Below are 57890 nucleotides of genomic sequence, written 5' to 3'. Positions count from 1 at the left end.
GCGGCTAGCTAATTTTCGTGTAGCTGGAGACAAACACTCATAATCAACACCAACGGAGGAGCCATTAAGAATTTAAGAGGAAAGGGGCTATTGAGAGTTGAGACCTAAATTTAGATGCGAAATTATCAAAATGCGTCTAGATTACGTAAATTTCTATTAACAAAATAAAATAAAATATCATTCAAACTCATTCGTCATTAACCAACATTCCATGTTTAAATATGAATTAAAATGAATTATCTTTCTTCTTTCAATAATAATAAATATTTGTTCACTGACTCACTATTCGGCAATATTCCAATGATATTCTAGGCGCCGCATTTTAAAACACTGGTTATTATTTCTCGATAGTCCAACGAAATTTTTCTATAAATTATATTTGTTTCTCTTCCAAAATCCAACGTCTTTTTGTGATTGTTGTTTTCCCCTGAGGGCTGACCGATTGAGATTTTATCCTCATAATAATAGGTATATAAATTCGAAACTAATTGTTTTTAATCATGGAAATTTATTGGTTATTTTAGGATTTTGTTATACATTTGTTGATTATAGTTATTTAGTTTACTGTTTTATCTCTTCTTATTTTTAAAAATTATTTTGGTAGATATGTTTAGATATTTCAAATTAAAAAATATTATTTAAATTTCGTTATTGCATTAAATTTTATATATATATATTTGCGTCTTTACAATTTTTTTGTTCTCTTATAAAATTTCTGAATCCGTTCGTGATTACACTAACGAAGCGAAGATAGAATATGACTTTACTATGTTAAAGAATCTTCTTTTATATACGCTTGGCTACGCTTAAGAGCTTCCAAATAAAGCAAATGAATATTAAAATCAACGCATTTATAGGTTATTAAGTATTAGGAAAAAAAAAGAATTAAATTTGTATCATGGCCACCTATGTGGGAGGGGAAAAAAAAAAGTGTGATATTCACACTCCAACATGAAGACAACTGGGGATGTGTTGTCTTATGCTTATTTCCAGAAGAAAAGTAATTGTCGTGTAATATTTGTAAATTCATGGCTAATTGTGGGGTCACACACTATTAGATTATCTTTATGCATTGAATTAATCACACCAAGTACACTAAAAGGGGCTTTATTGGAAATTAAACAGCAAATAAATAATCTTTAGAGTGAATGATTGAGCTTTTTTGCAAGTTAATTATTTCTAATCAATCTAGTTAATTATCACAAAGATTATTTAGCGATTGTCCTCAAGTGGGATAGAAAAAGTAAGGAATTGCTAAAAGTGCTCAACAAATAAGGTTCTTTGTCAACCAATTATTGGTCAAAGTATTGAAAAATTCTATTGAATTCATAGTCTACTGTAAGAAAATATGCCACCGATATTAGAATTATAATGAAAACAATTGAAAACATACCCCCAAAAATAACAATATTATGTAGAGCATATTAGAATTGTATGGCCAGATCTAGTTTGGCATGTCTACTTAAAAAAAATAAACAAAGAATAGACTTTTATGGCTAATAATATAAAGAAAGAAAAAAAAATATCCCGTCGTTTCACTCATTTAGATTTGTATATGTGTATATTTTCACACAGATAAAAAAAGTATTTAAAAAATAATTTTTTATAAAACAATTTACTGATTTGTTTTTAATATATAATGAAGATTTTAATAAAATAAAATAGTTGTATAAATAATTAATGATTTAATTTAATAGAGTTACTTGATAAAATGACTTAACTATATATATATATACTTAAAACAAATTAAAAAAGGAAATATGGAGAATACTAAAAAAATGATTAATGATGAATAAGGGTCAATCCAAAGTAGAAAAAAGCAAAGTGCGGTGTGCTCACAGACCGTTAACTCTAGCCGGCGCCATATATTCTTTATTCGCTTCCTTCTTCCCATAAAAAATCCACCAACACTCTCCACTCTATGCATTTAATACATCCATTATTGTGTTTACAAACAGGAACACACTGTGTGTGCGTGCGGCGGCTTCAGTACCGATCAGTCTTTTGTCCTTTCTGCTCATCAAGATCCCAACTTTAATGATGGATTCAAATGGATTCTCTTCGCCGAAGCCCGATGGTTTTCCTGCGGGGCTTCGGGTTCTTGTTGTGGACGATGATCCCACTTGGTTGAAGATTCTTGAAAAGATGCTTAAAAAGTGCAGTTATGAAGGTTTCGATCTTCTCATGCAGATAACATTTCTGTTTGTGTTTTGTTGCTAAAAATTGTTTCTTTTTGGGTGTGATGCTTCAGATGTTGCTTTTGATTCTATTCTATGTTGGGATTATAGTTATAATTATAATTATTATTTTTTTCCCTCTGTTTGTTTTGAAAGCTGCTGTGTGTTGGAAAGTTCAGACTATATGCTTGTCTTATTTCAGAGTTGAATTCTTGGATTTCAGATTAGGGGAGGTGGCGTGGCAACTTGTTGGATTTTGCAAAAATCATGCATATATATTTTTATTTTAAAAAAAAAATCATTTGAGTGTTGAGTATCATACTGCACTAAAGTTGACACTATGATGCTTCCTAGTCAACAGCAGTCAAGAAACGAAGAAGCCTTTAATTTTGAAACTCGAGCTTTGTTCATTAAGTTATTATTCAGGTTGATTTTTTATTGAAACTCTACGAAATCAACTAGAGGGGGAAAACTGTAACAGTCCCAAAATTTCCTTTCATTTCACTGTTTATTTTTTTTATGTGAGGGGTATCTATTCTCCTCCATAAAATGCAGTTTGTTCTTCGGCGACTTGCTTCAAATTTAATTTGGCATCTTTACCTGTAAGGTTTTCTGCTTTTGAGTGAAATATGATTTGATTCTGTTTGAGATATCGAATCATGCTATAGTTGTTGGAAGCAGAGTAAAATAGGAAGGTACTACTCGGATATTAGGATAGTGTTTGGGAGAAGCATTTCTCAGCTTTTCAACTAGTTCAACAAAAGCTTAAAACGGTTGAACTTGTGCAGAATGATCCCACATGATCCTAATATGTTACAAAATTTATTTGGAGTTCGCATGCTACTACTCATTCCCTGCTCATCTTCTGCATGATTAAAACCTTCCCAGACCAGGCTTTGGGTTTGGTCGTACCTACATTCTACTTGGCAGCCTTTTTGGAAATCTTTCTATACTTCTTCTGATCCTTCTCCAGTTTCTTGTTTTTTTTGGAGTTTCAGTGATGACTTGTAACTTAGCCAGAGAGGCTCTGGACCTGCTACGAGAAAGAAAAGACGGTTTTGACATTGTAATCAGTGATGTAAACATGCCTGACATGGATGGTTTCAAGCTTCTGGAGCACGTTGGCCTGGAGATGGATCTTCCTGTCATAAGTAAGCTACTTATCTTCTATTAATGCTTTACAAATCAGTAAAATCTTATCTATCATGTCCAATTCTTTGATCTGTTGGTATCGGAAGTGAAAGATTGGCTTGTTTCCACTTTTCTCCAGAGTGGATTTTACATTTTAACAAGACTCAATCTGTGATCCTACACAGTGATGTCCGTTGATGGAGAAACAAGCAGGGTGATGAAGGGGGTTCAACATGGCGCATGTGATTATCTTCTGAAGCCAATAAGGATGAAAGAGCTTAGAAATATATGGCAGCATGTTTTGAGGAAACGGATGCACGAGGTGAGAGATATTGAAGGACACGACAGTGTGACTGAGCAATCTGATGATGTTTACCTGTTTGGTGGAGATCTAATTTCCGGAAAGAAAAGAAAAGATGTAGACAACAAGCACGACGAAAGATCATGCGGTGACCCTTTATCCGCGAAGAAAGCAAGGGTCGTTTGGACGGTTGATCTTCATCAGAAGTTTGTGACAGCAGTGAATCAGATTGGACTTAGCAGTAAGCATTTCAACATCTTTCTTGTTTCTCGACTTTTTTCCATTGACTTCTAGTGAATTATAACAAAATTTTCAAATGTTTATTGTGTGACAGAAGTTGGCCCAAAGAAAATACTCGACTTGATGGGAGTGCCATGGTTAACAAGAGAAAACGTAGCTAGCCACTTGCAGGTAATATTTGAAAGTACGCAGTTAAATCTTTGTCGGATTGAAAATTTTCAAGGTTCGGGAAATCGTATGAAAATGTGTTGTTTTAATTTACAGAAGTACAGACTCTACTTGAGCCGGTTACAGAAAGAAAATGAGTTGAAAATCGTGTTTAGCGGTGTGAAAAACTCGGCTACCACTTCAAAAGACCCTGCTGAAAATGTTTGTCTTGAAAGCTCAGATGCAAATATACACAGGAATCTGATGCCGAACAGTGATGCCAAATTCTGTGATGTAAACGGGAAAGGGATTCTTTCAATGCCAATGGGAGATTGCAAGAATTCTCTATCTGGAGACGTCAAAGATGTTTCGAAAAGCACTCCCTCGAGGATTACTTGTGATTCTGATGTAAAATCTGAACACAAGATCCAAGTTCAACACCGGTTGCTTCAATTCAAACAAGAACACAATCCACAGTTCCAGTCAGAGAAACAGTTTGAGCGCATGATGTGTCCCAATCAAGTGGATTCTTTAGAAAGCATTCTCAATCATAATCGTATACAAACAGATCATAGCGAAAGGAGAGGCCAAGGTACTGGAAAAGTAACGAAAGTTGAAAGTATAGGTGCCTTGTTTTCTGTTCAACCTGAGAGATCGATTTCATGCTCTACATTGAACATGAAGAGCCACAACTCGGGACTGAATCCATTTGACAATACAGAATGTCACCAAAGAAATTTGATTCTTGAAACAGGATCCACATTCAGGTTGTGGGATGAGGTATTCAATGGTTATTCCAATGAACCTGGGAATATAGAATCTTTCGATCAAGAACTGATTTACGATGTTTCACCACATTTGTATGGTTCATTGGATGTTGAATACGAGCACGGGAATGACACTCTGGAACACCCTGTAATAGGCCGACGTCTGTATATAGCATAATCCTAAAATAATAATGATCAGGAATGTATTGTTTGTTGGGGGTTGTCAATTTACTAAATGGAATATGAAATGTTCCAATTCCTTGAAACAACCAACCATACTTTTCGTAGAATCGATATTTTCAACATTTTGACTTGAAGATGGGCAGACAAAGGAAGATGCAGCATGTACATGATTAATTGATAATTCACAATTGTAAACAACTTCTTATTCTGGAACATAAGAAATCACTTAATTAGCAACATCGAAGAATGATCAAGAAATTTTATTATTTTTTTTTTTTTTCTAATCAAGCTTCAATTCTATTTGATATAGTTCATTCATTACATTCCAAAATGTTAATACATCACAACATATTCAATTATAGTTACAGAAGAAATAACCATACCATAAATACAAAAAATTCTGTGAGACAAATGTTTGATCCAACCAGATTTATGTAAAAATATTAGTTTTTAAGTTAAAAAAAATATTAATTTATATTAGAAAAATTAAATGTTTGAAATAACTAAAAAAAAATGAACTTTTATAGCAACTTAACTTTCTTATATAATGGCACAGGACCTAGACTCTGGGTCGTGACAGAGGTGAGTTACCTTTTGGTTTCAAGTTCTAGATAAACGTAACACACTGACACACACACAATACTCCACCTCATTTCATTTCCGGTTTGAATTTGAAGGAAAAAAAAATTGGATACTAAAGTGTTGGGTGTGTATATTTGAAATTTGGGAAGTGGACAGGAGAGGCAGAGATGGTGGAGGGTTGGAAGTGGATGACGGTGGCTGAAGCACCGCTTCGTATGAATAAGACGGTGGATATGATGGGCATTGTGGTTGAGACTGGCGTTCCATATATGAGCAAAGGCCCTGGTATCGATGCATATCTTCTTCTATCTACGCCCTAGTTACTGCTTCTTCATACTTCTTTTTTACATTTTTTTTTCTCGCAGATCACTGTGTCATTTTCAAGATTATCGACGATTCTGTGTCTGATCGTGAGTTGAGCGTAAATTTTTTCAGCAGGAGTATCGATGCTTTGCCTAGACTACGTGGTCATCTTGACATCATCCTTCTCCAACGTGTCCAGGTACTGCTGCTTGTTTCCATTTTCCTTCTCTTCTTTTGTACTCGTGCCATAATAATTTCATGTTTTTTTTTGCAGGTTCTCCTCTTTAACGATGGCCCTTGTGTTTCTTTCCGTAAAACTAGCTCTTTTGCTCTCTTCGATGGCAGAGATGTTGCTGACTGCAACCCGTATCAACTTTCTCCAGGACTCTGTGGTCTGCAAACAGCTGACAGATTTGTTCGCCACTTGCGACTTTGGTCATCCGCGACAAGATTTGATGCGGGTTAATCAAATCATCTCTATTTTAAACTCCAGTATTGTGCTTTTGGTTGTTTTTACTCTGATCTGATTAATTTTTTTTCCTTTTACTTAAGTTTGGAAATTGAGCGTTCATATCTGTCTTTTGTTTGCCTTTACCTCACTTTTAATTGTCAATTAACTGTACATTTTGACCTTCATCAACACTTTTTCAATGACACGCATCTGGTGGGATATCAGAATGTTGGTTACAAAATGCTATCAAGGCGTAGACTATGACAAGCTGACTTCTTTGAACATGTGATTTAGTTTTCTGTCAGCGCTGAAGTTGCAATTTATCCATGCAGGCGTTAGCACATATGCATTGCGGTTGGCAGACATAAATACAATGGACTATTTCGATCTAGTGTGTAAGGTATTCATGTTATCTATGTTGTGCTTCAGGATCTGGTGTGTTCAATCCTTCCACTTTGACGAACAGTTAAGTAATCGAGAATCCTGATGTGACCATTTTCTTATCTTGGATGTTCACATGGATGAAGGTTCTACATGTTTCCGAGGTATCTGATGGCAAATGGATGCTTTTTGTGTGGGATGGGACTGATGCTCCGCCTTTAAACTTAAGTACTGAGTATGCGATTATTCTTTTGCGGTCTTCACACAATAATGATAGCCTTTTTCTCTTGCTGTCTCGATACGATCATAATAGCTTTTAATATGTTATATATATGTGATGTAGAAATTTTATCTTCTTATGACCAAAACCCCTTCGATTGGTGTCTCTGATAAACTCTCTAAATGCACTTCTTTGCAGGCTTACAAATAAACTGTGGCAATCACTACCACTTCGTATTGAACCGGTCTCCTTGCCTGAACATGTTCTGCGCGAGTTTCCTCATGTTGGGACCGTGTTGAGAGTTGTAGTTGATGGAAAGTACGAGTCATTTGGTTTTCATTTTCAGCATGCAGACAAGTGGGTAAGATTGCGGAATCTAGCGTGTGAAACTGAATCAGGGTTGTGGAAGGCAATTTTTACTCCGAGTTCCAAAATTCGACTATTGTCAGGGCAGGACAACAGTGTCGACGATCGATTAAGGTATCCACCTTAACTTGGTTTCTTTTACTCCAAATGAGTTGAGAGTTGTGTAGCTGAAATTTTCACGAATCACGATTTCGGTTTTCTAGAGCCTCTGCTGATAGGATACGTAGACAAGGTCGGATTCCTTCTGCTATGATTAATGGACTCGATATTTTAACTGGTAAATTTATCTGTAGCTGTCCATTTTCAGTTTCAGAGTAATGAAAGTTTTTGGAACACTATTTTGGCATGCGAAAAGAGTGGGACGATTCTACTGGAATTCCAGTTTATTTATAGTTTTCTTCATTATGTAATTTCAGTGGTGGGTAATGAGGGAGCTGATTTCTCTACACTGATGGATCTTCTCTGTTCGGCCCTGGTATATTTTACTCAACACATTTGTTTTAAGATTTCTTTAAAAGTTTTGCCATCACTCGATGGGAGGATTCGATTACAAAGTTGTTATCTTCTCTCACAGCCGCATGGTGCATTTAAATGTATCGTACGCGTGGTAGATGCTTGTCCTTTACGGGCCAAAGATTTTAGAACACCAGCAGGACTGTTTAGGCTACGACTTACTCTAGAAGATCCAACTGCAAGGATACATGCTTATTTGTCCCACGAAGATGCCGTAAGATGAGATATTTTCCACAACTTTGATAATAATGGATAGGAAGTAGTTAAAATCATTTTATAAAAGATAAATCACCCTTATATTTGATTGTCTTTCAGGTTTTTCTTTTTGGAGGTGACCTTGAAGATAACATGGTTTCTGATAAGATGTACAAATTGCTTGGGGTAGACGAGTATGGGAAGAAGCCTTCGAAGGATCCACCATGGGTGCAATGTTGTATAGGTTTCAAATCTTCGGGTCCAAGCAAGCAGTTTCATATATGTAAAACTGCATTTGCTGATTAGCATTTTGCGTTAATTTGCTGTGTTTTGCGTATATGTGTACATATACAAACTGCATTTGCTGGGTAGTGTTTTTGAAATTAGATTTGCTGTGTTTTGTGTTTATGTGCAATAGTGCACATGCATATGTAATGCCTGTTGTGGCGAACTAGTTATCCATTTATCCCCCACTAACCAGAATGACCTATTTATCAAACAAATGCTATCTCATATGTTCTATGTCCGGAATATTATTGGCCGAAGGATGATGATATGTCATCCGTATCACTCAATAGAAAGCAAATGACTTTGAAAATGATATATAATGTAGCCCTGTTGGCTGCTCAAAAAGACCATTTAGTTAAGTAACAATGAATTTTTTTTCCTGACGAACAGCTGTTATGAATTTTCCCGACCTAACTCATAACTGGATCATTGGATGTAATGCGAAAGCCAACAGATTATGCATTCTTTTATCTGTTTCAGATCATATTAAAAGGTGGCTGTTATATCAATATTTCTTCAAATTCATAACAATATAGTGAGGATAAATTAAAGTCACATGGTAAAAAGCTGTACCTGCAATAAACATAGAGTGTACAGGAGTGGAGAAAATCGCATCACTTGAAGATGCAAAAGAAAAAATCTATGAACAAATGTTGTGTACAAAACCGAAGCTTTAGAAGCAAGTGATTTCCTTGTCTCATAAAGATCTGTCATCTTCTTCAGCTGTTCAACTTCAGCTCTTTGTCCTGTCGATCAATTTTTACTCATATCAACCCAAAAAGAATTTGAAAAAAAGTGCAGGAATGAACTCCAAGTAAATCAGTAAAGTTCATCGTACTAACGTGGGTTTTCCCTTGGTTTTTTCTTCAGTGTCATCTGATGCTTCTGCTTCTGAGTTCAAGAATGTCATCTTCCCGAAAGATTCTTTGGCATCCCCAAAGAAGTCCTTCACTTTATCAAGCACAGTTTTGAGCTCTTCCTGGGATGGGAGCTGGAAACATTGAAAGAAAATCTAAGGCCATATTCGGAACTCGAAGAATCAATAAGCAAAATTCAAAATCATAAATAATAATCCTTACCTCAATCACATCATTTGCAGCAAGTGCAGCCCGCAGATTGTTGTTTTCCTGTATGTTTAAGTGCAAATTGGATAAATATCAAAGTCGGAAACTTAAAACACAGCAAGAAAGTAGAGAGTGAAAAATTTACAACGAGCTTGTAGCCATATTTAAACTCAGTAGCAGACCGCAAGACACGAAACTGTTTGATAGCCATCTTCTGCATTTCCTTTTCATCCTGAGTTGATGCAAAGATATCATGGGACTGCAATGAACTAGAAATGAAATCACACAAGTGTAAGGAACTCACTCTATAAATAACAGCTGCAAGATTTCTAGTGAGTGTATCTTTGTAAATATATTTGCCCAAAAAATTGTCCTTGGCAGCGACCATGATTTTGGCAGTCGTCCCCCCTGTCACGATATTAAGGGGGTACCAAAGGTATACCTGAGCAAGAAGGAAAGAAACAAGAATCATGAAAATGAAATAATTCCCATTCCCAACACCGCATTATTTGCCGAACAGAAAACAAACATTAGCCATTCGAATAAAGATGACAAATTTGGGGTTGCCATCATCTTCAAGCTTTGGTAATGGAGGAGGTGCTTGGCGCTGGTACTGCCTGGCCGCCATTCCTTTCTTGCTTTTAGCTTGGACCAGCATGGGAAGTTTATGCTTTTGGTGGCATGGATTACAGGTAGTAGTAGTAGTAGTAGCAGAAAAGAGTGAATGTTGAGTCCTGGATCTTCCATTGGAGGAAGATAAGGGAAGCCTCACCAATTGATTCAACGACATGCCTAACCTCAACCTGTGAAGTCCAGAAGCTGTGACTCCTTCACACTTCGTTTTGGGGTGGGGTATGGCTAAATCTTATCCGCATAAAATATTATATAATCTCCTTTTAATGGGCTTTTTTTTTCATCAAAAAAAATAATAAAATATATCATCAATATACATTCTACATGAACATAATATTTTTAGATATAAAATATAAAATTTTTTTATACTTTCTATCATGTTATAATTAGTTTATTTTGAATAAAAAAAATCATACAATTTACAACCTAAAAAAAGTGATTATAGATTAACACCTATAATTTTTTTATTTTTAGAAGTTATAAACTCTACTTGTAGATACAGATAGAGATAAAATTAAAGAGAATGAAATATAAGAGAAAATAAAAAAAGATTTTTAATTTTTTTTGAAAACACTTTATGAACATATGAGTGAGAGGTTTAATTTTAATAATAATAAAGATAATCCAAAATTTAAAAATTATTAATTTAAACGAAAAATACATTAAGTTTGATTTTCTTCTACGATTGTCGGTCGGGTCCCTAGAGATGTCTGAACAATTTGAACATACATTTTATAGAAAATCTTACAAAGCAGACAACTCATACCGAAACAACTATCAGCTAAATCCCGGGAAAAGGCACTCATCAAACCTTAAATTACCCAGTACAAGTCAAAAAACACTTAACCTCCATAATTCAACGTTTTTTTTAAAAAAAAAAAAAAAAATTTGGACTAGACCAGATTTCATCGTGGTTGGATCTGAAACTCGAAACCTCGTTCCAAATTTAGAACATTGAAGCTACCCGCTGTATTTAATGATTTTTGCTGTCTATGAAAGCTTGTAACGAAGGCTCCCTTCCAAGAAAATCTGTCAATATCTCTAATGGGTCTTTTGCACCACCTGCACATAGTACCTGCCAAAAACAAAAATATGACTACGAAACTAAACCAAGAAAAATATGACAGTGGTTGATAGCCACTCAGTAAGATGTGATTTCTCTAGGTTTCATGTCCAGAAAACAGACCATGAGCAGTTACCTTATTCCGAAACTGCATCCCAGCATTTTGGTTAAATATGTCATCACGGAACTTTGTGGCAAATATATCAGCCGCAAACACCTGTTACCAGACATCCAACAACACTGAATTTTTTTTAAAAAAAAAACAGGTATCGAGATATACTGTGTGATAAGGGAGGGACTCGAACCTCACTCCATATCCGACTGTAACAAGTGGCTTCGTAGCCAACGACTGTACGAGGAAAGCATGATGCTGGGTTTGTTCCTTCTAACATTGGCAATCCTAACATGACCTGCCATTACAATTTACACGGCAGCTATTTCAAAGGCAACCTACTAACTAATCAACAACTTGGCTCCATACCAAAAATTATGGTTGATTATATGGGTGCAACTCAAAACGAGCAATAGGCAACCGACACATTTCATTTGGCATGCCATGTAAACAGCAATATATATCATAAGCAATTGTTATTGCTCGACAATTTCTCATCCACATTAGGGGAAGCTTGACAGTTTCTGCAGAGAATATACCTTTGAATGAAGATGATTCAAAAGCCCAAGCATGTCTACATTTTCGACCGAATGTATGATCTGATCAAAAAGACCTGAAAATGCAACAAAAAGCAACACCAGTTCAGCTCATATCCAACAAGGGAACTTCATGAATTTTGAAGCTCGAAAGAGTAAAAAAAGGCAGTTGTTTGTTCCCATGAAAATACAGATTAAAACTTACAATAAACAATCTCTTGTTTCAGTTTGATTGCTGAGAACGGAAATCTCCATCTTTCAAGCAATCTACATATGTCATCCTCGATTGGCTTTGTGATATCCTGAAAGCCAAAAGTTAATGCAACATCAGAAGTAACGAAAGATCAAACTGTAGCTAAAACTTATGTAGGAAGGAAAGGGTTTCTGAAAAAAAAAAAAGGGGATCCACTTCATTGACACTATCTTTCAGGTAATATCAAATGAAGGAAATAAAAAAGACCAAGAATAATAAACTGTACTCGTGCAGAAAATTGTCAGAAAATGTAAATGATATCTAGAATACCTGATGGAAACCAGAGACCATTTTAAGAAAACTGCTTTCATAACACCTAGCAAAAATACACACGTATATCATAAGTTCAAATCTTTTTTTTATTTAGACATGAATGCAAAAGATAGAAGACAAACCAGTTTTCCAATACGAGGGAAGGGATCTCCACAAGGTCAGGATCCACTAGTAAGCCAGAAAATCTAGCGAAGGAGGCGCGGTTGCAAATATGATGGACCTAAATCATCAGAATCAGTTACTAATCAAGAATTTCTGTTAATACGCATAACATATTTGATGTTGGAATAAAATCACATGAACAAGGACTTAACCAGTTGTCAGGGACTTTATTGTTCTGGACTGTAATATGTTGGCATAGGCCCAATAGTATCAAGCCCATGGAAGAATCTAGATGTAATAGGGAATGAGAATAAAATGTGGAGTCATAGTTAGTTAGAGGCATTCAAGTTTATTTGGTTGAATTAGACTAGCTTGTGCTAGGGGCAAGAGTCTTCCTCTTGTAAAGGGATTAAACCCTTGGCTGAGTAGCAATACTCTGATTTTTATATTGAATCTCGAGTTGTTTCTGTGTTTGATTCGTTAGGAATTATTATTCCTAACAACAGTGGCCCAACGTTGAAGATTAAAAAAAAAAACAACTCAAAATAGATTACAAAAATTAAGTATTTAATGCTTGAAGAATTCATGTGAGCCTTAATTTGCTCGTAAGAAAAGAGATGCATTTATCAAGTCAAGAATACAGAAACTGTATCATTGTAATAAATTTGAGTACGCCATGTCACATAGGCTCATGGCATTGACATTAAGAGAGTTACAGAAATATATTCTGGAGAATCTGATCTTAATTGTTAAGATGTTAAGAAACATACCACATGACCAAACTCGTGGAATAAGTTCACTACTTCGGAGAATCGCAGCAAGGTGGAGTGCCTGTTAACTTCCTTCTGCAACTGAGAAATTAATACAGCCACCGGAATCTGAAAACGGCAATGTAATTAAGGAAAATGTGTGAAAGAACCCCACAACCCATCAGGATGAAATTCTTAGCAGTGGCTTTGAATTAAGATCTCCGAAAAGAAAGAGGCAGTGAATTTTATTTTAATTTAAAAATATATAGGCACACCGATTTTAAGGATTCCATAAATCTAACTAATCAATGAAAAAAATTAAATTTGGCATTAAATTTGAAGCAATGAGAATATCAATACAATCAATCACCTGTCTCACACTGTTAACATTTGAACCATTCTGAAGAGATACAACACAAGTGTGGCCATATTTTCCTTCCCTGCCACAAATACGACGTAAAGTTCAACTTAGGTGATCAAAAGGAAAGGCTGATTCACAGGTATCCAGCTGGTTCATACCTGGAATACAAATCGAGATAGAAATAACCCAGTTGTTCACCAGAGCTCAAATCAAAAGCTGAAAAAAGTTGAACGTCCTGATGCCAAACATCTGCATCTGCTACTTCCTCAAATCTTAAGCCTGCATCAAGGAGAATTGGAAGATTGTGTGTCACGGGATGAAAAGGAGTCCACAAATATTCACAATTTAGTAAAAGTTACAAAATATTTACCAAAAAGGTCCTGGCAGATTTTAAAGATTCCTGACAAAACTAAACCAACAGGGAAGTACTGTTTAATAACTTCAAAATCCAGATCAAATTGCTGTTCTTTGACCCTCTTGACATAGTATTGTAGGTCCTCGATTCCAAAGGAAAGTTCACCCTCCTCTTTTCTCTAAATTACAAGCATACTAAGCCTTGAAAACTAACAGCCACTTTTAGGAAGACAAGTTTTCACAAATCGAAATAAGCATGGCCAACCTTCAATTCTTTTAACAAAGAAAGTTCCTTTGAGGCCAAATCAGTTAAGCTTGTAGATATTTTCTCTAAGAAATCGAACACCTAAAGAAATCAGAAACAAGGTTTGTCATAATAACTCGACGAGTGCATGATATTCCCTTGATATGGACTCTAAAAAGAAAAAAAGGACACAAAATATTCAAGGTGGACTAGAATAATTAACAACCAACTGAATATCAGGTCAAAAAACAGTTATTTTTATCAGCACAAACCTTAGTCGATGAGCTTGCCATTCTAATATCGATGGCATACTCCGCATAGTTAGCATAGCCAAGTAACCTGGCAAGTTTATGCCGCAACTGGATCTGGAGGAACAATAGAGAGGATCCATGTAAATATTCTTATGTAAACGAGAAATATGAAATCTCGTGATAGAGCATACAATTGAAATTTTGGGCAATGAAGATATTCAAAATATCTTGTATTAAGAAACCTTTGTTGCAGGAAAAAAAGAGCCAATAATGGCAATTTTACAATACCAATCTCATTCACATTGTCGATCCATAATGGGATAATTGCAGGATCACAGCAAGGAAAAAGCTGTGAATTTGAAGCCCGATATTTTGGAATAATGATGTGCATTAGGTTCGTAGTTTTTTAATCCTAAGGACTCTTAACTCTTAAATAAACATTAAAAAATACTTTCATTGCCAACTATGATATTTCTTTCATTGCTTTCTTGGTTCCTAGATAGTCTGAAATATGTTTTCCAAATAATACTCACTTCAGAGATTTTACACAATTAATTAATAAATCCTAATATGTACGACATTTTATGAACAGCGATGGTAAATTAGGTGCAATCAATAAACAACAGAAACAAAATCATTAAAATAATTCAACTTTTTTGCAATCCTGGCAACTAAATCACCATCAGATGTTGTCATGTGACGATCAATGCAACAGACAATTATTACAAAATACCAGCTTTTCCAATACAGAGAGATTGACTTCACATCTCTGGCCATAAGCAACAGCTACAGACTTCCTGGTTGACCCAACCTTCAAATTTACAAATATGTGAAGCAGTAACAGTTAAAACACACATAAAACTGAAAATAAAACATCACGTGGGTAGAGTAAGTAATGGTAGAAAACATTGAAATGCTTAATTGGTCTCTAAATATTTAGCTATAATCTAAACTTTTTCAAGTTTTGAGTTTTGTATCATGTAAATTATCGATGAACAATATCTCGTACCAGACATCTACATGGATAATACACACTTTTAACCATTATTACTAGAAATACTTGGCATCCAATCAGCCAATTGTTTTGTACTTGCTTACTCACAATTTTTTAAGCTGAATGAGGTAGCCATTTGATCCATACATTGTAAAACAAACTAGAGTAGGTTGTAATTGTGTACTTCACGGTGATGACAGCAAAATAATGTCAAAGTAATTAGCAACAGCTGTGCTCCTCTTCAAAAAAATTTACCTTGCAATAATCCAGGATGGGTGCAACATGATGGCTTCTCAGCATGATCTTGAATTTACCATTTTCAGCTTTGTCCAAAGTCTGCAAATAAAACATACATGCATTTCATTGTGTCAAATGGTGAGAAGGCTGACACCACAGAAAGGAAGGTATACTAACCCAACAAGCGCATCTAAACAACCTAATTTAGAATCAAGAAAAGCATAAAAGAGTTTTTATGCTATTGATTACTTTATCAACAAGCATTCCCATGGATAGATACAATAGTCTTTGGTATTGTATAATTTTCTAACTATCTTCAGGCCAAAATAATATTCTTACCCTCCCAAGGACATTCAAATGATACTGATGAAGGGTAAAAAGGCCAAGTAATACTGATTAATTCAAATCCAAATTGAGAAGATCAAAAGAACTTGATAGTATGAAAGGAAAGATCCCAACCTTGAGAAAATCTGGAGGTAAACCAACTAGCTCCATTTCATGGAGAAGAATAAATGAATTGTCATCATTTATATTTTTGATGTATCGCAAACTTAGCTCATCTATTTGTGTCCTCAGCCGCTGTAATTCCTCCCTCTTGGTGCATGTAAGATTTAATCCATTCCGTTCAAAGTTTTGAACCTGTCACTAAATTGTGAAAAATAAAGACTCGACTGACAAACAGTTTGATCCAAACCAGACAAAGCGTCTAAGATGATATTCTTTATATCCTGTGTGAAAGAGAGGGAGTTAAATAAGAAAGACTAATCTGCAAAGAAATAAGAATAATATAGGAACAACAAAAAATGTAAATACAACAGTACAAACACGTCAAATTCTTTATCGAAGTGTTTTGATGGAAGAATTTGGTGGCTTTGATTCAAATCCTTATACCAATCCACTAAAATGGTTAAGGTGATTTTCCAATCCAGACTTCTATTACTTAACTTATATTTTTAAGTTTCTAATCAAAATAAGATATTTCAAATCCTCAAATATTAAAGTCATTTCAAATCCATTATTCCAAATTAATTCCTCAAATGAATTGTTTCAATCTAAAGGCCACAAAAATACAATGTCGCTGATTCACACTACCTACCAATTAATTATTGCATCTTGATACAATAGATAAAGTTATACATTTGCTAAAAACAATCAAAGAAATTCTATTAAATAATATAACTTATCAATGAAATAAACATAGGGATGTCAAGAAGATAACCAAGAAAAATTCAAGAAAGCTGCATCAGGGCCATGAATAATTTGTTTACTGTTTCATACCAAATACTGTGCAAAACGTTTAACTTCAGGGCTCTGCCAGTTCCCCTTTGCTGTGAAAGTTCTGACAACACGGTAAACATCTTCACGCTTACTACATGAATGACATGGAAGTGACTGATGTTAGGATTCAGTTACAAAAATAATAATGCAACTAAAATGGAGTCGCAACATGATTTTTTGGAAAACATAAATATTTTTAATCTGGTACTGTCCATCTATTCCAAACCAGACCGAATCGATCAGCAGGACCCATTAAAAACTCAAACTCCTCCAAAAAGTTAAGTGTATATTGGCATAAGACAGCATCAACACTTAACTTTTTAAATAACCGAATATTCCCAACATCTACAAAACCTATTATTCATTTTTTATGATCGATAATTGTCTTGACAATGCCATCTGTAAAACCTTATCAAGCAAAAACATAGAGTTTCCCTTTTCAGAAGGGGATAACTAGAAGATTCAAGTTCTCCAAGCAGCAATAAAAAATACATGACCTATAATCATCGGCAAAAGTTTTTAAAAAAATCTATGCACTCTCAGACTTCTGTTCCTAGAATTGGCCTGTATGCTCAAAAGTAACAAAAAAACATTTATATGATGCATGAGTGTTTCAAAGTGGTAGTTTTACTTTCATGTTAAACTCAGGTCAGGGCACAGTATGGTAGCCATAAGGTAATCTAAAAGCCGTTTGAGAAGTAGCACGAGTTTACTGCAAAGTTATAAATAACGAGTTGATAATTTCAGGAGTCACATTTAAATTAAAATAGATATGATCCATCCGCTTTCAGAAAAATTACATTCAGAACCATTGGCTAGTCACTAAATAGTTACAGACAAAATGCAAAACCTGCATGTGGAGATATGAGCATCAATTCGCCGCTCAGCTTCAGCACTAGCCTTACGAATATCTTCAGAACCAGATACCAATTTTGGGAACACACAAGATTGTATCAGAGGAAAATGCAGTGCTTCTAGTTCAGCTAATGGCAGAATAGCATTGGCATAAGTTACCTGTAATGCCATCTTAAATTAGCAAGTGATTGTGGTTCAAAATCTGAAAACGGTGAGGAAATGAAAGGTCAAAGAGGAAAATATACTCAAGCCAGATGGCAACATTTCCAATAATTGCAGCAGATACGATAGAAAATGAATGATCTACCAAAATAGTTCACGTCAGGGATAAAATACTAACTGGGTTTTGTTTCGGATTGCAAATTGCAAAACCATCAGCATTTAGCAACAAGCTTGAACAAACGTATCCACATAATGAATGAGCTAAAGGAGAAAGCTAGTCATCATACCTTGTCCAGTGGAACTAAAGAAACTGCATCATGAACTTCCTTAGATTTTGCAACAATGTGGTCTGCCAGTCGCAGCATTTCCGAGGCAGATAAATTCATCCTAAAATTTGATCCAGGAACAGCTGATAATTGGAGAATTTGTGTATTAAAATAAAATAAAAAATAAAAAAACCAGACTTTGTATCATTTTAAAACCATAATGCTGGTGAATCCTCAGTAAACTGGTTCGAAGCCATATTGGTTAGAGACTGACAAATGCTTCTAAAAGTTAATAGCATCAAATACTGCCAAGCCTCCATACAATGATCCAACCAATTTGTGTAAATGAAGAACTACACAAACTGGTTTTTATGGAACAAAATTTTAATACATTGTAAAAACTCAAAAATCAAATAAATCAGCTTTGATCCCCGTAGTTATACTAAAAAAAAAAAAAGCTAGTGACATCAAAAAGTGTAAAGCACTCGCAAATCACAACCTTTTATTCCCCAAGAAAATTCAAGATATCAAGACATTATTAAACTCAGTCTTCCAAGAAAATTCAAGATATCAAGACATTAAACTCAGTCTTCCAAAATTACACTACAACAAGCCAAGAACATAAAAAAGTTCCTAACATCCGCGTGACTTATGTAAACTTTCAAGTACTGATTTTATGCACCCAAAAAGCAATGAGAACGAATTTGTAGACGCCAAGAAGATTACAGGAAAAACAAAAGGTCAACTCGATTCTGGGCATACCCCTAAAAAGAAGCCATTAACATCACAAGATGCCAAACCTGCTCACAACCTTAAAAATACAATTTCAAGAACTGGTCTAAGAAACCTCTGAAAACAAACTTCAATACAGTAAGTAAAATTCAAAACAAAAAAAGTCAACTCGAGTTGTAAAATCAAAAAGGAACTCGGAAAAACACACGTAAACTTTCAAGAATAGATTTTTACACACAGGAAAACTCCAAACATCTAAAAATCAGTATGTGTTTCGTCATTTAAGTAGAACCACGATCTAACAAACATATAATTCTTGAACCCAAATATCCGCAACTTATATTGCATTCATTCAATACATACTTTTCTTCCTGCGATTTTTATAATGGGTATTAAATGCAACGACAGCAAAGTTGACTGCAACGGCGACAAGAGCAGCGGCGCCGGTTAAAGCTATTAAATTCCTCCTCTCTTTCTTCTTGCCCTCTGTCTCCATTCCCGATTTTGATTTCGCTTCTTTGATTCGCAGGTTTGGTTCTTTACATACCACGCGAATTCTCGGGGTGAAGAGACGGCAAATGCGAGGGAAATGAAGGAAGGCGGACTATGGAAAAAGATAATTCATTTTTCACCAAACAATAAAGCCAAAACAAAAGTCCCCATCTATATTCGTGCCAAAAAGTAATACTTATTATATACATTTTAAAAAAAAAATGGTTTTAAAATTTACCTTCTTTACATTTATTATTATATTCTCAATTTTTTAAATTTATTTAAAAACATAAAAATATTTATTATTTTTAGATGTAATATATATGCACGCGAAAATTTGTGTGGGTTACTAAGTATAAAATGATACATAATTAATTTAGTATGATTTCTGTTAATTTTTAAGTAAAAAATAGTATACATAATATTTCAAAATATATTTTAATTAATAATTTAAGTAATTGTATTAAGAGGATATTTGACTAAGCTTATTAAAAAGAGCTTATAAGCTGTTTTACGAATTTATAAATTGTTAGAACTTATTTTAAAAATAATCTGTTAAAGTGTTTGAGTAAACTTATTTTAAACAACTTAAAGATATTGATATGTTTTGTATTATAATATTTTTTTATTGTCAAAATTACCAAAAAAAATATAATTATATGAAAATAATGTTTCGAGTTATACATATACGAAAATAGTTTTAGAATAGACCTATATTAAAATATAAAATTGTTTTAATATTTTATTTTAAAAAAATTTATGTGATTTTTAATTTTTTTTAAAAAAATAATATTTAATATTTAATGGGTGGAGGATATTTTGGAGATTTATGAAAATATTCAAGGATATTTTAGAGAGAGATGATATTAAAATAAGATATTTTTGAAAAAAATACATCCCCTTTAACTTTTTTAAAAACAGCGTATAAGCTGTCAAACAGCTTATTTTGACAGCTTATAAGCTGTTTTTAAAAAAAATTTGTCAAACAAAATTTGAGAGCTTAAAAGCTCTAAAACAACTTATAAGCTGTTTGAAAGAGCTTTTAAGATCTGTCAAACACCCTCTAAATCGAATGAACTAAACTAAAAACCAAAACAATCTGAATAGAAATCGAATGATCCGTATATGACGTTATATATATTTTACAAGCCAAGTAAAATTGAATCAAATAAGATCCAACATACAAATGAATATATTGGCTCCATCACCCTTACACACGATGCGTACATATAAATAATTTTTTTTTTATATAAATATAGAGTTATTTGCACCAATCACCCCTGTAAATTATTGAAAATGCACACTTCTCCCCTGTGAAATTTTAATAGGCATCTTCAACTCTGACCTTTTAAAAAATTAGCACACTTGCCCTTTCAGATGAGTGATTGTTGCGCACGCACCCCTCATGCGACTGGACAAATATTTTGATATTTTTTTACACCATATACCCCTGTAAAATATTAAAAATGCATATTTGACCCTTGTGAAAATAATTTTTAAATATATTCAACTCATAATACACAATTTTTATTAAAATCTAATTATAAAATATTTATCAAACATTTTTCGTTTTATTAATTTTATTTTAAAATTTAAATTTATTATGATTATATAATTGTTTTCTAAAAAATATTATTATTTTATCTTGTTATCATGTTTTATTAAACTTTATTCTTCTTCTCAACTTCTCCATTCAAAATGCATTCATAAACGAGATTTAAATATCTAAAAGTACCAAAATATTATCAAAATGATAAGTGAATGATAAAGTACCAAACATTTTTAATTTTATTTATTTATATTTTTAATTTATAATTAATTAATTTTTTAAAAAAATTATTATTTTATCTCGTTATCATTATTTTATCAAATTACTTCGTGTTTTCAACTTTTTCATTAAACATGATTCATAAATAAGGATTTAAATATCTAAAAATACCAAAATATTGAACCAAATTATAAGTTCATGAATGTTACTTTTTCGATTTAGAATTATATAAGCATGTTATTTTTTTATTATTTATTACAAATTGTGCAATGCATATTCTCGAAAATTTAAATTTTTGTTCATGATATAGTCCTAAATCGAAAAAACAATATGTTTGAACTTATCAGTTTAGTTCAATATTTTGGTACTTGAAATTATTTAAATATTTTTTTTATGAATGCATGTTTAATGGAAAAGTTGAAAATACGAAATGAATTTAATAAAATAATGATAACATGACAAAGTAATAATATTTTTTAGAAAATAATTAATTAATTATAATGCATTTAAAATAAAAAAAATTAATATAACAAAAAATGATTTCTAAATATTTATAATTGGATTTTATTAAAAATTGTGTATTATGGATTGAATATATTTAAAAATTATTTTCACAGGGGTCAAATATGCATTTTTAATATTTCACAGGGGTATTTGGTGCAAAAAAAATATCAAAATCTTTGCTCAGTCACATGAGGGGCGCGTGCGCAACAATCACTCATCTGAAGGGGCGAGTGTGCTAATTTTTTAAAAGGTCAGGGTTGAAGATGCCTATTAAATTTTCACAGGGGAGAAGTGTGCATTTTTAATATTTAAAGGGGTGGTTGGTGCAAATAACTCTATAAATATATGATCTTTTTTTATGCTTAATTAATAATTTTCATGTTAATTTTCGAATTATTCTCAAGTTGATTAACCCAATACTATGTTGGGCCCATTTCAGTGAGCCCCAATCCAGAAACCTCCAAGGCCCATTTCTACGATCGATTTTTGAAGGTCTGTTTTTCTGTCTGCGTGAGCGAGAGCATGGTTGTTTCTTGATCAGGGTTTTCAAATCGGTTCTTCGTTCTCTTTTCTATTTATTCGATCTCTTGTTTTTCGCTCTTCTAGATATTGCTTGAATTTTGTCTGTAGAAATAGGGCTTATCGGTGGTTGGAAAAATCTTCGCCGTGATAGATTATTCTGGGAACTAGGTTGGGGTTTCGTTCGAAAAATCATATTGGGGCAGGGCTGTCTAGTTAGAGGTTTTTTTTATTTATATTAGCGAATACCCATTGATCTATGGCGGCTGGAAGACATGGGGGTTACAGGGATAACGAATTCAGAGACCGTGAGGCGGATATTGGAATGTCGAGGAAAGGAATCATGTTTCCAAAAGGGGCTTGTAATCTTATCAGGAATGGGGGGGATATGGAGCATGAGAAGGATCAGGGTTGGAGTCGAGATCATCTCCGTAGCAAGGGTCGGATTGGACCGAAGGAGATGAGAGGGACGGTGACCAATGGTCGTGATGAATATCATTCTACTTTCGGTCTGAGTGGTGCTGGGTGTAGGAGTTGCAATCTTGTGGTTAGCAACATGGATCGAGAGCCTGGGGAAGTTTTCAGCGATGGGTCCGAGGAGGGTCTCCATTTGGAAGTTCAATATGATAAAGGGATTGAGCTTTGGAAGTTGGAACATGGGGATCAAATGTCTCATATGCATAATAAGAAAAGGAAGTTCTCACCAATTGTTTGGGATAGAAACGATGGGGACATTAACAGAACCGTCAAAAGTAAGACCATCTCTGAAACTAATAATCTACCATGTCAACCTCCTGTACTAAACTGTTATCGCCCATCACCTACTTTTAACCCTTCTTGTAGTGAACGTCCCACTGATTTCAGGGAGGTTGATTTTTCAGAAGAATCACGAATTGGCTTATCTACCAAATTGTTAGATTCACCTTCTGAGACTTATTCTCTGCCAGTATGGTCTGATTTCCAGGAAGCTGGGGAAATAAAAAATGACAATGTACCTACTGCATGTGCAATGATATCCTCTCGTTGGGCAAATGATGCTGACTCTCCAGCCGGTGAAGGTGAGATTTCTGGTGAGGAATATATGCTGAAATATAAGAGGAAGTTCGTTTCTGAGTCAGCCGAAGCGAAGGGACCTAGGACATCTTCAAGTTCAGAACTTTGGGAGCTGAAAAGAGAAGGTTTTGACGGGATGGTGGGGAGGTCCTCTGTGTCTGGTAAACAAGTTAGATCTTCCAGTAGAGATTGTTACCATGGCATCACTAACAAGAATGATGACATTGAAGTGGCCGCAGATCAAATACGTAATTATGATGATATTGGTGTTAGCCACTCAGAGACAGAATCTGAGGATGATCTTGGTTCACGTGGTACCCCAGAACCAGCCCCTCAGAGGAGTTTTAATATGCTTCAGGGTTGCAGAAATGTTGACGAGTTTGAGAGATTGAATAAGATAGACGAAGGCACGTATGGAGTTGTTTTTAGAGCCAGAGATAAGAAGACTGGAGAAGTTGTTGCTTTGAAGAAGGTCAAGATGGAGAAAGAAAGAGAAGGGTTTCCTTTGACCTCTCTTAGGGAAATAAACATTCTTCTATCTTGTCATCACCCCTTCATTGTGGATGTTAAAGAAGTAGTTGTGGGGAGCAATCTTGATAGTATTTTTATGGTCATGGAGTACATGGAACATGACCTTAAGGGACTGATTGAGACAATGAAACAGCCTTTTAGTCAAAGTGAAGTGAAATGTCTCATGCTTCAGCTTATAGGTGGTGTAAAGTACTTACATGATAACTGGGTGCTTCACAGAGATCTGAAAACATCAAATTTACTTCTAAATAACCGTGGTGAGTTGAAAATATGTGACTTTGGTCTGGCTCGTCAATATGGGAGCCCGTTGAAACAATATACACAATTGGTGGTTACTTTGTGGTACAGGTGAGCTTATTTTTACGCACATAGTTGTTTGTTTGCGGCTATATAACAAAGAAATTGATTTTTCCCTGAAGCAGAGGTTGCTGTAACCCCAGTATTATTCTATGTTATATTTCACAATTTTTTTTAATATTTTAAACTCGAACTAAATTATAAGTTTTCTTTTAGAGCGCCGGAACTTCTTTTGGGAGCTAAACAATATTCGACTGCAATTGATATGTGGTCGCTAGGATGTATAATGGCCGAACTATTATCAAAGGAACCATTGTTTAATGGGAACACCGAGGTTCAACAGCTTGACAAGGTATATATGTCTTGAGCCTACATTTTTGTTAGTTAACAATTTTTACGAGGTGTAATGATATTATAGTACGTGGTCTGATTTGTTTGCTTGCTGTGACAGATATTTAAAATCCTTGGCACCCCCACTGAGACAATTTGGCCTGGGTTTTCTAAACTCCCTGGAGTGAAGAAGGTTAACTTTGCCAAGAATGAGTAAGTAGTCATATTATGTACTCGATCATCTCTAAGTTTTACCCCTAAATTTATGCTTTCTTCTGTTAATGTTCTGCCAGGCTTCCAGGTTTGGATTCTGTGTGGCTTTTTGGTCTCTGTTGGTGGCAGTTTCACTTGCCTTAGATATTCTACAGCTTCTAATCGGTGATGTTTTTATTTCAGGTATAACCTACTACGTAGGAAATTTCCAGCAACATCCTTCACCGGGTCACTTGTCCTTTCTGATGCTGGATTTGATCTGTTGAGAAAACTTTTAACTTATGACCCTGACAAGGTATTCTTGTTATCATAGCATCTGTCCCTTTCTTTCACGTAGATGATATTTCCTAATTTCAAGCTAATAATCTAGCATTCATAAATTGTGCAGCGGATAACTGCTGCAGAGGCTCTTAACCATCCATGGTTCCATGAAGTTCCGCTTCCCAAGTCCAAGGAGTTTATGCCTACTTTTCCTGCTCAGCATGCACAGGACAGGTCTTTCTTCTGTCCACCTTAACTCCATGCATCATAAATTGTGAATATTTGGTAACCGATATTTCATTGTTTGTATTATGATTTCAGACGTATGCGAAGGGTAATGAAGAGTCCTGATCCATTAAAGGAGCAGATGAAGGAGTTGCGACAAGGAGAATTAGGGACTGGTGGCTTATTTTGTCAATAGATTTAAAATTCTTCATCTTCTTTTTATACAATATGCGGGATACAATTTAGGACAGAGCCTATTGGTGGAAAAGTGAGGGCCAACATTGTTCACTAGATGAAAGCTGTACTTTTTATAGCAGGTACTTTGTTGATTTGGTGGACAAACATCTCTGTCACTGCTCAGGAATCAGATACTGTGGATCTTTCGTCTTTGGTTTTGCTGTCTTTAGCGATGACCCTTTGATACAGCTTGCACAAAAAGGTGTGGGACAATGCACTTGTCATTATGGAATTGTTTCTAGTTAATTTTAGCTTATGTGTAACATGTCATCAGGCACTGTAAACAGTTAACTTGGAATTTATTTTAAATGCAATGCTGTTTGTTTTTTTCGCATCTGGTTCGGCCAATTAATTCTCATGTTGTGTTTGCAAGAGACGTTGATTTTAAGCGGATGGGGCGTTCTTATGTTCTCAACGCAGAAGAATCTGACTAAAGTTCTTCATGTTGGAGGTAAATATCAGCTCTGATTACTTGGATGTATCCGCAGATCAGGAATTTCTCGGCCCATGTGGAATGGTTCTACCAATTAGGATCATGCCCCTGTTTTTATATTCATAGGTTACAAAGGAGCAGTCATCTCCTACTGTTTTCTGTGAAGATTGTGTTTGTTTACTCGTGTTGTTCTTGTCGACGCCTAGGTCGGAATTCCAAATTTTAAGATCCTAACAGACTTGTACGTTCTCTATCATTATGAAAAAGTTGCAAACGGGGTAATCATTTCCCATGGAATGTTGGTCAATCTGTTGAAAGGTCTGAAGAATGATTTGTTGTTTTATTTGCACTCACAATATGAGCTTATGTGTTACAGCAATTTACAATCTATTATTTTTACTTTCTTCTGCATTTCTGTCTCGTAATTATTGCTGCTCTTATTTGAATTCGAATGAGTCATCTGTTGCTAGTGATTTGGAGGCAATAAACTATAATTCAATCGGGAAAAGTTCAAATGGTTTATTCATGTTTACTCAATGTATCATGTCATGTGAAGCTTCCCCTAGCTTGTGTCTGTAAAATAGTCAAATATCTCATTTCTTTGTCTTTTTTTTATTTTTTATTTTCAAGTCAAGGAACAGAGAAGCATGGATGCTAATTGTAGGTATTATGAGTTGCTCTTATGTAAATTACAGGACGCTACATACTTTTCTTCCAGTTTAGAGTAGTGTGATATGGTTTGTTTATCATTGATTACATTTTGATCAGTCCATCCTTCTAGAAAGCTGGAAATAATTTAGCTTGTTTTTTGCTTGGCAGTTGCTTATTATTTTTAACTACAAGTGTGCTTGCGTTGCATGTTTGTATCTCTGGCTGAGGATAAAAAATCTCCCCGCCCCTAGCTGTTGAATGTGAGGAGAAAACTTTGACAATAAATTTGAACTTCTACCACTTTCATCTGAAATGTCACAGTAGTGCAAACTGGTTGAAGAGCTCACTTTCAGGACTTGACATTTATAGCAATTCAATGAATTTCCATTCGACTGTTGTTTTATTTTGTCACCTGCACCTTAATTGAGGTACATGCAACTTTTATATCTTATTTTCAATCCATTTTGCTTTATAGTTTTTGGTTGAAATTATTGGTTTTAAAATTGGTACGACTTTTATCTTGGTATTTTATTGAAGTTATCTTTCCTGTTGTGTGAAATTTAAACAGCTGAGCGCAATAAATATAGGGAAAAAATATTAAAATTAAAATCTGAGACATGTTCTAAAGTAAATATTTTTTCCATTTTCCTTTAGTTGCTAGTGGCCAGAAGATATTTTGGATATCAATTGGGACCCCGATATATTTGAAAAATGGACTCGGGTGTTTTGGCTTTATGTGCTTCATTTATATGTCCATCTGTTAATATGCAAAGTTGTATACTATTCCATACTATTCATGAAGTTACCTCAAACAGCCTTGTTTGCATTTACAGGCAGTTGTTTCTCTAGGAACTTGATTTACATCTATGTTCATGTTATATTTCTTGACACGACCAAACCATTTTTATTTGTTCGCAGACTGATCTATAATATTTGGTGCATATTTCTGGGCCCCTTAGAGGGCTCTTTTTTTTCAGATTTGTCTTATATTCGTTAGCTTTATACTGAATGCCTTTTTGCTGGTCGAGATCCTTACTGGATTTTGATTTTCTGCGTACTTCTTAGGATGATCTTCCATTAATATCTGAATCATGAGTGGAATCTTATATTGGTATTTTAGAAATGTTTCATCTACAAAGTGCCTATTTTCAACCGTTTGCAGCAAATGCTTATGTCATTGGCATAAATATCGAGCTTGCTGAAGAAAACTGAGCTGGGCAAGAGCATTGATGGGACTCTTTGCTGCACCTAGTAAAAACAGGTATTTTGAACCAAGTATTTGTTAGACAGATTTTTGTTGCAGGTAACATTATATTCCCATCTTTATGTTACAATAATTTGAGATGAGCTTATCCAAGTGTCTCTTGAGCAGTTGCTGGAATCCATCCGTGAGTTTATTTGTTGTACTGCCATTGAATAAAATGATGGACGAAATGCCTTGCCACCATCAGATGGAGGCCTAATGAAAGCGACCACGATCCTTTTATGCATCTTACCTTTTTTTTTTCCCTCTGAAGTTAATTTCCAATTTCAATGAGTTTAGACTTCTAATGTCTCGTGAGTTCCAATTTCATGCAATTCGCTAGTTTTGAGCAGGATGGTTGGAGAGAAAACAGGAGATTCACGCCTTTGCACTGGCCAAGGGTTGATTGTTGAATTTTGTATTTTTGCCATGTTGGGTAAAATAGGATGTGTATAATGCGTGTAAGTCACACGGCTTAGCAGTATCAATTATACGTTGCAAGTTTGTATACTTTTTCATCTTTTAATTTACGTGTCAAGTGAGTGGTCACTGTTTTGACTATTTCCGGACCGTGATTGTCAAGGAAGTCGAGTAGGTGTCGGGGTTTCTCAAGTATTAAGTTTTGATTTATACGCCGTAATGTAGTTGTCCAATTAAAGATATTTGCGGGGTTAATTTTGTGCACGGGTAAGTTAAGTAGACAAGTATTTTCAGAACCAAGGTTGTGTTTTGTGGTTCAAAATCTATCGTAATTATCAATGCGTCAACATGGATTAAGAGGGAATGTTTTTAAAATCCAGCAGATATTGAGTCATACAAACCAATGAAATGAATTTAATTTGAAAGCCTTACAAACTAGGCGAATTGACGTTCCAGATGTTTGTCCTCTCTGCCAAAATGAATCAGAAGATATTTTTCATGCTTTAGTGTCATGTCCTTTTGTCAGGACAGTCCGGAGCCTTTCTCCAATTGGGAGTTTTATAGCATCTTCGAGTTCACTTGTCGAGTGGTGGAATCATTTGGTTGTCTTCAAGGAAGCGAAGGAAATTGCAATAGCTGCAACACTCTTGTGGAGCATTTGGCGCAATCGTAATAATGTGGTTTGGAACGGCACATGTTCAACAGCAAATCATGTCTATTTATCTGCTTTGGATCTTCTTTCTCAATGGAATAAAGCTCAGCTCAAAATTGCTTCCAACCTTCAAGCCACCCAACTTTCTTGTGTCAGTACGTGGCAAAGACCTCCAGAGCATTTTCTCAAGTGCAACGTAGATGCTGCTGTTCATACATCTCCTCCTCATGTTGGGTTCGGATGTATCATCCGTGACTCTCATGGGATCGTTCTCGCAGCAACTCAAGGAAGAATGCATGGTAACTATGATCCAGCGATGGCAGAGGCACTAGCCATTCGTGAAGCTCTTAGTTGGATAAGAAACCTTCATTTATCTTCTATAATTATGGAATCTGACGCATTATTAATTATCGAAGCTCTTAACAGCACTGAACCGGATTTCTCAAATGTGAACCTCATCATCGAAGATTGCAAATAACTCGCTCGATGTTTCATCTTGTACTTTTGCTTTTGTTTGAAGATCAGCGAATCAGGCTGCCATGCTTTAGCTAGGGGGATTGTTTTTATGTCTGAGAAAGATTTGTTCCTTCTCCTATTGTTATTTCTAATGTTATTGTACCGGATTTGATTTCTTAAATGCAATTGGTTTCAGTTTCAAAAAAAAAAATTGTGTTCATTCAATTGCAACCAAAGATCTGAGAGTTTCCGTAGATGCACAAATTAAAATTTTTGTATGGCTGCGGACGTGAATAATTTAGGATTGTGAATGAATTTAGTCGAGTTTTTTAGTTGGTTGATTCTTATCTGAAGTTATCGAACTCAAGAGTTAATGTGTTCAAATATTTTTTCAAGACTAGTTTCATAATCTTAATGTTCAAACAATAGTTTAGTTCGAAAACAATGGTTTAGTACGAAATTTGAATAGCTGGAGCATGCTTCGAACATTTCGAGTTCGACTCGAACATCGTTTCGAGCAGAAAAAATATTAAAATTTCGGTCGTTCAACTTGAATGTACTTAATTCAAGTTGAACTCAAGCTTTAAATTTTTATTAATATTCAGCTCGGTTTGTTTCGTTTACCCCAAGAATAGTTTGCAGTTTGCACATAGTTCCTTGTATCAAACCCATAATTCCCTAACAAAGTTTAAATAATAGTAAGAAGGAAAATAGACTTGCCTTGTGTACCATAAACCTTCAGAATAGGTACTTTGTACAAAGATGTTATGCTACAGAGCAGCTGTGAAAATTGTAGGCAATATACAAAAATTCTTTCCCGATGCTTTTCAAGAGCAAGATTGGCTTGTTTACTAACTCGAGTACGATTATGAAATAGCCATGTTTACATGGTCTATATATATACTAGACTGAGGGGATTACTATTGTCTTCCCCAGAACGAAGGTGACTAGTGACAGTTCGAGAAAGAATATAGTATTAATGAGACCTCGATCAACTGTCCATCCGAATATGGTGATTCCTCCGGGATTAGCCTGCAGATATATTACTGCACATGCAGTGTAAATAACCAATTCATTTCAATAAGAAAATGTTTGCAGTAGCATTCTGTTAGAAATTAAACAATATGATGATATATGTTAGATATGAGTCTATCAGTAAATAAGATTTCAATGATATTTATCTCCGTTTTTTGGAATCATCATGCCAATCTATTTTTCACGTATAGACAGAGCTGATGAATATAATCTCAAAGTGAGAAATATCAACATAGTTTAGCCATTTGGTCATTATGTCATTGATGTAGGTCGATAGAGACATAAACCAATTTTGTTGTGTCACATTCTCTATGAGTATACTTGTACCTTTTCGAATTGAACACATACCTAGAGCAAGCCGTTTGTGGTGTGAAGACATGTAAGAGGCAAGCTGCATATTCGTTGGTGCTGCAAGGAAATCGAGGGACTCCAAGTCGCTCTCTGAGTAGTCAATATGGAAAGAACTTGACTTACTTGCGGTTCCCAAACTCCCCATGCTATTTGAATATCTCGTTAGAGATGCTTCATTTGCACCGCAGGTAACCAAGGCGTGCCATCTACTAGCTAATGCTCCAATACCTTGGGCTCTGTGGGAGATTTTTGCAGCAGCATTTAAACAAAGGATTATACCCACCACTTGAACCAGTGAAGACGCCTGCGCAGTTTAACAGGCAGGAAAAGTCAACCTCAGCAGACAAAGCAAAGCTAAATGCAATGGCGAGCCTGTGAATTTTGATGAGGGAGTGAACTTACGGTTGTGGTAGGATTGATAGGTTTGGATATAACTACTGATTTATGTCAAAGGAGTTCAAATGACAACCATTAGCAGAAATTCCAAACATTCCAAAAGACAGCTTTCAGAAGCGTTGGTTTAAAATTTGCAGCAAAACATTCACGATGTAATTGAATGACAAATTTTAAATCCATGAAGTTCAAATCCATAATCTAAATGCAACCCACTAAGGCAAAACTTCCAATCTATAAAAACTATAGTTGCTAAAAGTGTAAACTGCATGCTACACATCCGTTCAATGCCATATGTGCCTTAGTGGCTCAATGCGTACTTCATCATTCTCTCAAAAGTCTTTGGTTTCTACCTGAGAAGAAATTTCGATGCATATACTATTTCATTCATCAGTATGATAAAGACACTCGTGTTGCCTGGCCGTGTGGCTACCAAGAGAGATACAAATAAAATATGTAGAAACTTTCTTTTGTAGGAGACTTCTGCTAGTTGACCTCCACTGAATTTGCCCCCGAAATAACAAGGAATCCGAAATATCTCCGAATTCCAAGAATTCAAGAATCGAAGAACAAGAAGAAACTAGAGGAACTTACTGCAAAATCACCACCATTGATGAAAGTGATGATTCCATTATATCCGGTGGTTTGGAACAAAGTCAAGAACTGGCTTATGGTCACTATCAGAAATTGCAGGAGGAGACATATTCGGAATCTGTGGCTTATTTTTGAGAGGTAATGACGGAGACGAGCATGCTCTTGTAGCAATACTAAAACATCGGATTCTCTTTCTAAAAGCTTCCCATAGTCCTCGAAATGTATAATTTGCAATTTACAAACAACATGGAACAGAATGCAGGCCGAAAGAAAGATGGTAGTCACGTATGTCCAAGAAAATACAAATGCTAACAGAATAGCAGCAGAATGCCACCTCGACTCATGATGAACATACATAATTCGAATGATTTCACGAGTAGCCTTTAGAAGGAAACATGGCAGCACCCAAAAAAATAGTAAGCGCACAGAATCCTGCAAAAGCAGAGAAGATCCTTTTGAACTTATCAGAATTTGAAAGTCATGTGAAACAATCACTTGAATCATCATCTCTTCGGAGTGTGATGGAAATCCAGCTTTAGGAGTTCAAGAAACAGCGGGAAAAAAAACAAACCAACCACGAAACCAAAAAGGTAGAATGCAAATGTCAAGCAGTTGTACAAAAAACTGGTTTATAAAAAAGACCATATATATAATCATGAACTTCTGATTAATGGTAGAAATCGTACATGATATTAAGATCAACATTTTTTTTAACAGCCGAAATATGTGGTCTTGGACCTAACCTAGCCAGTTGAAGAAGTAAGCATCCTTATATTCAATCATCTTGCATTTACTCCATCAACCAGTTATTACAGAGGATTTACTCCATCTGGGTTCAAGTCTAATCCAGCATCCTTATATTCAATCATCTTGCATTTTAATTCTCGAACGAACAAAATAGGCACATTCAAAGAAACACATTGACCTCAAAACAGGTACCGTTTCACATTCTGAAATGCGATTCTTTGACCCACCAAAATACAAAAACTTTTCACGCTTTCGAAAAAATACAAAAATTCAATCTACCCCTGATCCCACAGTCAAATTCACAAACACGTGCAAGCATTGTGATACAGCAGTACTTACTGAAATCTTCCTCGCGTATTGCTCATTAAACCTCTCGACATGCCCACTGTATCTATCAACGAACAGAAACTTCCTAACACCGTACTTTCTCAAGTTGTGCGAAACGCAAACCAAGGATGCAGCAGCCAAACAAGCCTGGCAAATGATAATACCGATTTCAAAATTCTTAATTTGACCCTTTTCACACCCGTTACAATTAGAGAGCTCCAGCATCACCACTGGCAGCAAAACTCCAATTACCAAGAATGCACCCCAAGAAAGCAAAAAACTGAGGACCGAAGACTGGTTAAACCCCAACAAAGAGAGGAAAAGCCCTAATCTGTAAAGGGTTTTATCCAAAACAACTTCTTGATCATTTCCGCGATCAGATTCTTGGGTTTCTTCTGGACCTATTAGTAGGGGGATGTTTACTTGTGGGTCTTCTGGACCTTTTAGTAGAGGGTGGTTTACTTGTGGGTCTTTTGATTCCTCCACTTGTATATGAATATGCGCGTCAGCCATTGACAGAAAAATGGGAGCTTTTTGAAGTTATTCAAAAATCAATCTAACATTTGACAGGTAAGAAAAAGGTGAGGAGAAGTAATAAAAAATATATATATATACACTGCAAAAGGACAACCATGAGATCCTATGGCCAAACGTCTCGTAGGCTTTTTCCCTCTTCAAAAAGGCTTTTACTTTATTCATTGTTGCACATTGACATTCATTTGGCCCTTTGCTGGATAACCACGTTTCATTCAGTAGTTGGCAATCATGCATATTCATTATCTTTCTCGTTTCATCTATCACATGATATTTTTTTTATTATATGCATATTGCATACCCTGATTGTGCTACTGCTACTCACAAATAAATGAATAGGGTAACCCATGGGAGGAAGGACATACCGTCCATTCTTGTTATATTATACATCTTTTTTATTTCTTACCGTACTACCAATCGACGTGTTAGGCAATCTAATTTTGGAGCAAAGAAAAGCCTTTAATTGATAACTAAAAAGAATGATAGTTTTCTTTATATACCAAAAAAGTGTATATTATTCACTTCCATTTGGAAAAAAAAAAATTTGAAAAGGTATGAACATGAGAATTTGTATTTAAATAAAAGAATGGGGTATTTTTAAAATAAATAAAATGTCAAGCACTTGAGGAGTGCAATGGGATACCATGCCCCTGGTCCCATGAAGAACACCACAAATACAAACCAGATGAAAATGATTTGTTTCTGGAATGATTAATGACCACAGTTATACATAGCTCATCATTCTTCGTTTGTCAATTAGTTTTAATTTAATAATGTGCTAGCTAGGTAGCTGTGGTTGGATAAATAAACCTTGGATAAAAGGTTGTAGTATCACATATAAGAAACGAAGAGACATCGAAAACAGGGAAATATTCAGCGAACCCTGACAACACAAAATAAAAGAGACCATTGCACTTCATTGAAAGGTTTCCTGTCTCCTCACAACCTCACAAATACACAACCAATCATGAAATCTGCCCAAGGGAACAGGCAAGAAACCATCTAGAATGAAAAAAAAAATAGCGTGAAAAGATTTCCTTAGATGGAAATGCTATTAGGAATTCCTCGACCAGTTACTCCAGGAGTCGAAGAAGGCAAAAACAACTCGTACGGGGGAACACCAGCACCACATCTATTCTTCAAATTTACGTTCTTGTTTCTTTGATGAATTATCCTTTCAATCTCATCTAGTTTCACACGGAATGCTTCAAAAAGTTTTTGAACTTCAGGATCAGTATGGGGGAGGCTGTGAATCCGGTGCAACTCATTGATGTACTCTTCGTCTGGAGAATGAGTTGATAATGCGTCCTGTACTGCCATAACTTTAGTTGCCTGAAGTTGAGTTGGCAATGAGGTCATGAACGCGTATTCAGGATCCTTCAGGAATTTTTCATACTCAGCATCACCTACTCGAGGGATAAGTTTTCGCATGAGTGTGGGACGGTTAGGAGGGTACCCTCCGAATGGATATTGTCCAAAGTTTACTGCTGCATGCTGGCCAGAAGCAGTCCAAATGATCGTTGAAAGTATCCCCGAAAGATCATCTTGAGTCATTAGATTTGGCCACCAGGGCTCGTTCTTTTTATTGGGGTGTCCCTCGTTCTTGATATCATTCCACCACGCTTGAAGCTCGATGTCAGATGTGATGGAATTTGGCTCGGAGTAGTAGTGTTCAACGTAAGATTCCACCATTTCTTTGATGGCAGACCAAATAAGAAGTCCATCTGCTGCGTAAGGATAGTCTTCAATCACAAGTTTGACACCACCAGGTACTGATGGATCCTCAACAGCTATACCCCTTCAAAACACACCACTTTAAATTTCAAAAACATTTTCTATATCATATAATTATGAATCAAAATAAATATTTTATAATTAAATGTGATATCCTCAATGCCGATAATATCTTTGATATTTCCATATAAAAGAAGATAGATCTTTAATATACTTGTACTGTTAACCATTTCCGCAATGTGTCATCGATGTAGGCCCTGATGGCCGAACAATCTAATTCCAGTATGTTTTGTGTGCTCTCTTCAATTTATTTTTAACTCCAACAAAGGAAAGAAAACAATTAATCAGATAACTATGAAGCATAACATATTTTGACACGCACGAAGAAAGTTTTACCTTCCAAGTAAATCCGCTGGTAATGATTCCATGTCAAACCGCCACAAATTTTTATAGGCAGTTGAGCTTATTTCCATGGCATATTTTCCTGGGCTGAAACAAGCTTCAATTACTCCACCCCCATTTATTAAATTTTGCCTGGCAAGGGCATTTATTTCCATGGTATATCGCATATGGGGATGAAGCAATTTATACACAGGATGCATTGAGCTAAGCTGCCTATGTGTAGCAATTATATAAGGTTCCACACATGCGTGAGTCTTCAGCCTGAAAAATCTCATTCCAGTATAAAAAAAACGGCCAGTCTGTCAATTGATATGCCAAAAAGAAGCAAAATTTTGTGTATCGTCTAGGCTATAGAACACCAGATTCAAAAGAATCTAATATTCAAACGACTATGAAACTATCAGGCTTACCAGTGATAAACTAGTTGATGGACTCCTGCATCATTTGAACAAACATGTGCTTTGGCTAGCTTCCAAATCCAGTGAGTAGTAGCATCATGTCCATGAGTGAAAACATACTTGTTCCTAGGCGATGAAGCTGTAGGAGGAAGTGAAAGCTCGATGATAATTGGATTGAGAATGCCATCGGGGGTATAGTAGAATACTGTTCTTGACGCATAAGCTTTTCTATCTGGTAAGGAGTTTATCTTCTCTATGAATGGCAACAGTATGTCATGATAATCAAGTATAAACAGTTTCATGTCCTTGATAGCCTGCATTAGACAAAAAAGGGAGCAGTGGACCAAAAATGTGAAGATGAGCAAAAGAATCGGGAAAATAAGAATGATTCTATATTCAAATTTTGAAGAGCAACTACTCAAGACATTTATTCAGCCACCGAAAATTGTAGAACTAAGTGCTTATCACTTTTTCCCAACAGTTATAGTTATGGTAAAAGTACAACCCATATATTTTTTAAATTACATAGCGATTAAACACTACAATTCGATCACTATACAGCATAGGTAATCAGATAGGCCAATGGGATGGTTGCCGCTCCCAAATAACTGCAACCAAAACCATTCATTTTGTAGTTGTTGAAATTCCCATATCCCATTACAAAAACTACTGAAACTTTGTGAGAAGTCCTGAATGGTAAAATTTTACTGAAATAAATCATTTAAAACACATCACAATACTGTAATTTGTTCTCGAACAGTTGAGATATGAAACTGCCTATGTAATCAACACTTTGATAAGTGAAAATTTTACCTCTTCTACAGATACGTCACGAAGTTCTCTCTCTATCAATTCCTTGGTGATAGCGGACTCTGGATGGCCGTATGTTGCAGGATCTAGTTTACTCAAAATTGGAAGTTCCTGCCAATAATTACTGCCCTTCACAACTCTCCTTCAGTAATTGATTATCAAGTAAAATCAGGTAATAACTATACAATCTACCTTTAACAACTCAATAGTAACAGGGTTCACCCCAGCTAAAGCTTGACGAGCGAACTCCATATCACGCAGCCATGAAAATCTGTCTCCTGCAGAGGGTGGGTTGGGGGGGGGGGGGGGGGGGTGGAATCTCTTCTCTGGTTAAAATTCAAAAAATTTTTACTTAAACGAAATTTCTAACTCTTCAAAATCCATTGAAAATGATAAACGATGTTAAGTATCAAGTGATTACGCTTTATAATGGCTGGTATATCATACTTCAGTAGCTTGTCACCAACAGTGAACATTTGCCTCATTACATTGTTCAGCTTATTCGTTTTCCCTTGTAACTCCTCTTCGTCTTTCAAGACAACACCATCAAAATACAGCTTATCTAAGTCAGAAAAGTTGGTGAAAGGAACATCCGAACTTGATAATGTAGCAGCAATTAATGGTATCAGGTTGTGGAACAACGCCTTCAACCTTCCAGCTGAAAATGAGTTCTGCTTGATCTCCTCAAATGTTTCATCTCGAGGAACATAAACTGGATGTGGTTTTTCGATTCTTGTCTCGGTGTAAGGATCTGATTGGAAGCAGAAAAACAATTTGAGAATGCTACTGTATTAAATGACTTGTCTTGGTAAATAAAAAATGAGGGGGGGAAAAAGAAGAGAGAAACAGAGAACTGGACCTGTTTTAGTTGGTTTTCTACCAGTTCGACATCGTCTGGGATAAGGCCATTCTTTTGTACCAAACACCGGCCTGGCTAAATCTTTACTCTTATCAGGATTACCCAAATCATTGTAATTATCATAATCATAAATTCGATCATGAAGTTTCCTCTCCCGTTCCTTGCTCCCACGAAGACTTATTAAATCTTCACTTCGAAGATCTCTAATGCCAGCTGGGGTATGAGAAGGCAGATATGCCTATAGCAGTTAAAAATAAAAAAATAAAAAATAATTGGCATCAAACAGGTTAATCATGGTTGCTCAGGAGCATGTTTTTCAAGTACACGTCAAGTCATGTATTTGAGATTTGCTTCTTACCTGATTCTTGAATATAATCCTACTCTGAGGATTATCTTTTCTTGAATGGATCCATGTGTCAGAGTGGAAGAATATGGGACCGTTGCTGAATCCATGAACCAAAATTTCCATCAAGAGAAACTCTTTGTCATGGTGATTTGTAACGAGAATAGCTCCAGGATCTCCGAAATCACGTGGAACTGTCAAATCAGCACCATACTCGACAACATAGGGACTGTCTGATAGCTTTGGCAGCCAACCCCTTACAAAAGACTCAACACTCTTTCTTGATTTGGTCTCTGATTTAAAAAAACAAAAACAAAAACACCTGTGACTTATGATTGTAGGAAAATCCATAAAAATAAAATAAAATAAAACACTCAGAAACAAAATCATCAATCAAACAAGTTGAAATAAAGCTAATGCTTCTTGTTAAATTGCAAACCACCATGATTCAACAATTGTCATTTATCAACAGGTAGATAAATGCAAACGAAAAAGAACGGTATCGAGAAAGAAGATGAGGTTCATGGCCAAAGGAGTACCCAAAAGGGTAGTAAAAGGTGTGCCCCTCGAAGAAATAATTTCTACCCTCGTGTCTAATTTTTCTCTTTCTCAACAAGCCCAACAGCGGAACCATCCATAAATGAAAGCCGAGAGCAAGGCTCCATGGGTACTCGATTCTTCAACACTTCGTCAAATTTGAAGACAAGTTTGAAACTAGACTCTTAGACGTTTGTTTGAGACCATAAATAGATCTCTGAAGTTTGCATACCTTATGCTCACTTCAGATGATAGCGCTTCCTTGAAGGTCCTTGGATCACATCCATGGTTAGACTCATCATGGCCCTCTTCAAGAGGACCATACCTCATAACCTCATAGGTGGTGTACGTTGCTATTATTAATTTGCAATGATTCCTTGGTAAATTAGCTTGGACGTCAAGAGATACGGGGAAAGCCCAGGGATTGAGGCGTACAGTTGTAGTAGGCTGATATAAACTTTCCTTCCAACCCCTCCGTAATTCGAATCATATGAATGAGATCTTTGCACCAATATAATCAAATTTCTCGAATCCCAACATCATTCAAATAATTCTAGGGGAAAAGAACATAATACACTGCAGAAAGTGTCAACAGACCAAATCATAGTCATCCTAGCTAGCAGCTAGAAGACCAGTAGCTAGAATATCCAAAACCTTTGTTTTCCACCAAAAATCGATAAATCCAGAGGACCCATAAGCATAGAAAATCATTACATTATCTTGAAAAACGAGTAAAATGGTGGACAAAACTATGATAAACTATGATAAAAATGAAGAAGTGGACCAAAACTGACCAGGATCAATATCCTCGCTGATGAGCTGAATTGAGATTCCTCTACCCATTCCATTCATTAAAGCTTCCCACTGATCTTCCATCCTATCAGTCAACTTCTGTTTCATCTTCTTCCTTATTTTGATCACCGCCCTCACATTTATTCCTTCACTGCTCGAAGAAGATGCCAAAGACCCATCATTCTCCCAATGCTTATCTGTTGTTCCCACACGAGACTTAGACTTGCTATCCCCACTGCTGATCACTGCCTTAACAGGTCCAAGAATCACCCTTGGCCGGGACCCAGAAAAGATATCGACTTTCCCAGCTGGTCTCCAGTGTTTCCCGGCGCCGGGATCGATTCCGAGTCGCCGGAGATTAAATGATTGCGCTTGTACGTGAGCTTTCAACATCTTTTGTGTTTTTTTTTTCACGACAAAAAAAATTCAAAGTTAGAAGCAGTAGGCAAGATTGCTGTTTTAATCGTAGAATGGGCTCGTGTGTATTTATTTATTTTTTTATAATAAGCAAGGATGGTGTGCGGTACTATAATATTGGTGTGATCTTGAAGAAAGTGAACAATCGTTAGTTTTATGTATATCACAATACTTGCCTCCATCATCGTCTGCGAGATATTTCCTCAAGCTCCCCCTGGAAAAAAAATATACAACTGCTATTGTTATTATTCATTTATTTCTTGTGTATATATCTTACCATTCAATAGACCATCGGCCCCGTATAAAAACCGATTTGATAATTTACTAAAATATTTTTCAATTTTATTGATTCCTAAAAACAATTGAATAACTTCTCATCCCAAGACACATGTTCTCTCACTACTCTTTATTTTAAATACATTATATTTCACACACAACAAGCCCGTTTGGATTTTGTAGTGGTTTTTTAAAATAAGTGCTTTTAAAAGCTACAATTTTTTGCTTTTAAAAAAGCTCTAATTTTGACTTAAAAAAGTGCTTATTTAATCACTTTTTTAGTCAACCAAACACCTTGTTAACTGAAAAACATTTAAAAAAGTGCTTTTTTGGTCTGGCTTTTGGGCCAACATGTGTATCTCTGTAGCTAGTATCTAATAATATCTTAATTTGGGCAAAATCTCGGTTCAGTCCTAAATGTTTGAACACATTTCCGGTTCAGTCCTAAATGTTTGAACACATTCCCGGTGACGTTCCCGGTTTGGTACCAAATGTTTCCTAAAAGTTCCCGGTTCAGTCCTAAATATTTTTTCATTGCCGATTTTGTGCCAAATATTTCTCAAAATTTCCCGGTTTGATCCTTCCATCTACTCGTGTGTTAAAACTAACACCGCGTAATGTTATATCATTTATGATTGAGTTTTATATTATTTATTATATATTTAACATTAAACAAGTTGTAAATAAAACACAAATTTATTAGAGTTTTTATCCAAATTTAAATCAATTTTACACAATGTTCAAAATGAAAATATTAAATTCATGATGCTACAAAATAAAAACTTAAATAAAATAAATAAAACTTGAGAAATTAAAATTTAATGATGTTATTTCACATTTCTATTAATTTTGTTATATTCTCATTCATGATGCTTGCACATTTAAGAAAAAATTTGTTGGTTGGAAAAAGATATATATCTTTTTAAAACTCTTTTTATAATTTAAATAATTAGTATTTGAGAAAAATTTACTATTAAATAAAACTTAATTTCATATCACTATTTTAACGGTGGTCAAATAATTCATTATATTTTCTCAATTGTTAACCATAAGTATTCTTCTCTTGAAAAATTTATTGAAAATTTCAAATATTTTGTGAAATAAGTAATACTTGTTATTTGCTAAAACATTTGTTTATTTATTTGTGATTGATAATGTTTTTAATTATAAGATTGCACCGTTCAATTATTTTTTTATTCCATAATTTTATTTTGCATAATTTATTATTATTATTATTATTATTACCTTCTATTTTATTTAACTTTTTCTTTTGTTTGTAAGTTTTTTTATCACGCTTTGTTTGTAGATGGAAGGACCAAACCAAAAAAATTTGAAAAATATTTAGGACGAAATCTGGAACGTAAAACATTTAGAACTGAACTGGAAACTTTTTAAAATATTTGGGACCAAATCGGAAACATAAAAACATTTAGGAATGAATCGAAAATTTTTGGAAAATATTTGGGACCAAACCGGGAACGTTCAAACATTTAGAACTGAACCGGAAATGTGTTCAAACATTTAGGACTGAACCGAGATTTTTTCCTCTTAATTTATGATTTAAAAAAACACACACACGCACACTCACTTTTAATTGGAGTGACAGCGGAGATGGATCACAATATTTATTATTAACCATAAAATAAAAAAATGGGTCGATTTCAGTTCAAGAATTTAATATTTTGTTCGAACCCATGTTTGGAGAATACATATTTTGGATCAATCAGCAAACTAAAAAATATATATGAAAATGTATTGATTTTAACAACTTCAATATTTTCTATCTTACAATATATTTTAGGAACTTAAACTATTAAAAATAATGATATATTATATTTTTTAAAAAATATTTTACATGGTTCTTAGCGTTGCGGGTTCGATCCTCGTGTGTAGCATATTTCCTGCTGAAATATTATGGGGTATACTCTGAGGGTTGGTCATGTTGTTTTCTCATTCAGGTCTCTGCCGCTCGTGCACATCCCTCGATTTAACCTCCACATGAGCCAATAAGTCTCTAACTCATGTGAAATAGGGTCCCCTTCGAAGTCAACCCTTTATAATTATGAATTGACAACTCCACGTCTCTACCGTCCGCCAATTATCGTGATAGTTCTCTACTTGGTACTTTATAATAATATTCTTTAAAATCTCTCTTTTAATCTTTTCAATGTGCTCGATAAATATTTTTTTTTTAAAAAAAAATAATAAACAATTGCAATGGTTCAAATTATTTGGGAGCAAAATTGTTCGGGGATAATAGCCAAAATAATCTTGTAAGTTTGCTTGTTTTGTGATTTGGTCCTGTAAGTATTCAATTTTGGGTTTTGATCCTGTAAGTTTAGTTATATTTTGGTTTTTAGTCATTTTTCATTTAAACAATGTTTTTATAACCGAACCGGTGATCAAACCGATCTAACTTAAAAAAACGATCCAACTAGTTGGACTGTTTTAACTTTAAACCATACGGTCAGATTGGAAAATCGTTTATATAATATAATATAATTAATAATATATTTTAAATTATAAAAATCGAAAAAATTATATAAATAGAAATATATATATATATATATTTATCGTAGTTTGAAAACTAAATAACTATATAAATATATTTAAAAAAATTATAACTCTAATATTAATAAATAATATTTTTAACGATGAAAAAAATTCAAATAATCATTTATATATATAATAAAATATTAAATTAAGGTTTTAAAATATAAAAAAAAACTATTTTTTCACAAAAAAACCCGAAAAACCAATTTTTCGGTTCTTAACCAGTTCTGCCTAGGGGTGGAATCGGGTCGGGACCCGTCCCATAACCCCCTTACCCGATTCCTGTCCCGATAGGAATTGAGATATTTTTTTTCTCCCGATCCCGCACCCGAAAAGTGTCGGGACCTGAATGTTCGGGATCCCGAACATTCGGGATCCCGTCGGGTCGAGAGAAAGTAATCCCGAATAATATTTTTTTTAAAAAAATTTCTATGAAAATATTTTTTTGTAAAAAAAATATGAAAAAAATCAAACAATTTTTTAATACATTACAAATAAATTAAAATTTTTTTATATATAACACTAAAAAACTAAAACATTTTTTTAGTACATTACAAATAAACTAAAACAACTACTTGATTAATAAAAAAAACATATAATTATTCATAATAAAAAAAACAAAATAAAAATTTATAACTCAATGTTAATATTAAAAAAGATAAACATAAAAAAAATTATATGGTATATAATTATAAAACATTAATATTAAAACATAAAATTTTTTAAGAAATTATTTTTTTAATTAAAAAATATTATTAAAAAATATTTTTTTATATATTCGGGTCGGGTCGGGAATCCCGTCGGGAAGGGTTGCCTATCCCGATCCCGATCTCGAAATTGATCGGGTCGGAAAAAATCCCGACCACTCGGGTCGGAAAAAATTCGGAACGAGAACGGGTTGGGAATCGGGACGGGTCGGGATTTAAGTAAAATTTGTCACCCCTAGTTCTGCCGGTTCAACCGTTAAAACGGTTTTTGGGAGTGTTTCGGATCAAATCGGTGACCGGTTCCGATTCGAACCGGTTGAACCAGTCGGTATAGTCCGGTTTTAAAAACATAGCATTTAATTGTTGATGCCACAACAGACACATCGTCATTTCTCGATGTCACTTAAGCATTTTTAGCTGTCACGTCAGCATTTTTTGATGCTACGTCAACACTCTACGAAGAAAGGAATAAAAACCAATTATAATTTAGACACTTATGAGATTATTATTTTTGCAGGCCAATTATGATCTAACATTTGGCTCTTTCTAGTGGGTGATTATGAAATATGGCAACCAGCTCTAATAATTTTACCAATATGTTAAGCCATCTTACATTTGCTTCAATGAAATGAACATTGATTCTCGAGCTCCATGTCCTTGAAACCGAGACATCAAATTGTATCAAGAGTCAACTCCTCTCAATCAATTGACAATGCAGCAACCAATGTTGCAGTTGTTTGCATATTATTCCAATCACAATATTACCTAAATGAAGAAGCAGTAAGGGATCTAGAAAAGGAAGTAATTTCGAGAGAGGGGAAGGACGTCAGCTGCTGTGCAGGTAAGAACCTCTCCATTTGCTGTCACCGTGTATGTCTCTGGATCAACTGTGATGTCTGGAAGGGCGTCGTTGAGCTTCATGTCAAGCTTTGTGAGCTTCCTTACATTGCCAACGGCTTCCACCCGTTTATCAAGTCCGTATAGCTCTTTCACTCCGGAGTCTAGAGCCACCTGTGAATGCAGGGTGCCAGTGAGAGGTGCATGAGAATAGAGAAGGAGAAAAGGAAGGAAGAGAGAGCCATACCTTGCTGACGAAAGAAATTGAATTGGCACTCCCAGCTTTCCCAAATGCTCCAAACATTGGCCTCATGGTCACCTGTAATAACTTGTATTTTGTCAACCTGATCAAGAATGTGCATATTTCGCCTAATTTGGGTTTCAATCCATTTATATGTGAATCAAAGCCACACATTTTCTGCCAAATTAATTGTATGTTGTCCAGATAATTATGTCCGAAAGCATTACAAAAGACTGAATCACAAAGCAACTACCTCTATCAGATGGAGAATGCTATCTAGAGTACTCAACTTAATAAGTCGAGGCTGAAAGATACTCCTTATAAATCAACTCAAGTTTTGAACTAATTAGTATCAATGTTACCGGTTCTGGAGTTGGGATGCTAGCATTTGGATCTCCCATGTCAGACCATGCTATAGTTCCACCTTTTATCACCATTTCTGGCTTAACACCAAAGAATGAGGGCTTCCACAAAACAAGATCAGCCAACTTTCCCACCTGTAGCCAACTCATATCTTCAATTTTCTGAATCATCAACATTTTCACAATTGATGATGTTAGAAGTTATAGTTATTCTACCTCAACTGAACCAACAAAATCAGAAAATCCACAAGCTATGGCAGGATTGATTGTGTACTTTGCAATGTATCTCTTGATCCTCGAATTATCATTTTCTGAAGTGGTGTCAATTTGCCCTCTCACTACTTTCATTTTATGAGCAGTTTGCCAAGTTCTGCAAATTACCTGTCAAGAAAAGAATATTCATAAAGTCAGTTTGATACGGCAAAAATTTCAAATCCAAAATTTTGTCATCGTGAGCAGTAATCTCTTGTTTGATCGGTGAGCGCACCAATTGCTCTCATCAGCAGTGTGACAAGGCAATTGGAACAGCGCAATAGAAAACCAAAGGTTGGAGGAGAAACCACCTCTCCTATACGACCCATGGCCTGCGAATCGGAAGATATGATACTAATGGCACCCATATCATGCAATATATCTTCTGCAGCTATCGTTTCAGCACGGATTCGTGACTCAGCAAAAGCGACGTCCTCTCTGATATCCTTGTCAAGGTGATGGCAGACCATCTGCAGAAGAATGTATTTTCAGCACACCGAGAATATAAATTTCTAATTTTTTTTCTTTTGGTTAGTAGGTACTACCCAACATGCCTAAGTCGTCCATTAGTATTTAGGATATTCACTTACAAGCATGTCAAGATGCTCATCAATCGTATTGTGAGTAAATGGGCGTGTAGGATTAGTTGATGAGGGGAGAACATTTTTTACGCCACAAACTTTGATTATATCTGGAGCATGACCACCACCTGCGCCTTCACTGTGTAAATGTCAATACCTCACATATACACAACCTAGAGAGGATCCAAGTCCCAAAAAAGAAGGAAGGATTTATTACCTGTGATAAGCGTGAATGGTTCGACCTTTAAATGCTGCAATACTATGCTCAACAAACCCAGATTCATTTAATGTGTCCGTATGGATATTGACCTATCCAATCTTATCATACATCAATAAAATATTTAAAAACCATGAAGAGGCTAATCTACCGGCACGAAGAAGCAGCTACCTGAACATCATATTCTTCAGCAACAGACAAACATCTATCAATTGCTGCTGGAGTTGTTCCCCAGTCCTCATGAAGCTTTAATCCCATCGCACCAGCCTTGATTACTTCATGTAAGCCTTCTGCTTTGGCTGTGTTTCCCTATTTGATGCAAAAAAAGTGATAATACGATATTAACACTCACAAGTCTCAGTTGGGACGGCAACAAACTCAAGCTGAAATCAGGAAACACGAAAGGCTTGTAAATGTGTGAACTTGTATCATAGAGCACAGTTCCTACTTTTCCTGTGAAACCGAAATTGAGGGGTAAATTGTCTGTTGATTGCAACATTAGTTTCATGTGAAATGGTGCTGGTGTACAAGTAGTAGCACGAGTTCCATCAGCAGGCCCTGTACCACCTCCCACCAATGTCGTGATGCCTACACACATTTTATATTACTTAATAATTAATAACAAAATATGAGAAGAGAAACATACTCTAACAAGATGTATTGACTGCACTTTATAGAACTGAAAGTGCCCACAAGAGATGTAAGGAGACATGCATCTTTATCAATAAATGATTTTTAAACATGCTCGGTGTAAATAAAATTAGAGAAAATCAAGGTCAGAAAAATCTCACCACTTGTTATTGCTTCAAATGCCAATTGAGGGCATATGAAATGCACATGACAATCTATAGCTCCTGCGGTAATAATCATTCCTTCTCCGGCGATAACCTCAGTATTTACCTGCTCAGAAAAATTAATGTACTTAGAGACTAAACCTAAAAAATGCATGTCCCAGTAGATCATGGACTCACTCCTATTATCATATTGCTCAGGACTCCGTTCATGATATCTGGATTGCCTGCTTTTCCAAGAGAAGCAATATTACCATCTTTAATGCCTATATCAGCCTTAAAGATTCCCGTATAATCAACTATCACGACATTTGTAATAACAGTATCCAAACAATCCAATGAAGAATATCCACAAGCTTGTCCCATTCCATCTCTCAGAACTTTTCCACCACCAAATACACACTCATCCCCATAGGTGGTAGAATCTCTTTCAATTTCTGCAAGTAAATCAGTGTCTCCAAGCCGAATTTTGTCACCAGTGGTGGGGCCATACATATTAGCATAGGTTTCACGGTGCATTGAATGCGAAAAAGGAGATCCTTCTTCAATGAGACCTTCTCTGAAAAATCATAGACAGCATATTCATAACCATAAGAATGGATTCAAATTCAAAACTGGAAAAAACAAATGTATGAGGAGCTAGCGGACATGGCATTTGTTTCCTCCAGATCACCAAATCCTCCTTCATGTACAGTTTTCATCACTTCAGTAGTTTTGGTCTCATCCACCATACCACCAGCAATTCCATTTCCTCCCCTGATAACTTGTGTACCTCCAATCCTGACAAGAGTAACACTTTTGGAGTCCCCTGGCTGACAAAACAGAAGCAGTAAATAAATAAAGAATGGAAGCAACATCATCCGAAATACTTTTACTCCAATATAACAATTGAATTCGAAATAAAGTAAACATAAATGCAAACTTATGTAGTAGATGTAGCAGATATTTATGGTGATTTAGATTTAAAGATAAAAACTTTGTTGGTGGAACGGCTAAATCCAAAATACAGCATGTCAAAACTTAAACCTCAAAACGTGTAGCTGTCCCAGCTGGTATATTTAACCGCATGCCATATGCTTTCCTCCGATCGAAAACCAAATATGGATTGACCTCAATAAAGTGATAATGACTCCCGACCTGAAAACGAAAATAAACAAATATCGAAAAAATTACAGTTCGGACTTATTTATATGATCAGTTAGCAAATTTATCTGTCATGTAGTTGATCATCACTTGACCTGCCAATAGTTATAAACGCCATTATGGAAGAGAACGGAACATTGAATCAATAACTAGTGTCCATGGAATTACATGCCCAGAAAGAATGACTGGTAATCTGAAGCTAAGACTGGATGGAGAGTAAAAACTAAATTGGCCAATGTGCAAACTTTCGTAATAAACAGCCCGAAATTATGTTTTCCTTCCCTACATTTCAATGCATAAAAAACTACAAGGTCCATATAAACAATACACTAAGCATTGTTCTGACACCAATTTTGAGTAAGAATATATAGCAAGCTGGTGCCAATATATGTAGAAGAAAAAAAATCAAGAAGAAAAAAACAGAAACAAAGTTTTACGAATGAGTACCTGAATTGGCCTGTCTCCCGTGTTAGTAACTTTGAGAACTATGCATTTTCTTCCGGAGTTGATTAAAATTTGACCTGGCTTAGCTATTAATTCACCAGGAATTTTAGCATATGAAACTTCCGGAAACCTGTCCACAGAAGGAACTGCAATCCAAATGTGCACCATACTTCAATAGCTAATTACAAAAAATCTGTTCCCCCCATAAAAAAACAGAAGTAGATAACAAATTATGATTCTATATTAAATTATACTCTACATATTGAATTCTTTGTGGTCGTGCTTTTTGAGGTGAAGAGCAATTTTTGCCATCTCAACGGACGGGAAATAGGAGAATGGGAAATTAATGAAAACATTAGCTATGACATACATTCTGTAGGCTTATGATGGCAAGATATAACTTTCATGGCTTTGTCACGCAAGTTTTGATTAAATTTCTTCTCAAAGAGTAAATAATAAGGAGAAATTTCGTCCACTCAACTTAACTCCGTTGAGGAACACTAGCAATTTGCTAAGCTAAAGAATACTGGTTTCTAACAAGGGATGAACTAATGCCTAATGGCCTGGCAGTAGTTGAAAAAAACACAAGAAATGTCCTTTAGCCAGATAATCACCTGGAAGAAAGGAGCCATGTAAAGCCAGCTCCAGATTTCCGTTTTCACTTGATATAGGATCATGGATTGTGATCAACTTTGTCCCATCACGAAAAGTTCCCTCGACCTATATGTGCAATCATGAGCTAAGTTTACTTTATCAAAATATAACCAGCCACAGGGTGAATATAATTGCAAAAGGTAACAGAATACTTCCTCAAAACAACCATGATTAATACCTGAACCGTATGCAGAAGATAATGAACAGATGGGAGAACTTGTCTTCTGCAAATACAAGAAATCCTTAAATTATTTGATTTCTGCTGACAGTCATCAAACACTCATCTCTATAATATCTATAACTTCTTGCAAACAGTCAACAATTAGAGGTTCTGGAAATTTTCATGTTCACATTCACATTTCCGACTGAGAACAAGGTCATCCGCAGCCTGCATGAAACTATGGACTTAACGAGAAACAAGAACAAAATATGTAACATTATTACCTTCCCAACAACTGCCTCCCAAGATCCATCAACTCCACAACACTCTTATCACCATCGCGCACAAATTCCAAGATCTATTCGCCAACAAAAAATTTTGCATCAAAGGCATACTAATGATCTGTTTGAATTCACCATTCATAAAGAAAATCGCCTAGGAAAACATGGTCATTGGTTTTTAAAAACACGGCAAAAGAAAAAAAATTTGTAAACCCAATTACATTTCTTGAATCCATGAAATGCTATATCAGAATTTTTCTAAAATAACAATGATGATGCTTACTCTTTTTGAAATAAAAGTGTTAAAAAAAAGATCTAATATTAGATTATCAGCTAATTGAATAGCAAATGAATTGGTTTTAATCATATTTATTGGATTTCATCAATGAATAGAAAGCGTTGACCATCATCGATTTATCATATTGTAAACCAATCTCCAAATTGGACTCCGTGCATTTATCAGAAAACGGTAGATAAAAGCAGCAATAAATCGGAACCTTGGTGTAACAAGTGGAGTAATCCAACAAAAAAAAATCAACACTGTTATAAGATTTTTCAAATCCTCGGTAAGCTTCAAGAAAGAAATACCTGAGATGCCAAAAGAGCAACAGATTCAGGGTGATTGAGTCTTAATCCGCGAGCCAAACGCTTCTGGGCTAATGCTCCAGCATTATGGAGCATCAGTTTGTCCACTTCTCTGGGTGACAATTTCATGTCTCTGTATATTTTTCGCAAATATCCGCAGCAAATGAAGTGATTTTGAAGCAAAATATCGAATCGAATCAAGTAAATTGATGGCTAATCGCGAAGTCAAAAACAAGAGAGATTCTGTGAAGTGAAGTGAAAAAACACAATGATGTTTCTTCTGGTTTAAATTTGGGCCAAATTGCAATTTCTTGTGGTTTGAATTACAGATGATTTCGTATTTGCAAACAAACCCCCGTGGAAAATTGAAAGCTATGAGCCTATGATCATATTCCTTTTCCTGTCATTTAGTAGACGGAATTGGTCAACCCAAGGACCTACACTTATAATTTGACGGACCAAATTGCAACTAACCTCAACACATCATTGGATGGGCCGGGACGGAATTTGGCGGGCCAAACTGTAACTCACCTCAACACACTATTAGGTGGCCGGGACGAACCACTTTTTAAACGGGTTGAGAAATCGTCAACTCAATTCATCTATTTTGTATGGTCAGATGGACCAAACCGACAAATATAACTCATTTTGTCACCTCTAGATGTCAATGTCACATAGATATAAATGAAATGTTTTATTTTATCTCTGAGTATTTGTCAATTTTCATTAAAAAAATGCGAGATATCACTAGAGCTGTCAAACGGACCAACTCATGGCGGGGCGGGTCGGTCCACCAAAAACCCACCTTTTGGCGGGTCGATGGCGGGCCGACCCACCATCTTGGCGAGCTGAAAATTCTCAACCCAACCCAACCCAAGGTGGGTTGCGGGTTAGGCGGAAAGGCCCGCGGGTTGGATCACGACAAATAAAAATAAATAAAAAATATTATAATTAATTATAAATATAATTTCATAAATAAATTATTAAGTTTCAGGGCCGGCGGGCCAACCCAGGCCCGCGGCGGCCGGCAGGCCAACCCGCGCGGGTCGCGGGCCTAGGCGGGTTGGCCCATCTAGACCCATTTTTTGTTGGGTTGCTTAAATTGTGCGGCGGGTCGGGCCAACCCGACGGGCCTAACCCAAGTTGACGGCTTTAGATATCACATAACTAAGCGCATTAAAATAGGGATAGACATTCTTGGTGTATCATAAATTAACCTAATATAGAAAAATAGAGTTGTTTATATAATTAACATTTTATTTGGGGCCGCATATACTTAGTGAGTTATTAATTTTTTATTAAAATAATGATTGAGAGACGATGTACAGTTTTACCATCCGCCTATAATAAATAATCTTATGTTTAATTTTGTATTCATGTAATTTGGATTATAGCTAAATATTGTAAATTAATATTGATTCACACATGTGTGTTATTTTCATTTATCAAAATCATTGTGTATAAAAATATTTATTTTAAAAATTGATAAAATTATTTATAAAAGAGAGATAGAGAAATTGGGAGTTAAACAAATGAATCAAAGGAGAGTATATTAGCATTTTTGTGGGGTTTTTTTTTTAAAAAAAAATTGTTCAAGATATGTTATACCTTATATAATTAAGAATGAGATATCTCATGAAATTAGGGTTGAATGACAGACCATAAGATTTGAGGAGAATTGATTTTTTACAAGTAAACAACGGATGATATTGGATTAATAATGTAACGTTCAGAAATTCGTCACGTAAATCCGCATGCATAACTAGGGGATTTAATAACTTTAAAATAATGTGAAAATGTGTTAAATTCTTTTATGAGTTATTATGTGAATTATGTGATTTATTTGCATGTTTTAAATATTATTTTGGCATTTAAATCGGTATGATGTGATTTATGAATTTAATTGAGAAAGCTTATTTTATGATCGCGTAGGCGGGACCGTGGACGGACGAGATGTTTGTTTTCATCCAAAATATTTTATGAGATTTTTAGTAGCCTTAAAATATTATTTTAAGGTATTATTTCGAGAAAATTATAGTGTTTATATATATATATATATATATATATATATATATATATATATATATATATATTTATAGGTCCGTTTTTACCCAAGATAAGTCATTTTAATGACTTTTATTAAGCTTTAAAAATACCATTAATTATAATTTCGGGATTTAAGATTAAATATCAAATTTATATTGTATTTAAGAGTTTTAAAATTCTATATGTTTAGAGTCTATATTTATCTTAATTATCTATTTATTTATTAAACCCAGATTATCTTTTAAAAAAAAAAAAATTTACCCTATCTCACGCTTAAACTCTCTAAGCCGCCTTCCTCATCCTTCTTCTCCATCTCTCCTGTTCTATGTCAGAGAACACAACACACACGATTTTTCTTGAGGTTTTTGGCAAGGAATTTTCAAGCCGTTCGTCCCGGCGAGCCCGATACTCGTCAATTTCTTCGTTTTATCTAAATCTTCAACAAGGCACGCTTCGAATCCATTCTTGGCCACCGTTTAAATCATATACACTGTTTTAAGCATGAGTGATCTGTTTATGTATGTGTTATTCACATTTGAATCATATTTTTTCATAGTCATGCATGATTCACGTTTTTGAGTGAGATGACACGATTTTTGATTTGATTTTCTTGCATGGTTGTTCGAGACTGCTACCTACTGGTTTGGAGTCCTATCTAGAGTCCTTAGGGTTGGTTTGGTGTGGGGTTTCGACCTTGTACAGGGCTGGAACCATGGTTGGGCGTGGCTCCTCGGATGTGCAGGCCACGCAGCAGCAGGTTGGGAGAACTTGAAATCGGGTTCTACATGCTGGTCCTTGATCGGACCAGGGATGGACCGAGGGCTAAGGGTTCGAGTTAGGGTCCTTAGGGGCTGGTCCAGAGGGTGGCTCGGTCTTGGAGAAGGCAGGAGAAGGGGCTGGGCGTGAGTCAAGCAGCATGTGGTTAAGGGTTGATAGTATAGCAAATCGTGGCGGTTTCGGGATTCCCGAATAGTATGTCGCTAGGGCGGTGTAGGGATCGGTTCAAGGCGAGACTTGGTTCGTTGGAACCGCCCAGACGTGGGCTACGTCTGGGAGGTGGAGTTTCGGCCATTCGGCGGCCGGAGCTGGCAGGCAGCAGACCATAAAGTCTGCTGCTACATGGCTTAGAGTAAAGAACAGGGGGGGAGTCTGTACGTAAGTTTATGGGTTGGGAAATTATTTTCTTTTCTTTTATTAATTATTTCGGGTTATGGGTTTTTAGGCGGGTCGGGCTTGGGTCTTGGGTCCGGGTCCAGGTCGGGTCACGTCTTGATTGGTCAAATTAATTTTAGTCCGGGTCTAGATTATTAATAATTAGGCTTGGATATTTTATTTTAATTAATTAAGTGTTTAAGTTAATAATTTATGGGTTGGACTCGATTAAATTAATTAATTAGACTAATTTAATGGGCTTTAATAATTATTGAGGTGAGCCCACTAATTTGTCATGGACCGTGTGATCCATGAGAATTATTCGGTCAAGCTGTGTCGGGTTTAATAATTTTATCGGTCTAATTTATAAGTTAATGATTAGTTAATAATTTTATTAATTCAACTTTAAGTTAATAAGTTGATGAGCCTAATTTATGTTTTAATGAGCCCATTAGTTTTCCATAGGCCCGGAGGCCCATGAAGCTTAATGGGCCAGGTCAGGTTGGGCTTTTGGGTTTTTGGACCAGTCTAAGAATTTTTGAGTTTAAGTCTAGTGGTCAGCAACTCGAACAAGTCCATGGAAAAATAAACATCCGTAAATATATATTTAATTCATGCATGCATTTTTATTAAATATATAAGTATGATTTTTAAGAAAATAAATTAAATATATATTTACGGACAAATTTTCCTGAAAATAAAGAAATAATGAGAATTTTTATGATAAGTTTAATTGCATGTTAAGAAAAATATATTTTTATGGAAGTTGAAGTGAATGTGGAAAGTGATGTAGTTGGAGGCCGGGATACCTGGGCCTGGTGACCTTCCTAATGATGTTTATGTATGACGAGCTTATGGATCCAGCTGAGAGGGCTGGTGAAGTGGCAGCACAGAGGTGGAAATCCCACCGCCACGTACGTTGGTTTATAGATTGATCAATCGCTTAGTATGATGCCACCGACATGGATACGACCTGTTGAGAACTAATAAATCATGATAAGCTATTTTATGAGATTTATTAAGTATGATGATACATGTTTAGCATTATGATAAATCAGTATAATTATTTTATTTCATGTTTATATGTATATAATTTTAAGATCATGCACGTATATTTATATTCACGTATTTTATATGATGTGTGCTTGTGTGTGGTTTAATTTTGTTATATAAGGATAGAACGTGTTGAGCCTCTAGGCTCACTAGATTTAAATGGTGCAGGTGAGCGGAATGTTAATGAAGTTAATGTGTTCCTGACTGGCGGCAAGGGCGTATGAGTATCCAGGCGGCTAGAACCCGTGACCATAGCTCTATCACGATATTTATGTTGAGATATAAAATATGTATTTTTCGCACATGTTTTATTATTTTGGATTTTTAGTATATGCATGGATTTTAGATTTAAGTATTTATTTTCTAAGTTTTCATGGATTTTTGTGAAAGACATATTATTTAAGAATTTTATTATGGAAATTTTTATAAATGATTATTTAGTAATTAATGTTAGGTATTTAGTTGCATGCTTGTACTTTTATTATTATTTATGTTTATCGTGTAGATGCATATTAAATTAAGAAAAGTTATTTTTAAGTATGATGTATATATATATATATATGTAATGCATATATATTTTTATATTCATTATTTTAGAATTAGAGATAGAGATAAAAAAAAAAAAAATCAGTAGTACTTTTAGGATGTTTCATTTGGTATCAAAGCCATGGTCCTTGGAGGGTTACTAGCCTGCTACACGGAGCTCAGAAGCCGCACTGTCAGTCTGTAAGTTTTAAGTGCTTTAAATTATGATTTATGCATGGGACACAAGAGTTATGTTTTTATTGATTTATGAAAATGAGAATTTAAACTTATGACAGTCTTAAAGTTAAAAATACTTAATTATGCAATGCGGTTACGTAGAGAATTTATGGAAATTACAGTATGCCTCTAAGATGCGTTACACACCAGGATGACTAGAATGATATATGTTTAGAAAATTAAGTTTGATAATTTATGAGACGTAAGTTTGACATTTAGATTTGTAGATTAAGTTATGATTTTAGATTTAAATTTGACAAGTTAGGAATTTTTTTTTTTGAGATTTAAGTTGAATTTTAGATATGTAAATTAAGTTATGTTTTCGGGATTTAAGTTTGAAAATTAGTTTTGAAAAATTTTAGTCATATGTTATTAGACGACTAAGTTAAATCAAATTTCGAGAACGAAATTCCATTTAAGGGGGAGATAATTGTAACGCCCAGAAATTCGTCACGTAAATCCGCATGCATAACTAGGAGATTTAATAACTTTAAAATAATGTGAAAATGTGTTAAATTCTTTTATGAGTTATTATGTGAATTATGTGATTTATTTGCATGTTTTAAATATTGTTTTGGCATTTAAATCGGTATGATGTGATTTATGAATTTATTTGAGAAAACTTATTTTATGATCGCGTAGGCGGGACCGTGGACGGACGAAATGTTTGTTTTCACCCAAAATATTTTATGAGATTTTTAGTAGCCTTAAAATATTATTTTAAGGTATTATTTCGAGAAAATTATAGTGTTTATATATATATATATATATATATATATATTTATAGGTCCGTTTTTACCCAAGATAAGTCATTTTAATGACTTTTATTAAGCTTTAAAAATCCATTAATTATAATTTCGGGATTTAAGGTTAAATATCAAATTTATATTGTATTTAAGAGTTTTAAAATTCTATATGTTTAGAGTATATATTTATCTTAATTATCTATTTATTTATTAAACCCAAATTATCTTTTTAAAAAAAAAGATTTACCCTATCTCACGCTTAAACTCTCTAAGCCGCCTCCCTCATCCTTCTTCCCCATCTCTCATGTTCTATGTCAGAGAACACAACACACACGATTTTTCTTGAGGTTTTTGGCAAGGAATTTTCAAGCCGTTCGTCCCGGCGAGCCCGATACGCGTCAATTTCTTCGTTTTATCCAAATCTTCAACAAGGCACGCTTCGAATCCATTCTTGGCCACCGTTTAAATCATATACACTGTTTTAAGCATGGGTGATCTGTTTATGTATGTGTTATTCACATTTGAATCATATTTTTTCATAGTCATGCATGATTCACGTTTTTGAGTGAGATGACACGATTTTTGATTTGATTTTCTTGCATGGTTGTTCGAGACGGCTACCTACTGGTTTGGAGTCCTATCTAGAGTCCTTAGGGTTGGTTTGGTGTGGGGTTTCGACCTTGTAGAGGGCTGGAACCATGGTTGGGCGTGGCTCCTCGGATGTGCAGGCCACGCAGCAGCAGGTTGGGAGAACTTGAAATCGGGTTCTACATGCTGGTCCTTGATCGGACCAGGGATGGACCGAGGGCTAAGGGTTCGAGTTAGGGTCCTTAGGGGTTGGTCTAGAGGGTGGCTCGGTCTTGGAGAAGGCAGGAGAAGGGGCTGGGCGTGAGTCAAGCAGCATGTGGTTAAGGGTTGATAGTATAGCAAATCGCGGCGGTTTCGGGATTCCCGAATAGTATGTCGCTAGGGCGGTGTAGGGATCGGTTCAAGGCGAGACTTGGTTCGTTGGAACCGCCCAGACGTGGGCTACGTCTGAGCGGTGGAGTTTCGGCCATTCGGCGGCCGGAGCTGGCTGGCAGCAGACCATAAAGCCTGCTGCTACATGGCTTAGAGTAAAGAACATGGGGGGGGGGGGGGAGTCTGTACGTAAGTTTATGGGTTGGGAAATCGTTTTCTTTTCTTTTATTAATTATTTCGGGTTATGGGTTTTTAGGCGGGCCGGGCTTGGATCTTGGGTCCGGGTCCGGGTCGGGTCACGTCTTGATTGGTCAAATTAATTTTAGTCCGGGTCTAGATTATTAATAATTAGGCTTGGATATTTTATTTTAATTAATTAAGTGTTTAAGTTAGTAATTTATGGGTTGGACTCGATTAAATTAATTAATTAGACTAATTTAATGGGCTTTAATAATTATTGAGGTGAGCCCACTAATTTGTCATGGACCGTGTGATCCATGAGAATTATTGGGTCAAGCTGTGTCGGGTTTAATAATTTTATCGGTCTAATTTATAAGTTAATGATTAGTTAATAATTTTATTAATTCAACTTTAAGTTAATAAGTTGATGAGCCTAATTTATGTTTTAATGAGCCCATTAGTTTTCCATGGGCCCGGAGGCCCATGAAGCTTAATGGGCCAGGTCAGGTTGGGCTTTTGGGTTTTTGGACCAGTCTAATAATTTTTGAGTTTAAGTCTAGTGGTCAGCAGCTCGAACAAGTCCATGGAAAAATAAACATCCGTAAATATATATTTAATTCATGCATGCATTTTTATTAAATATATAAGTATGATTTTTAAGAAAATAAATTAAATATATATTTACGGACAAATTTTCCTGAAAATAAAGAAATAATGAGAATTTTTATGTTCATGCATCATTAAGAATTTTTATGATAAGTTTAATTGCATGTTAAGAAAAATATATTTTTATGGAAGTTGAAGTGAAGGTGGAAAGTGATGTGGTTGGAGGCCGGGATACCTGGGCCTGGTGACCTTCCTAATGATATTTATGCATGATGAGCTTATGGATCCAGCTGAGAGGGCTGGTGAAGTGGTAGCACAGAGGTGGAAATCCCACCGCCACGTACGTTGGTTTATAGATTGATCAATCGCTTAGTATGATGCCACCGACATGGATACGACCTGTTGAGAACTAATAAATCATGATAAGCTATTTTATGAGATTTATTAAGTATGATGATACATGTTTAGCATTATGATAAATCAGTATAATTATTTTATTTCATGTTTATATGTATATAATTTTAAGATCATGCACGTATATTTATATTCACGTATTTTATATGATGTGTGCTTGTGTGTGGTTTAATTTTGTTATATAAGGATAGAACGTGTTGAGCCTCTAGGCTCACTAGATTTAAATGGTGCAGGTGAGCGGAATGTTAATGAAGTTAATGTGTTCCTGACTGGCGGCAAGGGCGTATGAGTATCCAGGCGGCTAGAACCCGTGACCATAGCTCTATCACGATATTTATGTTGAGATATAAAATATGTATTTCCGCACATGTTTTATTATTTTGGATTCTTAGTATATGCATGAATTTTAGATTTAAGTATTTATTTTCTAAGTTTTCATGGATTTTTGTGAAAGAGATATTATTTAGGAATTTTATTATGGAAATTTTTATAAATGATTATTTAGTAATTAATGTTAGGTATTTAGTTGCATGCTTGTACTTTTATTATTATTTATGTTTATCGT

At 35.2% G+C, this 57890-nt stretch overlaps 9 protein-coding genes across 18 annotated transcripts; 4 read left to right on the top strand and 5 right to left on the bottom strand.

Moving 5' to 3' along the window:
• Positions 1-1850: 1850 nt before the first annotated feature.
• On the top strand, positions 1851-4993 carry LOC140873481 (two-component response regulator ORR26). Of its 3 annotated transcripts, none has more exons than XM_073276607.1 (5): positions 1851-2170; positions 3176-3328; positions 3494-3850; positions 3944-4020; positions 4114-4993. In XM_073276607.1, exons 1-5 carry the CDS (start codon positions 2038-2040, stop codon positions 4939-4941), a joined length of 1548 nt encoding a protein of 515 aa, XP_073132708.1. In that variant the 5' UTR covers positions 1851-2037; the 3' UTR covers positions 4942-4993. The 3 variants fall into 3 exon arrangements, with proteins under 3 accessions (XP_073132708.1, XP_073132710.1, XP_073132711.1); XM_073276609.1 differs by having other exon boundaries at positions 2046-2170; positions 3151-3328; XM_073276610.1 differs by lacking the exon at positions 1851-2170 and adding an exon at positions 2489-2779.
• A 518-nt stretch (positions 4994-5511) lies between these two features.
• Positions 5512-8451, top strand: LOC140873488 (protection of telomeres protein 1b-like). The gene is made up of 11 exons (XM_073276627.1): positions 5512-5528; positions 5685-5813; positions 5894-6030; positions 6106-6292; positions 6615-6682; positions 6810-6898; positions 7082-7363; positions 7453-7526; positions 7666-7724; positions 7824-7976; positions 8078-8451. The coding sequence occupies exons 2-11, from the start codon at positions 5696-5698 to the stop codon at positions 8261-8263; spliced, it is 1353 nt and encodes a 450-aa protein (XP_073132728.1). The 5' UTR covers positions 5512-5528; positions 5685-5695; the 3' UTR covers positions 8264-8451.
• A 330-nt stretch (positions 8452-8781) lies between these two features.
• Positions 8782-10156, bottom strand: LOC140873491 (protein HHL1, chloroplastic-like). Its single transcript, XM_073276631.1, has 6 exons — positions 9839-10156; positions 9614-9751; positions 9455-9541; positions 9325-9372; positions 9088-9236; positions 8782-8991 (listed from the first exon to the last, which is right to left on the bottom strand). The coding sequence occupies exons 1-6, from the start codon at positions 10097-10099 to the stop codon at positions 8979-8981; spliced, it is 696 nt and encodes a 231-aa protein (XP_073132732.1). The 5' UTR covers positions 10100-10156; the 3' UTR covers positions 8782-8978.
• A 659-nt stretch (positions 10157-10815) lies between these two features.
• Positions 10816-19374, bottom strand: LOC140873474 (probable thimet oligopeptidase). 2 transcript variants are annotated; one of them, XM_073276596.1, is made up of 20 exons: positions 19128-19374; positions 18054-18175; positions 17600-17763; positions 16750-16840; positions 15931-16110; positions 15490-15570; positions 14974-15051; positions 14262-14354; positions 14011-14091; positions 13762-13924; positions 13550-13670; positions 13401-13470; positions 13052-13159; positions 12302-12399; positions 12177-12222; positions 11859-11955; positions 11657-11730; positions 11311-11415; positions 11142-11222; positions 10816-11017 (listed from the first exon to the last, which is right to left on the bottom strand). In XM_073276596.1, exons 1-20 carry the CDS (start codon positions 19258-19260, stop codon positions 10916-10918), a joined length of 2088 nt encoding a protein of 695 aa, XP_073132697.1. In that variant the 5' UTR covers positions 19261-19374; the 3' UTR covers positions 10816-10915. The 2 variants fall into 2 exon arrangements, with proteins under 2 accessions (XP_073132697.1, XP_073132698.1); XM_073276597.1 differs by having other exon boundaries at positions 18054-18153; positions 19128-19252.
• A 2656-nt stretch (positions 19375-22030) lies between these two features.
• LOC140873493 (cyclin-dependent kinase G-2-like) lies at positions 22031-28027 on the top strand. 6 transcript variants are annotated; one of them, XM_073276637.1, is made up of 10 exons: positions 22031-23979; positions 24145-24280; positions 24380-24471; positions 24655-24766; positions 24860-24966; positions 25054-25133; positions 25275-25396; positions 25568-25645; positions 26600-26706; positions 27441-28027. In XM_073276637.1, exons 1-7 carry the CDS (start codon positions 22307-22309, stop codon positions 25376-25378), a joined length of 2304 nt encoding a protein of 767 aa, XP_073132738.1. In that variant the 5' UTR covers positions 22031-22306; the 3' UTR covers positions 25379-25396; positions 25568-25645; positions 26600-26706; positions 27441-28027. The 6 variants fall into 6 exon arrangements, with proteins under 6 accessions (XP_073132738.1, XP_073132735.1, XP_073132739.1 ...); XM_073276638.1 differs by having other exon boundaries at positions 22032-23979; positions 25275-25645; positions 27441-27539; positions 27651-28027; XM_073276634.1 differs by lacking the exon at positions 26600-26706.
• LOC140873475 (uncharacterized) lies at positions 27508-29071 on the top strand. Its single transcript, XM_073276598.1, has 2 exons — positions 27508-27539; positions 28468-29071. Exons 1-2 carry the CDS (start codon positions 27508-27510, stop codon positions 29069-29071), a joined length of 636 nt encoding a protein of 211 aa, XP_073132699.1.
• Positions 29072-29742: 671 nt separating this feature from the next.
• Positions 29743-33387, bottom strand: LOC140873478 (uncharacterized). Of its 2 annotated transcripts, XM_073276601.1 has the most exons (4): positions 32509-33387; positions 31423-31854; positions 30433-30739; positions 29743-30095 (listed from the first exon to the last, which is right to left on the bottom strand). In XM_073276601.1, the coding sequence occupies exons 1-4, from the start codon at positions 33007-33009 to the stop codon at positions 29953-29955; spliced, it is 1383 nt and encodes a 460-aa protein (XP_073132702.1). In that variant the 5' UTR covers positions 33010-33387; the 3' UTR covers positions 29743-29952. The 2 variants fall into 2 exon arrangements, with proteins under 2 accessions (XP_073132702.1, XP_073132703.1); XM_073276602.1 differs by lacking the exon at positions 31423-31854.
• Positions 33388-33841: 454 nt separating this feature from the next.
• Positions 33842-39604, bottom strand: LOC140873449 (lipoxygenase 6, chloroplastic). Its single transcript, XM_073276564.1, has 10 exons — positions 39499-39604; positions 38908-39298; positions 37592-37869; positions 37234-37471; positions 36796-37125; positions 36567-36652; positions 36378-36485; positions 35577-35878; positions 35161-35427; positions 33842-34828 (listed from the first exon to the last, which is right to left on the bottom strand). Exons 1-10 carry the CDS (start codon positions 39505-39507, stop codon positions 34069-34071), a joined length of 2769 nt encoding a protein of 922 aa, XP_073132665.1. The 5' UTR covers positions 39508-39604; the 3' UTR covers positions 33842-34068.
• A 3819-nt stretch (positions 39605-43423) lies between these two features.
• LOC140873456 (urease) lies at positions 43424-49735 on the bottom strand. The gene is made up of 18 exons (XM_073276571.1): positions 49410-49735; positions 48825-48898; positions 48559-48604; positions 48341-48446; positions 47730-47872; positions 47166-47276; positions 46788-46951; positions 46320-46698; positions 46140-46248; positions 45797-45936; positions 45520-45657; positions 45349-45440; positions 45141-45270; positions 44862-45020; positions 44515-44679; positions 44299-44433; positions 43943-44014; positions 43424-43869 (listed from the first exon to the last, which is right to left on the bottom strand). Exons 1-18 carry the CDS (start codon positions 49533-49535, stop codon positions 43648-43650), a joined length of 2511 nt encoding a protein of 836 aa, XP_073132672.1. The 5' UTR covers positions 49536-49735; the 3' UTR covers positions 43424-43647.
• Positions 49736-57890: the final 8155 nt, after the last annotated feature.

This window comes from Henckelia pumila, unplaced genomic scaffold (assembly GCF_033568475.1).
Source record: "Henckelia pumila isolate YLH828 unplaced genomic scaffold, ASM3356847v2 CTG_601:::fragment_2:::debris, whole genome shotgun sequence".
Classification (NCBI taxonomy): domain Eukaryota; kingdom Viridiplantae; phylum Streptophyta; class Magnoliopsida; order Lamiales; family Gesneriaceae; genus Henckelia; species Henckelia pumila.
The sequence above is the reverse complement of the archived record's forward strand: the minus strand, read 5'-3'. Positions and strand labels throughout refer to the sequence as shown.

What these genes read in the sequence shown, in the direction of transcription:
- LOC140873474 (XM_073276596.1), bottom strand. Translation starts at nt 19,260, where the DNA reads ATGGAGACAGAGGGCAAGAAGAAAGAGAGGAGGAATTTAATAGCTTTA. An exon ending in CCATCCTGGATTATTGCAAG is followed by an intron (nt 15,052 to 15,489) that starts GTAAATTTTTTT and finishes GTAAATTTGAAG; the next exon opens with GTTGGGTCAACCAGGAAGTC. An exon ending in TGGTCTCTGGTTTCCATCAG is followed by an intron (nt 11,956 to 12,176) that starts GTATTCTAGATA and finishes TTTGGCTTTCAG; the next exon opens with GATATCACAAAGCCAATCGA.
- LOC140873449 (XM_073276564.1), bottom strand. An exon ending in TATACCAGCCATTATAAAGC is followed by an intron (nt 36,653 to 36,795) that starts GTAATCACTTGA and finishes CACCCTCTGCAG; the next exon opens with GAGACAGATTTTCATGGCTG. An exon ending in GTGACGTATCTGTAGAAGAG is followed by an intron (nt 35,879 to 36,377) that starts GTAAAATTTTCA and finishes TGTCTAATGCAG; the next exon opens with GCTATCAAGGACATGAAACT.
- LOC140873456 (XM_073276571.1), bottom strand. Translation starts at nt 49,535, where the DNA reads ATGAAATTGTCACCCAGAGAAGTGGACAAACTGATGCTCCATAATGCT. An exon ending in TTGCTCTTTTGGCATCTCAG is followed by an intron (nt 48,899 to 49,409) that starts GTATTTCTTTCT and finishes GTTGGCGAATAG; the next exon opens with ATCTTGGAATTTGTGCGCGA. An exon ending in ACATGGCTCCTTTCTTCCAG is followed by an intron (nt 47,873 to 48,340) that starts GTGATTATCTGG and finishes TTTGGATTGCAG; the next exon opens with TTCCTTCTGTGGACAGGTTT.
- LOC140873493 (XM_073276634.1), top strand. Translation starts at nt 22,307, where the DNA reads ATGGCGGCTGGAAGACATGGGGGTTACAGGGATAACGAATTCAGAGAC. An exon ending in AGGTTCAACAGCTTGACAAG is followed by an intron (nt 24,281 to 24,379) that starts GTATATATGTCT and finishes TTGCTGTGACAG; the next exon opens with ATATTTAAAATCCTTGGCAC. An exon ending in ACAAGGAGAATTAGGGACTG is followed by an intron (nt 25,134 to 25,274) that starts GTGGCTTATTTT and finishes TTTTTATAGCAG; the next exon opens with GTACTTTGTTGATTTGGTGG.
- LOC140873491 (XM_073276631.1), bottom strand. Translation starts at nt 10,099, where the DNA reads ATGTCGTTGAATCAATTGGTGAGGCTTCCCTTATCTTCCTCCAATGGA. An exon ending in TCTTTATTCGAATGGCTAAT is followed by an intron (nt 9,752 to 9,838) that starts GTTTGTTTTCTG and finishes CTTCTTGCTCAG; the next exon opens with GTATACCTTTGGTACCCCCT. An exon ending in CTGCAAATGATGTGATTGAG is followed by an intron (nt 9,237 to 9,324) that starts GTAAGGATTATT and finishes CAATGTTTCCAG; the next exon opens with CTCCCATCCCAGGAAGAGCT.
- LOC140873478 (XM_073276601.1), bottom strand. Translation starts at nt 33,009, where the DNA reads ATGGCTGACGCGCATATTCATATACAAGTGGAGGAATCAAAAGACCCA. An exon ending in AATACGCGAGGAAGATTTCA is followed by an intron (nt 31,855 to 32,508) that starts GTAAGTACTGCT and finishes CTGCTTTTGCAG; the next exon opens with GATTCTGTGCGCTTACTATT. An exon ending in CCACAAACGGCTTGCTCTAG is followed by an intron (nt 30,096 to 30,432) that starts GTATGTGTTCAA and finishes CTGCATGTGCAG; the next exon opens with TAATATATCTGCAGGCTAAT.
- LOC140873475 (XM_073276598.1), top strand. Translation starts at nt 27,508, where the DNA reads ATGGGACTCTTTGCTGCACCTAGTAAAAACAG. An exon ending in GCTGCACCTAGTAAAAACAG is followed by an intron (nt 27,540 to 28,467) that starts GTATTTTGAACC and finishes TCCTTTTGTCAG; the next exon opens with GACAGTCCGGAGCCTTTCTC.
- LOC140873488 (XM_073276627.1), top strand. Translation starts at nt 5,696, where the DNA reads ATGGTGGAGGGTTGGAAGTGGATGACGGTGGCTGAAGCACCGCTTCGT. An exon ending in TCCTTCTCCAACGTGTCCAG is followed by an intron (nt 6,031 to 6,105) that starts GTACTGCTGCTT and finishes TTTTTTTTGCAG; the next exon opens with GTTCTCCTCTTTAACGATGG. An exon ending in CGCGACAAGATTTGATGCGG is followed by an intron (nt 6,293 to 6,614) that starts GTTAATCAAATC and finishes TTATCCATGCAG; the next exon opens with GCGTTAGCACATATGCATTG.
- LOC140873481 (XM_073276607.1), top strand. Translation starts at nt 2,038, where the DNA reads ATGATGGATTCAAATGGATTCTCTTCGCCGAAGCCCGATGGTTTTCCT. An exon ending in TAAAAAGTGCAGTTATGAAG is followed by an intron (nt 2,171 to 3,175) that starts GTTTCGATCTTC and finishes TTGGAGTTTCAG; the next exon opens with TGATGACTTGTAACTTAGCC. An exon ending in ACGTAGCTAGCCACTTGCAG is followed by an intron (nt 4,021 to 4,113) that starts GTAATATTTGAA and finishes TTTAATTTACAG; the next exon opens with AAGTACAGACTCTACTTGAG.